The sequence below is a fragment of the Elgaria multicarinata genome, chromosome 10, assembly GCF_023053635.1.
Source record: "Elgaria multicarinata webbii isolate HBS135686 ecotype San Diego chromosome 10, rElgMul1.1.pri, whole genome shotgun sequence".
Taxonomy (NCBI): Eukaryota; Metazoa; Chordata; class Lepidosauria; order Squamata; family Anguidae; genus Elgaria; species Elgaria multicarinata.
This window is the reverse complement of record NC_086180.1, coordinates 68,512,782-68,584,870: the sequence shown is the minus strand read 5'-3', so window position 1 is coordinate 68,584,870 and position 72,089 is coordinate 68,512,782.

The window sequence follows — 72,089 nt, the reverse complement described above, 5'->3', positions numbered from 1 at the left end:
CATTCTGTAACATTAGAAGATATTATATACATAGCATGGTAAGAGCTTTCATTTGACCAGCAAATCTTATTGGCCAACCATTGCCAGGTAAGGGGTGGAATATTGCCCAAAATATCATAGGCCTGCTTGATCATTTTCCTTTACTAGTGCAAAGAGTTTAAATAAAGTCTTTAAAGCGTTGTACTAGATTAAATCCCAGGTTAAATCTTGGCCCTCAAGCAGCATGGCTCCAGAGAGCATTTATTGCAGCAAAACATTCCATCATCTGTAGTGCACAGTTTCCCCCCTCTTGCTATAATGAAGATTGGCTTGACAGTTTAGCTGTCAAGAACCAGATCATCTATTAAAATAAACAAATAAATAAAGATTGCCCTGGAGAGCTTTGAAGAAATCAGGCCACCACTGCTCACTTGTCATGATGGTATGCTGTCTCCTGTGACATCCTAAAGTATTAGTACTTTTTTCTTTCTCTGCCTTTTTTTGGGGGGGGGGGCTTGAGTCTTTCTAATTCTTCATGACACCGCTCAAGGATATATTAAATTAAAGATGGATGGCATGTGAAGGGAGTTATTATATAAAATATGTACTCACCACAGATCTGAGTTTCCAGCCATGATGATCGATTCCTTGCTGTGACCTTTAGTGGATTTCATATTGTTCCTGACTTGTAAATCTGGCAAACAAATCCCGACTATTATGTGAAAAGGGAGAGAAAGACAACGGAGTGTGAGGTTTCTCTTCTAAAAGGCTTGCATTCTTGTTTGTGTGAGCATGACTAATGGAACGGTTAAACTGGGAAAGTGCTGGATTGATTTCTCAAAGGTTATAAGGCAGGTTAGTGGCAAGGAAAGGAATGACTCCTAATGCCTCAAGAGCCCCATTCAGTTATCCTAAGCGTGGGGCTAAAATACCAAACTAGTGCCAATGTCGAAACAGGCAGGTAGGGAGGTGGAAGGAACTGCTGAAATGAAATAATGTACTGGACCAAGGGGAAAAAGTTGCCACATAGTTATGTTCAAAAGCAATTATGATAACAAGAAGGCAAAATGGGTGGTCCTAAATTGATACGGAAAAGAAAGGGAGGAAAATGGAACAGGAACAGAAACAAACAAGTGTACAATTATCTCCCAGTACTTTTCCAGGCCCAGTTCTGGATGTTGTTACCCACAGTTTTTGAGAGCTCTGAGTCATTTCAGCAGCAGTCTTGGCTCATCAGGCCTGTCATAGTTCTTAGAAATGCTGTTTATAATTGATCTCCCCTCAGGAGAGCTGAGTTCCTCAGAGCTCAGAGTCTCTAGTCTCTTTATATCTGACCTGTCACCCCTATAGCTTTCCCACAGACATATGGGGCCCTTGGATTCTCTTTTGCAGTGTCCAAAGCTTAAGCCTCTTATTTTTATTTCTGCCTCAGACAACACACTCACAATTCCCCCTCTCACTGCTGGTCATGAAAATCTATAGTTGCCTAGGTTATAGGCTGGTCATCTCTAGCTATTTAAAATAATTTTGGGCCTTCTTAAAAAGTCATCACCTTCCCATCAAAAGCAAGATGGCAAAGAACCACAGTTCTGTTCGAGGGAAACAGTAATGGTGGAAGCTAGTCAAAACATTTCCTTTTGCACCACAAAACCAAATTATAGATCAGGTTCCTTCAGTACATGAGGTTCATCAGATGAGCCTTTTATTGCATGCTTGTGGATGTGCATGCATCATTTAGACGACGTCTGCCTCCTGTGCCTCCCAATCCTTCCATTCACAAAATAGGCTCCTTTTAATCTGACTCTTTTTTAAAAAAAACCAAAAAAAAACAAAACCAGAACATGCCATGATATCCTGCTGCGTGCAGGAAAAGTGGCATTATTGAAATGACCCTGAATGGGCCACTTAAATCTTTGTTTACTTCCTCTTTCCCCTCCAGGCAGAAGAAGTAATGAGGGACAAACATGGGGGCGGAGAAGTGACAGTAAAGAAACGTGATTTCCCCCTTGTGATAAGAAGTGCCATGTTGGATCAGACCAAGGGTCCATCTAGTCCAACACTCTGTTCACACAGTGGCCAACCAGTTGTTGGCCAGGGACCAACAAAGCAGGACATGGTGCAACAGTTCTATATATCTAAATGGAAATATATCTATCCTGCATGTGTGTGTGTGTGTATGTGGAATTTCCCATAGTTAAGCCAAAGGTCATTATCAAGTGTAGAGACTCTAAGAGGTTGCCCAAACATAATGCAAGGCCAATTGATCTTCTCTAACTTCTTTTCCACAAAGCCTAAGGCTAGTAAATGTGCTCTAGCCTCAGACTCAAATATCCCTAGCACTTGCAGTGGCATGTCTATGCATGTGGCTTCAGACCTCAAGGCTACTATTTCTCCTGTTCCTCATTAGGAAGTGATGTCCCCAGCCACTCCAGGAAGGGTCCCTCTTGAAGGCAATTCCCTCCACCTCTGGGTGGTCTTGATAAGCAATTATGGAAGAGGAGGAAACTGTAAGAGTTGGGGAGGAACAGGCAGCTAAGGAGTGAGATAAGATCAGGGGGAGAGTGAAGGAAAGAGGTTCCAATCCACCCACCCTCTTCCCTGTGCTACTCCTTCTATGCAACCCAAATTTATGAGCTCCCCCCTTGCGTTGTTTTACTTAGCATATTTATATTCCACCCTTCTTTCAAGGAGATCAGAGTGGTCTATGCATCCACTCTACAAGATAAGGTAGGCTTACAAACAGTGTCTGGCCAATGGTCACCCAGTAACAAAGCTCAGAGGGCACTGATCCCATCCCATATCTCCCCCTGGAGGCCCATGTATCTACTGCACCATACTATAAGTCTTGTGGGTGGGTTGCTAGGCTTCCAGCAGCAGGTAAGATTTAGTATGAGGCTGTTATCACGACAGTTAAGTCATGAAAATGGTTTCTAACTCAGCCACATAACAAGTGCATTATCCCCACGCAAAGCTCTTCTCTCCCTGGGAGAGAGAATATAACCTGGTTTACGACATCAACATGTGAGTTGCCCTGATTGACTCCACATCATTGGGTGCCGCTGATGGCGGTGTGAAAACACACAGTCCCATGACATCATGACACTGAATATGCAAACTGAACTCCGTATTGGGCCTAATGTGTAATTCTGCCCTGAACATCTGCTAAGTAAGACTTGTGATACTGTAGCTAGCTATAGCCTGTCCCCATACACCAGATATTAGGGAACAAGACTTCCAGATCAGTTAAATAGTTTCCAGGATTGTTGCCCTCCCCTGAAATTAGCCACTGACAGTGAGTATCCAGTATTGCAATCAAAAAAAGCAGTCCAGTGAGAAAATTTTGAGAACCTTTTATTTTAATGAATCATCTTTCACACTCATGCAGTGTAATCCTATGTATGTTTAAATAAGTCCCATTGTGGTCAAATGGGATATACTCCCATGTAAGTATGCATAGCATCCTAGCCTCACAGTAATTAATCATGGCTATCTCCAAACAGATATATTTAAAGATAAATATGCTTACTATCTTGTTTTATAAATAAATAAATAAATAAATAAATAAATAAATAAATAGAACAATCCACTCCCTAAAAAGATGATTTCTAAAGTTATTGGGTTTACATTTCAAATCAATTGAAAATAAAGTTGTAAAAAACCCTCCTACAGCCATTATATAAGGGCAAGTAATTATACTGCAAAGCATATGATGGTTGAAGCTTTGGAAAAGATTCACAAAAACATTCTGCAGATGAGAATAAAGGCATATTTATTTGATAAATGTTTACCTTTATGTGACACTTGAAAGTAGGACTTGGTTTCTTGCATAGTGGGAAGGAAAAGGGGAAATGTAGGAAATGAGAGTTAAACTGAAGAGTCTCAGGGAAACACTGGGCAACCGATCATCTGGAAATAATCAAGTAAATATGTGCATTGTGTGCTAGAGCACTGATCAATTCAATATGCTTTGCTCAGTGATTGAGATCTTGTAAAAAGAAAGTATCTGATTAAAGCTGACACTGAAAAATATCAGGAAAGGTATTGATCTCCCTCACATGATGCAGCTGCTGGCAGCCTAGGCTTATGCACTATTTAATGCCTATCTTGAGGTGATATTTGACATACACCATAACATGTTATTTATAGCCCGGATATTATATTTTCAGGTATAATGATAGGGTGCAATGCTGCACTTTCAGAGATTCAGTAGCAGTAACACATGCATCCTGTTTTAAAAGTTATGAGCTCTGAGGGCCAAGCTAGATAAGATACAGAAGATTTGTGATCCTATCTTACGTCATTTCCTTTCTTTTTTAAATCAGTCTTGGCAAACAACCGAACTGGGTCATGGCCTTGATGGGCGTGGGGGAGACGTGTTTTGTTTGTTTTTTAAGTACTCATCTGCCATTTTCCTGAATGAAATTCTCCATCCCATAGCTGGAATTTTCCCTACTGGGCAATACGTACAAGTACTCATATGTTTTCCCTGAAGGGAAAATTGGAACTTTAGAAATACATTATTTAGATCAGAAAACAGTACAGGTGATGGATAACTTTTTCTCACAGCATGGTGCCCCAAATTTGGGGTGATAGTATTGTATTTAATTTTTTTAAAAAATGTTGGAGAACTTCATCATGATTCTCATTTGACCATGAGAATTAGCAAAGGGGCAACTTGGTTATGTAGTCTGAGAAGGGTAGAGTGGTTTAAATCACTAAATCTACGTAATGTAAACTTAGTAAATTGTTTCAATGTTTTTCAAAATATTGTTCCATCTGGAATCCCTTTACACATTGATGTGTCTAGTGTACATCTGTCACAGAATCCCTTTGCATTGCAGAGGATTCTAGGCCATGTTCAGATCACATGGGTTGCTGGTTACATCCTTTTAGGACTCAGTGTTTCTGCCTCTCAAAAAAAAAAATTCCCTGGAAGTATACCAAAGACTAGATCACCCAATAACATTTTAAATGGCAGAACATTGCAGGAGAAAGTCAGTTGTAACAAATGTTAAGAAAGAGTTCTTTCAGGGAATAGTGTCTGCTATTACTGATATTGCTATTGTGGAATCCCTGAAAAGCTTTCAAGACCCCCCTGGATCTTCTGAAAAATAAGCTGAAACATACTTACCTAAGATGAGAAGGAATTTGGAGGGGGGGGGGATCAGTAAGGCTTGTCAGGTTATATTTGCCCAAATGTTGAAGTTACTCCATCCACTTATCATTTGAAAAACTTTGTGCTGTAAAATTGATTTTCATGTTGATAGTTTTGCAAAGTCTCTGTATTTATCCCAAACTTTGACTATAACGCTGTATAAGGTATGGAGAGGCACATACTCTTGAAGATATGGGCCGCATCTACACCAAGCAGGATATAGCACTATAAAAGCAGTATGAAAGTGGTATATAAGAGGCAGGAGCCACACCAAGCAAGATATAATGGTGGTATGAAAGCTCTATATGGTATGTGTCATGGGCCCCAACAGTTGTCAGTGCACTTCAATACCACTATAAAGTACTAGTGTGGCGCCTGCCTCTTATATACTGCTTTCATACCATTTTCATAGTGCAATATTCACTCAGTATTTTAACACTTAATTTTAACTTAAATTTAAATTATATTGTTTTAACTTTGTATTTTAACCTTATATCAATTTTGCTGCGTGGTTTTATCCTGGTTGTGCTTTTTATACTGTATTTTGTATTTGTGATTTTAACCTGTTGGTTGTTTTATGATGGTTTTAATTTGTGAACCGCCCAGAGAGCTTCGGCTATTGGGCAGTATAAAAATGTAATAAATTAATAAATAAATATCCTGCTTGGTGTAGATCTGGCCATGGTAATTAAATATGTAATCAAGAGATTAAATATGATAGGGCCCTTAATGTAAAACATTAAAATAAATAAATAAAACGAGAGAAATCCCAAAAAATAAAGTTAACATAAGTCAAATCCAGAAATAAATGCAATTCAAATCAGCTTCTAAACAAATGTCATTAATTTTAATTTATTTTAATTTAAGCAGTCTTTACTGAAGACAAAGCACTTCTTTCCCACCACAACCAACCATAATCTACTAAAATACATTTATATGATAAAGAAAATATCATATATTGCAAAAGTGACATTGAACTACTAAACATTTAAGCATTTAGTTACCCTGCCAGGGGATTGCCTAATGGTTTTTTTATAAGCAGGAGGGGATGAAATGAGAGAATCTGAGATGAAAGCAAAAAATTTCTTCTTTTCTTCTATGACGACATTGTCTGGTTATGAAGAAAACAAGACAATGGACCTCATCTTGTGTCGTCCTAGGTCAATACAAGTTCTAACCATGGTTGCAATTGAGTGTGATGGGGGTGATATCTTGGAATTGATATGACAGAAGTACAGAGAAGATCATGAACTGTTGGGAGTGGTTGGGAGTGCTTAAAATTATGAATATTAATAACTGACCCATGCTGAAGTTCAAACAGTCACAGACAGCAGCACCACAGGTAGCAGCACCATAATTTACAGTGTGCAGCTGCCATGAGCCCACCATTGAGCATTCCCAATAATAATAATAATAATAATAATAATAATAATAATAATAATAATTTATTTCTTACCTGCCTCACCACTTGGATCGAGGCAGGGAACAACAGTGAATATAAAACACATTAAAAACTGATTAAAAACATAGCATACATGATTAAAACATCCTTAAAACATCCTAAAACATTCTAAAATGCCATGGCAAACCATTGCTCCATTAGGTATGGCCAGGATGGGTTGGCAGGAGACCTCAACTACAAGAATGAGCTACACTCGCTGGTGCTTAGCAGCTGCCCAACATGCTTGGTACATTTCCTGGCCCTGATTCTGAGCTTCTAGATGTTAGAAAAATGCCTATTTAAGTAATGTTATCATTAGTAATTTCGTCCCTACACTACACAAGCTCAGATGCTATGAGCCTCTTTTATTTCTTCCACCCCAACTTAGTAAACATCAAATCGCTTCATCTGCCACAAAACTTATTTGTCCTACAAATTTGCTTCCATCTGCTCACCGTTTCTATACTTCCCACATCACGCTAGCTCAGATGAAGCTGGGATGCCATCTGAATCCAGCTGTATTGGATCTTAGATTTTTAAATCTAAACGTTGTTTACTAGACAGCTGTTTGATGGTGTTGCAAATCTTAGTAGGCTGCAGGATCCACGGACGTATACGTTTTGTTTGATTTGAAGTTGAAAGTTAACTTGCAGTTTTCCTGCTGAGTGACATTCCATGCTGTGCAAGTAAAGCCTGTATGTGCTGGACAGTGTGTATGTGTTAAACTTGCCTCAGCTGTCCACAGAACTGGGGTGCTCAAAGACATCACTGAGGTGAGGAGAGACTAGGACAACTGTGCTAAATATAAATTTGCTAAGGAAGATGTTTGGCAAACATTAGTTACATGGTGTACAATATGAATAAAAGATTTTAACTAATTTTGTGTTTACCATGAAAAAGAAAATGGGTTGGTTCTGGACTAGGGATCATACTGCATGTTATGTTAACTACATAGAGTGCAGCTCACTTTGTGTTTTTGTTTAATAAGAACACTCTGCTCCCCCCCCCCCCACAACTGAATCAGGATTTCAGCATGCAGAGAAGAAAAGTTTAATCCTTCACTCCCCAGCCGTGACCCCCTCAAATGAACCCCATCCCACAACAGAGATAATTAAAAAAACCTCCCATTAGTGCCAATGGGAGGATTTTCTTTTACTACAGCTAACTGAAATCCCAGGAGGTCAGTTCTGGGATGGGTCATGGCAGGGGAGGGGAGAATAAAACCTCCCAGCACTTACATTTGAATAAACAAAAAACACATGTAGGGAACTGCACACTTTGTATTTAACATATCATACTGTTTTACCCTAAGTTAGTTGCACTTAGCTGATAGCAATAGAGCTTAGCTTAAATCTTGACTAATTTCTCAATTGATTTCAATGTGATCTAAATTTAAATAACTTAGTCTGGATCCAAGCTAATGATAGCAGGCTTTAGAGTTTTTCTAACAGTAGCTCGTTGCATCCTCTTCAGATGTCAGCAGAACTAAAGTACACTCTGACTTTGCCCACAATATTTTTAACCATCCAGAAAGATGAAATGATTAGCATATCAGCTTCTGCTCAGAGCACTAGTATTGATAAAAAAATTATCTGAAGAATGCTTAACTCAAAGTATTCTTTCACCAAATTCTTAAGAAAATGTCATACTCCATAATGAAGCCACCCATGCTCTATGAAGGGATTAGAGTCATTTGAGCCATGAGATGGGTTTTCTCAGAAAATGTGTAAACTTGTTGAAGATAAAGGACTCAGATTAAATGTAATACATGCCCTGTACACTCACTGTAAACTGTTATGCTTTCAATGCTGAAAAGCAGAAGTGATGGCTGAAGAGGCAATAGTTTATTTCACTTTAGTTTTCAGTGAACTATCATGATCTAATACAATGATAATCCAATAGTTGTTTGTTTATTTATATTTGCCTAACCAACTTTTGCAAAAGTAAAATTAATAATATTGAGCAGCTATATTAGTAATATCAGACTTACTTTAAAAAAAAACACTAAAAACACGCACTACAGCTGGCAACTGAAAACACATTAGATTTACCATCAGGTAAGCCTGTCTTGGGAGAGCAATTTGGAGTCAGATTGCCACACCAGAACCATTTGGTGGCGTATTGTGGGTTAATTAACCTACCATCATGGGGATGCATGCTGCACACGAGTTGCTTCCATTTTTGATGAGCAACTTCCAATTGGTACAATTGGTTGTCATTGTGACTTGTGAACCTGGAGTGTGGCTTGTTTAGGGGCTAAAAAGCCCAGCAGTTAACCCAACAACAAACCATGGTTTAACTAGAAGTTTTTTTTTTTATACAGAAACTGGAAGCTGCTCGCAGGTGGCACATGTCCCTGTGTATTATGGGTTATTTGCTGCCATGACGTGCAACTGGGGTCTACATGTTGGGTCATCACCTGTATCTGTCTTGAAGGCATGGGGATCTAAAAATAGGCCTCTGAATATGATCTTAATTTTCAGGCAGTTCATGTGAAAAAAGACAGTCCTTTAGGTCCTGTGGTATCAAACCATTCCAGGTTTCAAAGGGTACCACTTGCACTTTGAATTGTGACTAGAAATAGGGAGCCAATGCAGCTGCTTCAAGACCGGTCTGTAATGCTGCATATGTTTGGTCCCAGTCAGCAACCTAACAGCTGGATTTTGCATTAACTGCCGTTTCTGAACCGTCATCAAAGACCACACCACTTTCTCCAATGTATTGCAGTAATCCAAATAGGATGTTACTGTTGTATGGAAAACTGTGGCCAGGACACGCTCTCCTTTCAAGAGGACTGCAGCTGGTGCACAGGCAGCCCTCAGCTGGTGAAAGGTGCTTTGAGCCACAAAACAGAAGCCACTTAGGCCTCCAAAGATAAGGCCACATCTAAGAGCACGAGCAGACTGTGATCTCCTTTAAGGAGAGTGCAACCCCATCCAGAACAGGCTGAGCCCCATCTCCCATGATAGAAGAATCACCCGCCAATAGTACCTCATATTGTCTGGAAATAAAACTTGTTGTACCTTGACATAAGGGTAATGGCATGTGTAGATTTGCAGCCAAAAAAAGAGTTTTTTCTCTTGGAAGGATTGGAGGGATGTGGGTTGTTGTTTTTTCATGATCAAGATCTATCACATCATTGTGCTATATCACCAAGAGGGAATTTGATGCAAGATCTGTAGTGTGTGTTTCCTTTTTTGCTTTCTCCTATAGCGTATTTGTGCACAGACACAGGAATAAAGAGACAGGATAAAACTTCTTGAATTATGCAAGAGCTACAACTTTATTAATATTAAAGGGTCTGCAGTAAGTTGGACTCAGTCTCCTCCATCATCATTCCCATATATACGTAACTCCCCCCATTCCCTGCACAGAACCTAAGTATTAATCTCCTACTCTGAAGGAGATGTAGGAGGCTTTTTGTGGGTGGAGCTGTTCATTATTAAGAGTGAATTCCCGTAGCAGAAGGCCGGGTCTGCTTTGTGCCCTGCGTGCTTCTTCTTTGTAAGGTAGGCCTGGCTTACAACAGAGCCTCAGAACGTTGCCAGACGGACGTCTTGCTTCTCACAGCCCACCTCAAAGATAAGCTGATGGAGGCTTAGCTGAGTCACACCCTCCCTTGGCTAAGCTATGGACTTTAGGTAGATGGGGCAGCCAGCCCTAAGCGAGATCTAGTCCCTAAATTTCTTGAGCATTATAGAGGCTGGTCTAGGGGTGTTGGTAAGCACCCTCAAAATGATGCCTCAGGGTACTTACCAGCAAGCCTATCTTGCAATCCCAGACTATGCATCACCATAGTCAGGAGCAGTGATAGAGGTAGGTATGAGTGTGAAGTAGTGAGGGGAAGTCAGAGAGCAAGGCAGGCAACCCATTTGGGTGAGTTACATCACAATGCTATTAATGTCTCCTCAGAAGTAAATCCTATTAAGTTCAGTGGAGCTTACTCCAAGTACATGGCTGTAAGGATCACAGCCATGTTCATACAATCTGCCAGGTAGGCCTTTCCCTTTACCCACCTCTCCATAATAAACCCAGCAGGCCTCTATTGCTGATCCTCCATCATCAGAAAGATGTACATTATCATCCCAGCAGTGAATACCAGCCATCTGAAATCCATATCCTCGATCTCCCTTTCTCATAGCCATATCAGTAGTATTTGGGATTTTCATCACCCTTCCAACCCTTTGTTCTAACATCTCAGAGAAGAAGATAAGTGCACCAGGCATTTTATAATTTATTTTAAAAATTCTAAACCACTCTTTCATCAGCAGGGGCACTCACTATACAGGGCACTACACAGATAATTTAGAAACAGACCCCATATTAAAACAAATAAAAATAAACCAATGTAATCAAATGGAGGAGCGTGACTATACAATCAGAAAATGAAGCCATCAATTCAAAATGCCTGGGAATATAAAAATGTTTTGCCACAAAGAATTCAAAATTGGCACCAGTCATACCTTCTTCAGAAGGTCCTTCCAAAGCCGTGGCATGATAACTAAGAAGGCCCTTATTTTCAGATATCCATAATGGACTTCTCCCAGTGATGGAACTGTTCTGATGATTTTAATGTGTTGATCTGGGCAGAGGTGCTCCTACAGGTTTTTGGAGGTCAGTTTTTGGGGCTTCAGAACTGGTGTAATATGACCCTATCTAGATCAGGAGTGGGCAATTTCTGGCCCTCCAGATATTTTGACCTACAGCTCACATGAACCCTAGCCAGCATTGCCAATGGTAAGGCATGATGGGTGCTGTAGGCTAAAACATCTGGAGGGCCACAGGTTGTCCACCTTGATCTAGATAAATTAAAATTCGACCAACCAGGTTGAAGCTTCTGGACTATTTTGAGACTGCAAACTCAAAGATATTTGCATGTTCTCATGCCCAAATCATAATAATGGGAAGATTGTGGAGTAGATATGTATGTACCTACCTGGACCCTAAGGTCATCCTCAGGGGCATTTCCTTTCCTGGTTCCCCACTACATAACCTATAGGTGGCACTGTGGTATAGCAGAATAGCACAAATACATGTGGGGGGAAGTGTTTTCTTTTACTTTTTACAATTAAATGCCACATTAAATGCTACGAAAACTCCCTGAAAATGTTCTTTAAAAACAGATGTGAAATTGGAGGGTCATGATGTTGTCTAAAGAATTTGTAAACAAATGTGAATAGGGAATAAGTGCACAACCAATGCCTCGTGTAGAATAACCCTACGTCTAGTGCTGCAGTTGATATTGTTCCTGAGTCAGGCAGCTGTTATCCATGCCTTGGTTACGTTAGGATTAGTCTTACAATGTGCTCTATGCGGGGCTATACTTGAAGAGCATCCAGCATCTTCAATTGGTGCAGTGTGCGGCAGCTAGGCTGCAAAGTGGAAGATGGTATCATGACCATATCAGCCCAGTACTGAAAGATCTGCACTGTTTGACATTGGTTTTCTGGGCTCAATTCAAGGTTTTAATCTTTTAAAGCTCTGGCTATCTGAGGGATCACCTATTTCAGTATGTCTCTGCTCAGTCACTAAGATCAGCAGGGGAGGCCCTTTTGAAGACACCTTACAAAGTCCCAGATGTCAGGCATGTGGGGAAGGGCTTTTTCCTGTGTTGCTTCCAGATTCTGGAATGCACTCCCTTGTGATTGGTTCCCCACTCTCTCCATGCTTAGGAAGGGGATGAAGACACATCATTTTAACTTGCCTTTTTAAATACTTGTTATGCTTGTTATTACTTTTAAAGGTTGCTTTTAATGTTTTAGCATCTTCTTATCTGATTATGGTATTTATGTTCTGATTTTTTTTTGTAAGCCACCTTGGCTGCTTTCAGAAAGGTGGCACTGAAACACAATCAATCAATCAATCTTGTCAAGTAAAAAATATTCCCCTAAATCTGTATAATGGGAGAGACTACATCTACATCATTTCTAGGAGTTTCATTCCTTTTTTATTATTCCAGCTTTAGTAGGAAAACAGCCCTTCATTTTTAACAGCTAAGCTAAATTGATCTTTTCCCCTAAATCCTTCCCCAAATTTTAATCTTTATTTCATTTCTTGCCTGTCAGATTTTGTGCACTTCTAGTAATTTTTCATTCTGTTAATCATAATCATAACTTAAAGGAAACATCTATGGACTTCTTAAGTGACTTCTTTTAAGTGTCAAAACATCTGTATTCTAATTCTCCATGTGGTAAGTAAAAAGGGATATGAACCACTGATTAGAAAAATACATGTTAGATTTGATAACGGTAGGATTTATGTAATTTTTTCCAAGTCCCATTGCAATCTTAAACTTATTAATTCTGAAGAAAACATGTTTAGTAGATCTTGGACTGAAATAATCTATGAGTAATGTCAGATAAATTGTGTGCATGTATCTGGGGATAAAAATTGGATACAGTTAAAACACCATCCTTGCTGGGGTTTGCATCTTAAGAAAAGGTCTCTTAAGGAAGGAAATTAAGCTGAATTGACAATTTCTCAAGTCTGTATGGAGTACTTACATCACGTGCACTCATGCACACATAGCTAGGATTAAAAGAAGTGTCAAATTTTATCTCAACACATTATCTCTAATGTGACCAAACCCCTTTCGCCTTAGATTGAGTTAAGGGAATCTGTGTGCAGAAACAGGTTTCCACATGTGTATCAGGAAGTGTGGGTAATAAATCTACTCTACATCTAAAATGTGCATTGGAATGCAAGTGCTGATGCCATTTATGTGCACTGTGTTGCTATCCTCCATGGGATATGTTTTTAAATGCTCATTCTACTACCCAACCCCATTTCTGTTCTGGCAGAACTACTGATTTTTAAGTTATGACTACAGTTGGATCGATATTTCTTTGCTCTTAAAGTACAAATTATTCTATATAGCAATATAGTAGAATCGTAGAATAGCCGAGTTGGAAGGGGCCTATAAGGCCATCGAGTCCAACCCCCTGCTCAATGGAGGAATCCACCTTAAAGCATCTCTGACAGATGGTTGTCCAGCTGGCTCTTGAATGTCTCTAGAGTGGGAGTGCGCACAACCTCCCTAGGTAATTGGTTCCATTGTTGTACTGCTCTAACAGTCTGGAAGTTTTTCCTGATGTTCAGCTGAATCTGGCTTCCTGTAACTTGAGCCCATTATTCCGTGTCCTGCACTCTGGGATGATCAAGAAGAGATCCTGGATCTCCTCTGTGTGGCAACCTTTCAAGTATTTGAAGAGTGCTGTCATGTCTCCCCTCAATCTTCTCTTCTCCAGGCTAAACATGCCCAGTTATTTTAGTCTCTCCTCATAGGGCATTTGCTTTTTTGCAGCCACATCACACTGTTGGCTCATATTCAGTTTGTGATCTACAACAATTCCAAGATCCTTCTTGTTTGTAGTATTGCTGAGCCAAGTATCCCCCATCTTGTAACTGTGCCTTTGGTTTCTTTTTCCTAGGTGTAGAATTTGGCATTTATCCCTATTAAATTTCATCCTGTTGTTTTCAGCCCAGCACTCCAGCCTATCAAGATCACTTTGAAGTTTGTTTCTGTCTTCCAGGGTATTAGCTATCCCACCCAATTTTGTGTCCTCTGCAAATTTGATCAGCGTTCCCTGCACCTCCTCATCCAAACCATTAATAAAAATGTTAAAGAGCACTGGGCCCAGGACTGAGCCCTGCGGTACCCCACTCGTTGCCTCTCCCCAGTTTGAGAAGGTTCCATTGATAAGTACTCTTTGAGTCCGATTCTGTAGCCAACTGTGGATCCACCTAACAGATGTTCCATCTAGCCTACTTTTAGCTAGTTTGTTAATCAGAATGTCATGTGGTACTTTGTCAAAAGCTTTGCTGAAGTCAAGATATATGACGTCTACAGCATTCCCACGGTCCACAAGGGAGGTTACCTTATCAAAAAATGAGATCAAATTTGTCTGACAGGACTTGTTCTTGACAAATCCATGCTGGCTTCTAGTGATCACCGCATTGTTTTTAAAGTGCTTACAGGGGCACTTCCACACGTCATTCTCAGGGCGCTTCCATCCGCCCCCAATGCACCACGAAAACGATCATGTAACTTGCCTGTAAAAGAGACAAGGAAGAAGCGTCCTTGCCGGCGCTGCCGCCACCCAACTCCCTCCTCGCCAGCCGGCTCTGAGAGCTCAGCAGAAGAAGGCGGGGTGGAGAGCTTCCGCTCTCCACCCCGCCTTCTTCCGCCGAGCTCTCCGTCCCGGCCGGCGAGGAGGGAGTTGGGTGGCGGCGGCGCTGGCGGTGCTGGCAAGGACGCTTCTTCCTCGTCTCTTTTACAGGCAAGTTACACGATCGTTTTCGGGGTGCATTGGGGGCGGATGGAAGCGCCCTGAGAATGATGTGTGGAAGTGCCCCAGATTGACTTCTTTATAATCTGCTCCAAAATTTTCCCAGGGATGGATGTCAGACTGACTGGTCTGTAGTTCCCAGGTTCCTCCTTTTTGCCCTTTTTGAAGATAGGGACAACGTTAGCCCTCCTCCAGTCGTCTGGCACCTCACCCGTCTTCCATGATTTTGCAAAGATAATAGACAAAGGTTCTGAGAGTTCTTTCGCTAGCTCCTTCATTACTCTAGGATGCAGTTCATCGGGCCCTGGAGATTTGAACTCATTCAAGGAAATTAGGTGTTCTTTGACCATTTATTTATCAATCTCAAATGGTAATCCTGCCCCCTCAACTTCTGCTTCACTTTTTCCAGGGGGGTCATAGACCCGCTTTTGGGAGAAGACTGAGGCAAAGTAGGAATTGAGCACTTCAGCCTTTTCTTTGTCATCTGTTATCAATTTGCCATCCTCATTAAGCAGTTGAACCACCATTTCTTTCCTCTGTCTTTTACTATTCACCTATCTGAAGTAAATTAGATATCTTCTAATTCAAATATTGATCACTGCACACTAACATAACAACAACAACAACAACAACAACAACAACAACAACAGCAAAAATAAATAAATAAATAAATTGGGCATATTTGGAAATCCACAGACACCTTTTAATCACCTTGGAAACTACATTGGATAAAAAATATGCATTCTGTGAACAAGGCATGTGATGTATGATCTGTATACTTTGTTCCTAATCATTACTATCACATGTGCCTTTGGCACTCAATACTGAACATTTGGTGTGCTGCGTTCAATGTCAGTATCAATCCTTCTGCAGTACCAGAGTAACGTTAGTTTAGTCATTATGCCTTATCCTAAACTATATGTTGGCTACAAAATTTCAAGGTCATGCTGCAGCTAGTATAGGTATGCTAGAGCCAGGAGTCCGAACTGTTTTTCTGACATGCTGCCTTTTGACCTTAGGGTTGAAACAGATATGGTGGCAGTCACAAGTAAAGCACTTGCCTGTGTAAACATTCCCTGTGTGCTCTGTCCTGTACAAATGTACTTAGTATGCAAGTTGGCCATTCAGGTGTGAAGTTGGCATGCCAACAGTACACCTGTCCAAGCCACCCATCACTGACATGCTCAACCCTAAATTCTCATGTGAACACATGTACTAAGTAAGTTTATACATGATGGCTCTGTATGGAATGTTTATTTGGACAAGTGCCTCACCTTCAGCCACTGTCACATCTGAGAGTCTAGTTACACATTACAGTTGCTCAGGTGGGAAACAGTGTCAATAAAAATCACCTCTTTGAACCTGTTATTTGCATTTCAAGGGTTCATTGGTACCGATGGGGACTGTGGCAGGGAGACTGCGGTTCAGATGCCATGCTCCAACTTGTCAGGGTTTATTTAACCCATGATAACCTGCAGTGCCTGCAGTCACCAGATTGCACATTCAACTCTCAGTTTTGTGTCATGCAAACCCAACAAGCTTGGATTATGCAAAGATTCAACAACCCTTGCACAACCCTAAAATAGACCTTCAGTTATGTGAGGTCTGTTTAACCTTTGCATAACCCATGCCTGCTGGGTTCGTACAACATGACAACCCCCCCAGGTGTTTTTGTTGTTGCATATTTAAAATGATGGATGCATGCACCCATATCTGCAGCCTTAAATAACCCCTGGTGTGCTACCATGTCATACAAACAGCCTCAGTGAGTTAAACTCCTCTTCCCTAGCCCCATGACCCCAAGGCTGCACAAGCTTCCCCAAGGTGGTGGTGAGAAAAGTCCATTTCCCTTTAAAAGAAGCATGTACCTTATTCAGAGAGCTCTTTTGGGCTGCATGTTGCCCACCCTGTGGACTGTGTGATGCCCACCCCAACATTAAAAAACAGTGCATTAATCAATGTCATGTTGAATTTGGTCCCGTTTAGAATATCAAAGATCTCCTTCACATAACTATTCCCTAGGCATGGAAGACTGGGCTTCTCTGAAGGTATGGCTCATTCCTTTCTATTCTTGGCACTGCAGGAAGCAGGAAGATCTATGGGTGAATCAAAGAATACCTCCTTCTTGAAGGAAGGAGACATATCTTATCTCAGTGCTGGCTAGTCTTTAACATACTGGGATAAGGACTGGGATAAGCCAGCTTTCCAGTCACTCCAACTTTCCTTGCCTGTGAGGATAGTTGCAGAAGGGAGATATTCCAAGAGTAAAATAGTCATGGTGGTGGCCATTAGCAGGTGCTTGCCCGTGTAAGCATTCTGCATGTGCGCATTCACATATAACCATACATCACATGAGTTGGTCCATTTGCATTAAGAATTAATGTGCATGGCAGGACTGTACACACCTAGGTCACCCATCTTTTATTTACTTTAATGATATTTTAACAGCCTTAATGCCCCTCCCACCAAATAAATAATATATCAACAAACCCAACAAAATAAAAACATAACAACAAACATTCTGGATATTTTCTTCCTGCTACATTGTGATGATCTAGGGTTATAAACAATACATCTGAACTGAAGTACAAAAGTGTTCAGAAAATACAATACACGTATTATTAATATAATCAAACATTGTTATCAATTAAGATACATCTCCATAGAATTAAGTAGCATACAAAAATCATGGGCAGTATCCAATGCTGTCACAGTGCTAGGCTTTGTGGATTTTTTTAGCAGAACAATAATTTGTTGTTTTAACGGGGGGAAGAGGCCGGACGGAATTAGCAAGCAGCCAACCAAATCTTCAATATACGAAATAATGCTTGTGCACACATGCACACATATAAGAAATAATATGCAAAACCATCACATAGCAGCAAATAACCAAAAAATCAAAATCAAAACAAGCCCATTGTTTATGTGACTTTTTCCCAGCCACACTTAGGCTTAGTCTGCACCAGCATTCTTTGTTGTATTTCAAGTCCATACTCCTTTATTTCCAATTTTCTCCTCAGTTTCTATGCTAGGCTTTGTGTCTTTGTAGTTGACTTGCAGGAGGTGCTCCAGGTTTACTCCTGTGCTCCAGCTAAACAGTTCATGGAGTGAATTGAAAATTCCTCGCAGTGTCCATCTAAACATCATGGGCCATTTTTATTATTTTTTGATGAAGAAAGACAGAAATCTATACTTCTGGAATTCATGTATGCATGGGCATTTCTGTGGCATATATATGTTACTGAAGGAATAAGGAAAGTGCTCAATTTGATGAAAACATAAATGAATCCATTTTATTATTATTTTTGCATTTTTATTATCCCTGTCCATAAAAGTCAGATTCAGACTTGGTGCTCCTCTAAATGGATTGCTGGAAACTAAACAGTGATTGCCCATTGCAACTTTAGCACATTTCTCACAAAACTGATCAGAGGTAAAGTAACTGTGCAAGATTACAACATTGTTTTGGTAACATTGATCTTAATCAGCACCTAATTCATCACACACACATATATGTCCAGGAACACCAGTTATTTGCCCTGACTTAGCCAAACACACTTGCAATCCAAGTGCTCCACTTGATCTTTCAGACTTGTGTCTTGTTTTGTCATCTCTGTTTGCCTTGTTCTCTGTTCTTACATCTTTTAACCGGAAAGCAGAATAATTTGTTGAGACGAAAATGTTGGGAGTCCTTTAAAAAAAGACAGAAGAGAAAAGAGAGGAACAAGCTACTGAGCTCCAAAGTAAAGAACTACTGATGCCATAAATCACAGACCTTTACATTTATTTGCTTCAGTTCAAACTGCGACACTCCTTTTCTGAAAACTGAATTCAATTAAGACAGCCATTTCAAACTTTATGACGAGAAATAAAAATATTTTCTACAAAAAGTCCCATCTATAGACTGAAAGCTCATATGAGTTCATAGTGCAATCACACTGTGAAGACTTTATTTCTGGTAATAAACTGAAACATCAGTCTTGGTTAAAAGAGTCTTGGGTATCACAGTTCATTTTAACTTAAGACATCATGTCTACCTGAAGTAGAGAAACAACAATTCATCTCTATTGCCTCATCTCAGCTAACAAAGTATGAGTGGCCCCTAACATGTCAAGAGAAACAATGGAGAAAACATCTCAGGAAACGCAAGCGTACAAGAGGTTAAGAAATACTGATACACAGTGAAGATGAAATACAGGAGGAGTAGCATAGAGCGTACTTGCAGTATAAACAAAGCTAATCCAATGGGTCTTGGGCAGCAGCAGTAAGGCAAAACCAATGCTTGATCAACCCACCATATTTATTCTTCGAGAAGCCAATCCTAGCCGGGATCATTGAAGACCAATCAAACTGAACATGTCTTAATTCCACTGTGTAGGCAGGGTTATTTGTATTCTGTATTTGCTCTACACAACTGCCAAACTTGATAGAGTGCAGAATTCTGCATCCTATAAACTTTAGCTTTCACTTTTGTTAGGAAAGCAAACTTTAGTTCCTCAAGGGTATAAAGAAGGCATTGGAACCAAGTGGATAATACCTGATGCAGTCTCAGAAGCCTGGGTGAATGATCTGAGCACATTACAGAAGCCAGACCTGAGATAGTACTTTCCCGTCTCCCTAGCTAGAAGGTGCAGAAGGAAGAATTCAAGGTAAGGAAACTTGGGCAAATTCATTTAAATTGCATAATTTATTTATTTATTTTATTTATTTAAGGATTTTTATGCCGCCATTCAGCCAAAAAAGGCTCTCACGGCGGCTTACAAAAGTATTTCTTGACAGTCCCTACCCACAGGCTTACAATCTAAAAGACATGACACAAAAGGAAAGGGGATTGGGAGGGAGGAGGAGGAGGGGGGAAAGGAAAGTAAATTCAGGCACTATAATCTTAGTTGTAAAGTTCAGCAGTTACAGCTGACAGCAGGAGGGAGGGGGCTCTCAGCTGGAGCTGGACCCAGGCACGGTGGAGAGGTGCCTGGCTGCTGCTTCCTCCCTCACTGGTGGCCTCTGCAGAGACAGTTGGTAGCAGGAGGGAGGGGGCTCTCAGCTGGAGCTGGGCCCAGGCACGGTGGAGAGGTGCCTGGCTGCTGCTTCCTCCCTCACTGGTGGCCTCTGCAGAGACAGTTGGTAGCAGGAGGGAGGGGGCTCTCAGCTGGAGCTGGGCCCAGGCACGGTGGAGAGGTGCCTGGCTGCTGCTTCCTCCCTCACTGGTGGCCTCTGCAGTGAGTTGGTAGCAGGAGGGAGGGGGCTCTCAGCTGGAGCTGGACCCAGGCACGGTGGAGAGGTGCCTGGCTGCTGCTTCCTCCCTCACTGGTGGCCTCTGCAGAGACAGTTGGTAGCAGGAGGGAGGGGGCTCTCAGCTGGAGCTGGACCCAGGCATGGTGGAGAGGTGCCTGGCGGCTGCTTCCTCCCTCCCTCCTTCCCTCCCCTCTCTCATTCTTTGTTGTTTCAGAGTTTAGCTTGGCATAAAATGTGAGTTTTTTTGACACCGTGTCCTGATTTTGTTTTTAGCATGAAGTGCACTGTGTGTAGTTGTGGCCTGTAGAAGACTCTGTTCCTTTACCAATCATTTCCCTACACTGCTAATTAAGTTGAACAAATGATTCTGTGTCTCAGACAGAGCTGTTACAGAAGTCCATAATTACCTGTTTCAGTTTACAACATACAATGCTTGGTGGTTTTATTTTCCTCCAGAGGTGCTTCTTCAGTTTTGAATGTTAAAAGACATCCCTCATTCATGCATTCCAAGTGCCTAAAGCCATCACTTTAGGCTGTGTGCCAACATTCTTTAACATGAAAACCTTCTTACCCTCACTGAAACTCTTGTTGATTGCCATGAACTACATACCTATTCCACCTGTCCAAGTGGCCCATGATTATTGTTGTTGTTGTTGTTGTTGTTGTTGTTATTATTATTATTATTATTATTATTATTATTATTATTATTATTTTGCAAAGATTTTACGTGGTTGATTTCTCCCAACACATTCTCGAACCCTTTCTTACTTTGCTTTTCCATTCCTTGGCTGAAGGTAAGTTTTCTTTTTTGCTTTTAGCCAGAGGCAGGAGGAAATGGACATGGAGGCATTTTTAATCTGAGTGCTGTATTTGGCATTTCAGAGTTATGTAATTTTTGTCATCTTTGTTTGTCTAGTACATTCTGTCTCTCCCAGGTTGTGACCACAGCTGTGTTCACCCTGATCCTGCTCATGGCCATTTGAGAAAGGGTATCAACCACACAATACCTATTGCATCCATAGCATTTTATGAGTTTTGACCCAAGGCCCACTTCTTCCTTGGCCTGTCCTTTCTTCAGCTTCATGCTTCTATCACTGGCTACTATGTTCCCTTCTTTCAAATACTTCTGCCATAGATATCTTTCTGCTCAGCTTTCCAGGCTTAAGGCTTCCAGCAAATTTTCATTCCCCATGATGTGGGGGTTAGCTAGAGCAGAGAATCATCCTAGGAAAGAGTAACAAGTAATGATATAAAATCAAACAGACACCAGGTTTTTCTTAGAGCTTAGACACACCAACATCAGGGATGCTGAATCAGAATGAAAGAATGACTGCCTGAACACCAAGGGTTCGAAACAAATAGTTTGATGGCTCACAGGCTGGATCTAGGATGGGTCAAAACAAAGGGAACAACTGAACAAAAAGCTCAAGGATTTTTTTTTTGGCCTTCATTAATTTATATCTAGTTTGCTATACAGAGCAGTGGTGTACAATATTCAAAACAAACAGTGCTATTGAGGGTGCTGGGTAGTGCCACCTTGCTGATCCCACCTCTGGGAGGTGAGGACGCTTCAGGATTGGGCCATTTTTCCTACTAAGGCTTTCAATTCCAAAGTATCCTCGTGGGTTATTTGGCTGAGTAGTGGCATTGCAATCAGGCTGGCATTTGCATGTTTCCATAGTTACAAAAAGCAGCCCTCTTTAATTAAGGAAGCAGCATGTACACATTGTGGCTTTACCTCCATGGCAGTATGGGGCATGCTTCCATCACAGAAGCTGGAGTTTTAGCCTCCTCCTCCTTGCTTTTAGTTTCTCGAGAGCTAGATCATTCACAAACTTTCAATTAGGTCATAATATCTGAATGACTAGAAGAGTATTCACCCATACTCACCAACACACACCACTAAATCCCTTGACACATGACAATAGAGATTATTTAAACTAGGGAAAGGCAGAAGGTAGCAGGATCTATATGTAGGTCTTTGGGTGTCTTGCAGTAGATCAGCAAAGATTTCTGTCTCCCAATTGTCTAAACATTGTTATTTCTTTATAAAAGTGCCCACAGTCCTGCCCCCCAAATGCCTCATTCCCTCCTAATGCCATTACCTTGGTTGACACAGCTGCCATGGAAGGAGATGGTGCATTGGGAAATCTGATCAGGGATTTCCCATTCCAAGATTCTAGCTCTGTCAAAACCCCCAATATCCTATGGCCACTCAACCGTGACTTGGGGCGATAGGATTGCTCCCTACAGCTGTGTCTACACCAGCCATTTATTCTGGGATAATATCAATGTCATCCCTACTGGGCCACATGATGCACAGCTGATCCCGCTGTGATCTCAGCTCCACCACTCTGTTATTCGGAAATATCGCTGACTGGTTTTGTAGCAGTTTTCTCGGCTCTCTCGCTACAATCCCAAAGTCTGCAGCTGGTGTGACCCCGCCCCCTTCACGAAGCTGTTGCTGTTCGGCATGAGCTCCTGGCTCAGCAAACAGCCAACCTGTGTGAGGGCGTGTGCATGGGCATTGGTGTGTTTCATCGCCAAGTGGTGTTTTTTTAAAAACAAACATATCTCTGCACAGCAGCACATTTTCTGCATGGTACCTATCCCCCCTTGTGTTGCTACATGTCTGCGCTGGTGCACATTTCTCAGGAGTTATAAATAAAATATATCCCATGCCCTGTACCCATCTACCTAGTCCTGCCCACTTTCACTGATACACATTCGGAACCACCATCACAGGGTACACGTTCTCCCTCAAGAGCCTTCTTTTACTTGCGGGAAACTTTCCTTGCATGTCCCTCATGAGCGGTGATCACGAATCTGTGAAAACTCACAACCACCCCTCCTCCCTTACGAAATGGCGGTAGGTGTAGATGAGGCCTAAATCTGGTTGCTGAAAAAGCACACATGAAGGAAAACTAGGGATGGATATTTGTGTGAAAGGACCTGTGAGCTTGGTTCTGGTATTGATTATAAATTCCTGGGGTGAACATGTGCTCTGAGTCATCCTGTTCTTTAATGCTTAGCATATGTTCACTTGCTGAGCCACTATTTTGAATCTGGCTCAAGTTGGTGGACCTCAGGGTTATAGTAACAAAAAAACAAAAAAAAACAAAAACAAAGTAGATCCTGCAAGCTTGAAATCTGCCCAACCCTGATTTAAACAATGGCTTACTTTCATCATTTGCATCTATATGTTTCCTATATTATGGCATATTTACTTTGTAAGTCCAGTTGCTTCTTTGCAGAACTATTTGATATTGCAAGCTAGGGGTGCTTCGGTCTAAAACGGCTGGGAGCTATCATCATATTAGACACAAATAAAAACAACTCAGCATTCTTGGCAACTCTGTTCTCCTACTATAGATATTTCCATTTATAGACAGATTTTACAACCAAATAAGGTTCTTTCCATCACATCTTCAGAGCTATACCAACAAAACTACTATATTATTCAGTTCCTCTGCTGTATCCTATTCTTCGTTGAAGTCTGTTCAGAGGATAATATACTAGCAATTAATACTACCTTCAGTAGTTCATTAATAAGGCAGCACAATCATTTTGGTTCATTTAAAGTGGTTGGCCCTGAATTGATTCCTCATATTTTTCTTTCTTCTTCTTGACAATGACATGAAATCTTAGCAAACAATATGCTCCACAGAAGCTGACAGCACTCAGTATATCAAAGGTGTTTTACGTAATTTAGAAGTAAGGAATGACAGATCGTTTGCTGTTGAAGCTTACAACAGCCACGCTTAAAGAACGCCAAATTAATTGTCCTTTTTTGTGAACTCTTACAGGTCTTTTTGCAAGAGAATATACATCTCTTGCTTGGATTTGAAAGCATTGTACTACAGTTGCAATGCAAAATGGGCCAAATAGTGTAATCGAAAGGGAATTAATAAAAGTTGAAGTCTCTCCACTTAAACCAGGATAGTGTCCAAAAAGGACTCATAAGGCGCCAATCTTATACCTACACACCTGGGAGTAAATTCCACTGAATTCAATAAGATTTACTTCCGAGTAGTTATTAATAGGATTGTGGTTGAACTCACACAAATGGGTGACTTCTCCCACTGTTTCACACTCATACCTATCTCTATCACTGCTCTTGAAATTTCAGATGAAGGGCTCATCTACACCAAGCAGATATTCCACTATGAAAGTGGTATGAAAACGGTATATAAAATGCAGGAGCCGCACTACTGCTTTATAGCGGTATTGAAGTGCACTGACAACTGTTGGGGCCCATTGACACATACCATATACTGCTTTCATACCACTTCAATAGTGTTATATCCTGCTTGGTGTAGTTGTGTCATGGGCCCCACCAGTTGTCAGTGCACTTCATTACCACTATAAAGCAGTAATGTAGATGCTGCATTGAACTTCAATCCCGCTATAAAGCAGTAGTGTGGGTCCTGCCTTTTATATACCGCTTTCATACCACTTTCATAGTGGAATATCTTGCTTGGTGTAGATGAGCCCTATGGCAATGGTTAGGAGTGCTCACTTCTAATTCCGTTTGGTGAGAAAGCTGCAAATCTTTCCTTCAATGCAGGTTGAGTGAAGTTAACAGCATTCATACCTTTGCACTATCAAAGCTAGAAAAATATGAGAGAACTAGAAAGCAAAGTTGTTCCAAAAAGAGAGACTTTATACTGTTAGTTTTACCCTACCCTGTGCCTGCTTACCCTACCCTGTGCCTGTTTGCATTCTCTTCCCCTCCTTATTGTTTTACTAGGATTTTATTAGATTGTAAGCCTATGCGGCAGAGTCTTGCTATTTACTGTTTTACTCTGTACAGCACCATGTACATTGATGGTGCTATATAAATAAATAAATTAATAATAATAATAATAATAATAATAATAATAATAATAATAGAACTAGGCAGGATCTACACTATTCATTACACCGTTGTTTAAGTGCATTGTTGCGTCCTCCCTTGCTACGTTACAAAATGCAACTTGAGCCCAGTCAATCGAAATACCTTTTCTTCTATCGTTTTACCCGGGCACACTCTTCTTTAGAACGTTCTTCATTATGCTCATACCGGCTCTGAAGTAAACCTCCTTCTTCCGGTGACTCTGAGCTAGACCTGCCGGGATAAGCCGGCAGGGAGGCGGGGCGACGCGTAGGGACGAGGGAAGCCCTGCAGCATCTTAAAGGGGCCACGTGCGCCCCGAAAGATAAGCGGTTTTTTAAAAAAAATTAAGCCTCTGTCCCCTCTTTCACCGCCCTCCCTCCCCCTCCCCCTCCCCCTCGTCGCGTTGTGCCAGCTCTCCCTCCCCTAGAAAAGCCCTCACTTGTCCTAATCAGGAAGCAAAGACCATGGTCACGAGATATGACTTTGAAAGACGGCATTGAATACAATGAAAGGTTGGGGCACATTGTTAGTTTTAAAACGATTTTAACAGAAAGTGGAACGGTTTTAAAAGTCAGAAGAAACGTAACAACAACAGCATCACGTGACTGCTGACGTCATCTCTGCCAACTTGTTACGTTTCATCTAGACAAGTGTAGACGGGCTCCTAGTCTCACAACAATGGAAAAATAGTTTATTCTTTAAGAAGCCCAATGTGTTTTGGCCCATTATATTATTTGGGACCTTTCTCAGGGGAATTCTTAAAAAGCCTTCAGTGAACTCCGTCAGGACTGTCTCATACATTTGAAAACAGGGAGTAAATGGTCCTTCTGACAGTAATTTCAACCTTTTAAAATGGGTGAAAAGCTGCACAAAAGCTAGGAAATCCCAAACAACCAGGTTGGGGGGAAAGGGGTGGGGCCGGGAAAGGGAGCATAGTTATCTGGGGAGCCTCGGAGGGCCTGAATTGGGACCCCAGGAGGGCCTTATTGGCCCTTGGGCCTGAGTCTCTGCACCTCACAATTTAAAGTTTAAATTAGCCACTTGTCCATTGCCGAAAAAGAGGAAATGCATCACCAAAAAAAAAAGAGACATTGATTAACATAAATTTTGCATATGCTGATTTATATATCTGGATGCAAATGTAGACATATGGAAATAGAGTATATCTCACCATAGCAGAGAAGGCAGTGACCAAGGGACCTGTGTTCCTGCTCAGGCTGCTGTCCAAGTGCTTGCTGAAGGGAGAACTTCAAGGCCTTTGCTTGCTCTCCCTTCTTATGGCTCTTGATCTTTAAACCAGACTTGGGCCTTAGCTAGACCAGGCTTTATCATGGGGCAAACCCCGGGATTGTCCCTGTGCGTCCACATGACGCACAGGGGATCCCGGGATCAGGGAGGGATCATCTCTCCCTTGCCCCGGGATAGAACTCTCCCCTTTGGGCCTGCTTTTTCCATGGTCTTGGGCTGAGCCCGAGACCGCGGAATGTGTGGCCTGTTGCTGCAGGTTGACCCGGCTCCGTGTGATTCCTCGTGCATTGCTGGGAGCCACGCATGGGGCACAGCGCTCCTCAGGAGCACTGTGTCCATTGGGGGTAGGGTGGGGCGAGCAGGGAAACGAAGTTAATTTTTTTAAAAAAAACTACCTTTAGTGCATGAGCGTTCGTGCACTCTGTCTTCTTAAAAAATAAAAAATGGCAGGCGTTGTTAATCGCAACGTGAGATCTTCCCTCCTCCGTCACGGACTATCAGGTAAGTCTAGCTAAGTCCTTGGACTGGACAGGCCTTTAAATGGAGGACTGCCCTCTATAAAATAGGACACAAGTTTTCTCTTGTGACATTTTTTTTTTAAAAAAAAAATACTGATAGGAGGTTAATGGGATGAGTAGATTTATGGACTTTTCCTTATAAGTGTGTGAAAGGAGACATGTAACACATTCCTAAGCATGTTCACTTAGAAGTAATTTCCACACAGTCGCATGAAACATTTAGCGTGCTTAGGATTTCTGCCTAAATTCGTAGGTGGATTTCAGAACTTACAATAAGTGAAATTAGTAAAGTGGTACATATATAGTCACGCAAGATGGAAGCACTGAATACTGTTATTAAAATCAGCTGCAACATTCACATCATGTTCCTTCCATGCAATGATTCTTATCATTGCAAGTATAATCTGCAAATGGATTTTATTAAACTGGCCAAGGTTCACAAATCTTTAAATCTTGTAGAAAAACAATTATATATCATGAAAAACAAAATCCCCTGAGAGACTCTTTTTAAAAAAAGGCAAAAGAATTCTTTCTATAGTTGGTTTCCAAAAGTATAAACAAACAGATGGAACTTTCTTTGAAAGATGGAAAAGTTTGTGTAAAAGATAGCATTTTGCCCTGTGCTGTACTCTCATAAATATTCATGATAGAAACAGTGTTCTTTTCTAAGTAACAAATGTATAGAACACATGAGGATCTCTTCAGAGTTTATTTCGTAGAAGATTTTGAACGATTCTGTGGTGAATTACAGATGACCACTGTTCAAGCAAGTTGCACTCCAGGTCACAAATATTTGGCTGAACAAAACAAGGCAATGCACTCTCTGTAATAATAATATATCTCCGTCTGCAATAACTAGTCAAAGTGCATCCAGTCATTTAATGGAAATATCCTAGGCATCCAGATTGCAATGACGTTAGCAGGGACCTAAAATGGTTTCATTCATTTCAATTCTTTCTATTGACCTTGTGCAACCGGTAAAATAGGGGAGCATTTAAAAAACTGACCTAATTTGGGATGTCGACCAAAAGCTCTATGAAAACTATGAGTAACCAGGACTCTATGAATTGAAGTTTTATAATACTTAGCAAATAGGTTCACGGTATGATCTGAAAGCATATCCAGAAGCAGGGCTGCCTTACCATTAGGCAGGGTGACGCAGATGTCTCATGCAGCAGATTTGGGGTATCATGGTAGGTGTCGACAAATTGTTAATTATTTACTTTGTTATTGTTGCATTTTTCCTACTAGGCATGGGAAGAGGTTTTGTGGGATTTTCTTTGTCGTGTGCCAAAAGAACTTAGCACCTTCAGTTAGCAGGGAGGGTGGCGATATTTGCTGGTCCCTCATGTGCTTTGAGAACCAGAAAATGTGGTATGTTTTAAATGCCTTCTGAAAACACGCTTGTTCACTCAGGCTTTCTTTGGCTTGTGATTAACTGCTCATATGCTGCTCAATCTTACTATTCCTTGTATTGCTTTATATTGTTGTTGTAGTTGAAATTGTTTCAATCATTATTATTATTATTATTATTTATATAGCACCATCAATGTACATGGTGCTGTACAGAGTAAAACAGTAAATAGCAAGACCCTGCCGCATAGGCTTACAATGTGATTTGTATTATTATTTGTTTTTTATTTGTTTTGAAGTAGATTTAAATGTGATTTTTAATATTTATATGTAAACTATTTAAAGATTTTAATATATTAAGTGGTATATAAGTATTATAAATAAATACCATTGATTTCAATAGGAATTATTCCTGGGTAACTGTATATAGCATTGCAGACAGCTTTGGTTCTTGTACCCATAAACTCCTTTAATATAAATAACTTTATTGTACTGTGTTACTACATTCTAATATATTTGGTTTAACTAGTTCAGGATAAGGCTATACCTTGTGCATATAGCCTTATCCTGAACTATAATGTCAGCTGAGGACTAGTGCTGAGAGTTTGTTTCTGCCGCACTTTCTGTAGGTATATCAAGCTTCCAGCCTTCCAGTTGCCTTTGGAGTTGCCTTTTAAGATGGTTGGTTCAGAAACTTCAGTTAGTTCAAAACAGAACAGCTGGATTGCTAACTGGGACTGGCTGATATGATCATGTGATCCCAGTGCTCCATCAGCTGCATTGGCTTCCATTCTGTTTCTGAGCCCAGTTCAAAGTGTTGGTGTTGACCTTTAAACACCTAAACTGTTTGGGGCTAGAGTATCTAAAGGAACGTCACCTCCCGTATGTACTTTAGGTCATCTTTAGAGGCCCTCCTCTGAGTGCCCTCGCCAAAGGAATCAAGGAGGATGGCTGCAAGAGAGAGATACTTCTCAGTTGTGGCTCCCCACTTATGGAAGTTTACCTGGCACCTCTGTCCATGTCTGCTGGGTGCTTGCTGAACCACTGCCCAGGCCCACTTGCCATGCTGGGCAAACTACTGGATGTCCCAGAGAGTGCTGCAGGGTCACCTGTCCCCTTAGTGAGCTGCCATTTTGCATAAAAAATGTCAGCTTGGGTTTTCCAGAATGTAATGTTGCATAAATGGCGACTGTAAAGGGGCCATTTATGCAACATTACAGGTGTAAATGGACCCTTTATACCTTTAATTTACATAACATTACATTTCCAGAAAATATTACAGTTCCAGAAAGTGGTGGCTCACTGATGAGTCAAATGGCCCCTGGGAGCCCGCGGACTGCTCGGTGCTCAGTGAATTGGTCTGCTAAACATGCGGCAGCTCAGCAAACGGGGTCCAGGAGGCTGAACAGGAGGGGAGGGAATTCTCCAGACTTCATTGCCCTCCTGCGACATCCCTAACCTATATTGTTGTCTTTTGTGCACAAGGCAAAAACTTTGCTTTTCTCCCAGGCATTTTAGAGACCTAGTTCAAGAGTTATATGGTGGTTTTATCGATTCCTATCATATTACATTTTATTCTTTTAAATATTTGTATTGCATTTTATATTTTAACTGTATGGCATTCTAGTTTTTCAAAGTTTGTAATCCAGGAACAAATCCTGTCAGACTAATTTGATATCATTTTTGATCAAGTAACCTCCCTTGTGGACTGTGGGAATGTTGTGAACGTCATATATCTTGACTTCAGCAAGGCTTTTGACAAAGTGCCCCATGATATTCTGATTAACAAATAAGCTAAAAGTGGGCTAGATGGAACAACTATTAGGTGGATTCACAGTTGGCTACAGAATCGGACTCAAAGAGTACTTATCAATGGAACCTTCTCAAACTGGGGAGAGGAAACGAGTGGGGTACCGCAGGGCTCAGTCCTGGGCCCAGTGCTCTTCAACATTTTTATTAATGATTTGGATGAGGAGGTGCAGGGAACGCTTATCAAATTTGCAGATGACACCAAATTGGGTGGGATAGATAATACCTTGGAAGACAGAAACAAACTTCAAAGTGATCTTGATAGGCTGGAGTGCTGGGCTGAAAACAACAGAATGAAATTTAATAGGGATAAATGCCAAGTTCTACATTTACGAAATAGAAACCAAATGCACAGTTACAAGATGGGGGATACTTGGCTCAGCAATACTACAAACGAGAAGGATCTTGGAATTGTTGTAGATTGCAAGCTGAATATGAGCCAACAGTGCGATATGGCTGCAAGAAAGGCAAATGCTATTTTGGGCTGCATTAATAGAAGTATAGCTTCCAAATCACGTGAGGTACTGGTTCCTCTCTATTCGGCCCTGGTTAGGCCTCATCTAGAGTATTGCGTCCAGTTCTGGGCTCCACAATTCAAGAAGGATGCAGATAAGCTGGAGCGTGTTCAGAGGAGGGCAACCAGGATGATCAGGGGTCTGGAAACCCTATGAAGAGAGACTGAAAGAATTGGGCATGTTTAGCTTGGAGAAGAGAAGATTGAGGGGAGACATGATAGCACTCTTCAAATACTTAAAAGGTTGTCACACAGAGGAGGGCCAGGATCTCTTCTCGATCCTCCCAGAGTGCAGGACACGGAATAATGGGCTCAAGTTAAAGGAAACCAGATTCCAGCTGCTCCTGACTGTTAGAGCAGTACAACAATGGAATCAGTTACCTAGGGAGGTTGTGGGCTCTCCCACACTAGAGGCATTCAAGAGGCAACTGGACAACCATCTGTCAGGGATGCTTTAGGGTGGATTCCTGCATTGAGCAGGGGGTTGGACTCGATGGCCTTATAGTCCCTTCCAACTCTGCTATTCTATGATTCTATGAATCTAGGGTGACCATATTTGGGAAACCAAAAAAGAGGACACCTAGTGTGTGTGTGGGGAAGCAGCTTTCTGAGTCCTGCAGAAAGTACGTTATTCCCCCGCCACCTTAAAGAACCCGATTGGATTGGAGGAGGGGAAAGGATTTCATTCTGCACCACCACCATCCACTCCAATTGGGGCCTTTTCTATAATGTCCACGAATGACCCACTTTCCCCTTTAAGACCTCAATTGGAGCTCGGGGTGGGGGAATGACGTGCCTCAAGAAAGCATGTCATTCCCTCCTGCCATGCTAATGGCAGCCTTAAAGAGGAAGGTGTGTCATTCCAGGACATTATTGAAAATTATAGAAAATCCCCCCTGACACCATGGAAAGAACAAAAACCAGGACAAATCCGGGGAAATCCTGACAGTTGGTCACCCTAATGAATCCATCCTGAGAGCACTGGCAATCAAGTGAATTAAAAATATAATAAATAAATATAAAATAAATATTAAGCAGTAAATGGTTTTCATAGGTTCTTAACAGAGAAACAAGAAATATAATCCGTATTCTTAAATTGGATGTTGGCTTGTATTGGAAAGAACAATAGCCAGTACTTTAAAGTGATTCTTGCTCATGTGTAAGTTATTTTTAACATTATTATCTCAAATGAACAATATGCATGTTCTTGATTTCAGATGGAGAAATGCTATGATTCCCTTAAGGGCCTAATCTAGCAATCATTATTCAAAGAAATCTTTTTACTAACTGACCAGCAAACTATGGCAAAATATCAAGTTATGTGCTAGAAACTGACTTTATATGAATACCGGAGAAAAGCTACATCTGGACAATTCACCAGCCATACTGAGATTTATAGATAGAACTGCACTAGAAAATTTGGGGAAATGTCTTTGTTTTGAATGCAACATTTAAGAACTCATTGAAATTAATAGATGAATCTCTTCATTTTAGAATTCAAGATAGTACGGATATGTATTTCATGACCAAAAGTGAATTAGCAGTGCAATTTTATACATGTCTACTTAAGAGTTAGTCCCATTGAGTTAATGGGGCTTATTTTCAGGTATTGGGCTGCAGCCTAATTTTTTTTTTAAAAAAAGAACTTTCTTTCTTATTAATTACTGATTAAAAATAATGCTAATAATTTCTTCACAGACTTCACTGTCTGTCCTGATATTCATAATTGCTTAACGTTTATGCAGAAACTGAATGTCACAATTCTATAATGGTGAAATCTATGCTTTAATTATTATCAAGGAATGATATTTACACAATCCTGCAGTAGTTTTCCATGCTGCTATGAAAATCAATTGATGTACACTGGGGACTAAACGTTCTTATGTAACTAAATTCCAGCACACTGTGAAATGTGGCTCACATCCTCCCTACCCTCAAAAGCTTGAGCAGCCAAGCCAAAGGGTTTAATGATGAACTCTCACCCTTTTCCTTCTCTGTGTCATCAGATGATACTTGTAGGTCAGAAAGAGTATGCTCGGTTTAGTCACGTCTGATTAAATCAGTGGTTTGGGAAGTGGGGCAGCCTGTTCAGGAAATTAGTAAATTGAAAGACAGCATTTCACATCCAGATTGTTAATGTGAGATTGACTCATTTTGGGATGGTTAAAAAATATTTAGCTTTGAAGGCTGCTAAGCAGTGTGTGTGTGTGTGTGTGTGTGTGTGTGTGTGTGTGTATGTGTCTGTGTCTGTTAGAGAGAGAGGGAGGGAGGGAAATTTGCTTCCTATGGATTCCTGCTGTGTCCATTACCTGAACTGTGGTAATTTTCATTTCCGCAAAAATTGGTGGCATCTTCGGACAACTAAAAGCAAAACTATTTTCACATCTTATTTAGGGTTAGGTTTCATCATATATTAAAAAAAAACCACCCTGAAAAGTAACCACCTTAAGGAAGGATGTGACTGTGAAAGAATGTGCAGATGGGCGTGTTTGCCTGTTCTGGATGGGGTTGCACTCCCTCTGAAGGAGCAGTCTGTAGTTCGGTGGTGGTCCTGGATCCATCTTTGTTGCTGAAGGCCCAAATAGTCTTGGTGACCTGGAACACTATTATAAACTTTGGTTGGTATGCTGGCTATACCTGTTCCTGGATAGGGATAGCCCAACTACATTCATGCACTGATAACCTCATGATTAGACTACTGTGTAGCATGCTCTATATGGGGCTACCCATGTGTGTGGTTTGGAAGCGGCAGCTAGTGCAGAACGCAGCAGCTAGGGTGCTCACAGGGACACCTAGCTCTGCTCATATAAAACCTGTGTTAAAAGAACTACACTGGCTGCCTGTTAGCTACCAAGCCACGTGCAAAGTTATGTTATTATCATACAAAGCCCTAACTTGGGACCAGCTTACCTAGCAGACTGCCTTCCCTTATATACACCCAGATGACATTTACGATCTTCAGATAAGGTCTTTCTGGTCATTCTGAAATGAGTGGAATGTTGCCATGAAGAACCTCGAGGGCAGGCCTTCTTTGTAGCAAAACCCTCCCTCATGCAGTACAGGAGACAGAAAATGTAACATCCTTTAAATGCATCCTGAAAGCATCTTTTCACACAGGCTTTCCTGGACTGTAACTTACTTTGGTTTTATATGGTGTTTTTAACTTTTAAAGTTTTAAATTTATTCTGACTTTTTGTATTTTGTGTTTTTAATTGTGAACTGCCCAGACAGCCTCGGCTACTGGGCAGTATAAAAATGTAATAATAAATAAATAAATAAATCTATTATAGGGTCATCTACATATTAACTTCTGCATACACAGGCTGGGATCACACAACACGCTAACCCATCATGGGTTATTGTGTTGTCTGAATGACATGCTTTTTTCACAGAGTGGGTTAATGTCTGAATGCAGTGCGTTTTCCACGGGGTGGGTTATTGTGTTATCTGAATACATGGTGGCTTGTTAATCATGCAGTGTGGTTTATTTTGCTCGAACAAGCCATCTTGAGAATCCAATTTAAACAGCTAAAACAGTTTCAATAAAATACTAGACCAGTTTAGACGAATAGTGTAAATGCCCCATTATATTCCATTAAATGCCTGGGAGTAGACGGCACTCTTATCCTGGCACTGAAAAGATGACAAGTATTGGTGTCAGATGGGCCTCAGTGGGGAGCTCGTTCCAGAGATGGGGGGCCACCACCAAGAAAGACCTTTCCCTTGTCACCACTCTCTGAGCCTCCTTCAGAGGAATCACTTGAAGGAAGGCCCCACATGTTGATCATAGCATTCAGGCAGGTTCAGGTCAAAAAAGGGCCACCTATCCACCAATGCCTCACTCTGAAGAAGGGCCTGTTAGAGCTCAACTCAATCTTTATTTACCATCAACAGTCCACCGTTACAGCATATAATGTAATATACAGCATATATACAGCATATACGCAGCATACGACCCCCTGCATTGAGCAGGAGGTTGGACTCGATGGCCTTGCAGGCCCCTTCCAACTCTGCTATTCTATGATCTTCTATGATCTGTGACACAGATGTTAATAAAAATACATGATGGTAAAAAGAAAGGATACAAAATCTGTAAAAATGCTAATCAGTAGGTTTAAAATAATCATCACACATCCATGAGTGGTCTAATGAGAATAGCCAGAGTCAAAAATTTGGCCACTTGCTCAGTAATAGGCTTATTGGTGCCCTGAAGTAAAATAATCATAAGAGACTCAGGAGAGCGACCGGGGAAATGCTGTATAATAGGACATATTAGGTCTTTCCTGATCTCTTGATAGTAACTGCAGTAGAATAGTACGTGCAAGATGGACTCCACCTCGACGTCATTACAGGGGCAGCATCTAATATTCCTTGGGATTTTCTTACATCTGCTCTCTAATAGCTTGGAGAGGAGAACATTGAACCTTGCTAAGGAGAATGCCTTCCTATATTTAGGGATAGTTAGCCATCCCAGGTATGGCATTCCCTCTTTGCAGGGATGGCCTAGTAGAACCAATGACTGAGGGGAACATGGTCCCCATGCAGCTCCCAGGCAAAGTATAGAGCAGCTTGCTCTCCACCCTGGCAACGGTGTGCACACATTCCCTCACTCCTAGCAGCGGTGCACGGCAGTTGTGCGCACTCTCCAACCCTGGCCGCAATGGCAGCATGTTCTCCTGCTTCAGGCAGCACAGGGTCTGGAGCTGGCCTTGATTCCATGGTTTCTCTACACCCCTGAGTTAGACCTCTCATGTTTGTCTCAAGTGGTGGTTTGTGCTTAATTGTGGTGGCCAACAAACCACCACAAAATGGGTTTTGCTTAGCAATTTTCCCCATGCAGTTCCAACGTAGGAAATAAGGTAGATAACTTTACTGGTAACACTGGATGCACAGTAGCCTATCTTCTAATGGAACAACTGGACCTCTCCTCTCTGGATGCTATCACTCTATCATGGTATTTATTTATTTATTATTGCATTTATATCCCACCTTTTTTCCTCCAAGGAACCCAAGGCAGCATACATAATCTGCCTCCTCTCCACTTTATCCAACAACCCTGTGAGGTGAGTTGGGCTGAGAGTCTGTGACTGGCCCAAAGTCACCCGGTGGGCTTCCATGGCCGAGTGGGGACTAGAACCCTGATCTCCCAACCCGACACTCTAGCCACTACACCACACTGGCTTTCTGGTATTTCCCATTTCAATGTTCTTCATCCCTGATGGTCCCTCTTGCTGACATCTCTCCCCCCTGATTTTAGAGAGTTTGAGAGTTATTAGCCTTCTCCCATTTTTACGTTGTGCAAGAAAGCTACCAAGATCAGAGTGGCATTCAGCTAACAAAATAAGCTATCAAAGAAAAGCTGATCAAAGTAAGGGGGGAGGGGGAAGAATCGAAGACATTAAGGGTTTGATTTCTGCTTGGGTATTATCACTAAAACCAAGAGCTGGGGAGCTGTTAATCATGTATGTCTGGTGCCTAATAAGTGTTGAATAGTTTAATAACTAGTTTGGAGTCTCTCTATAAAATTCCTTGTAGTCTCAGGAAAGGAGCTTTCATGGGCAGCTTTAATTAGACACTTGGGGGTCTGATTTTTCTAAAGGCTCGTCTGCAAGTGAATGCACTTTATGAATGTTCGCTTGGTTATTTGCCTCCCATCACAGGCTTTGTCCTTAACTGGAGACCAGGTTGCTCTTATCCCAAATGAACTCCTCACAGCAGCAGTCACAATTACAAAAGCATAAAAGCATTCCCAGAGGTTAATTATTTTTGACTAGAAACAGTCAAGTGGGTTCTTTATTCCCCGTTTTAAAACGTCGAACTCTGCCAGATTAATAAAATGAACTTTGCGCAATCTGAAACTGCAGTGACTCCTGCTACTTGATTTTTAAAGGAATAGGTATGGTGGAGAATTTTTTAATAACTAGGGAATGCATTGTGTTATATACAATTACAAAATACTGTCATCAATTTGCATTGCAGTAATATCCTCTGAACTGTTACATATTTTGCGGTTTACACATTTTTTGGGAGCATTTTCTGAAACTGTGCAAGTTATATCCTTCACTGAGATTAGGTTTATTAACTGCTTCTTACCCCTTCCCTTTTAATTCACTGCTGGCATTTTGCAGTTTCATTCGCATTAATTGGATGTGGGAAGAGACTATTCAAGCTCAGATCGTTCAGAGTGTTCAAGAGGACAAATCTAAACCATTCATGAATGGTTTACACTACATTTTTAAGGTATATGCATCAAATATTTTCCGTGTTCACATAAAAATCTATCAGATCAATGCAAGGAGCACTTCTTTACAAATGCATGTGAGGTCAAATGTATGTCATCCAATAGGTAACTGGGGAAAACGTCCTTATCATTCTTACATTTCTGTTTTGTAGTCTGTATTGAGAAGGCACCTAGAATATAAGGCTCACTTCAACTCTATGATGGGGCAAGTTCATGTGCAAATATCTACCATAACTAACTAACATTGGCCTGGTTCAGACAACACGCTAAACCATGCTGCTTAACCACAAAATGGTTAACGGACTGCATGCATTCCATTAACCATTTTGTGGTTAAGCAGCATGGTTTAGCGTGTTGTCTGAACCAGGCCTAAATAAATTAAATGTAAACATTTTTCTAGCCCTGTTTGCAAGACCATATTCACAAGTATAAATGTGGGGAGTGGGATCACTCCCTCTGGCAATGACCCTGACCTCCACACAGTCATGAGAAGGTGAGAACAGTGGCCACACATGTGGGTTCCTGCTTTAGCCAGTGTTCTTCATCATGCATACAGAGCCAGCCCAAGACCTCTTCCAAAATTGACTTCCTCGCATAGGGGTAGATGCATGGAAGGACATCGAGACTCCTGGCTGCATGCCAACATCATGTGCCCACCTGCCTTTCCCCCAACATCTGTGCAAGGAGTACCGAGTTTTGTTCAGCTGAATACTGTACATGTGTGATTGTGGCCCTGGTGTGATCAGGGCAGGATCTACACTACTGCTTATAATGGTTTATAATGGTTTTGACAACTGTTCAGGCCCGGCACACATTACATATACCGTTTTCAAACCGTTTTTAAAGTATTGTATCCTGCATGGTGTAGATCTGGCCCAGGAGGCTCACCGGCATTATTTATTTATTTATTTACTTATTTATATAGTACCATCAATGTACTTGGAGCTGTACATAGTAAAAGAATAAAACAGCAACACCCTGCCACATAGGGTTACATTCTAATAAAATAACAATAAAACAATAAGAAAGGGAAGAGAATGCACCAGATAGGCACAGGGGACAATAAAACTAATAGTGTGAAAGTAAGAACAAAGTCAAGTTCTAAAAGCTGTAGAAAAAAGAAAATATTTGCAAATGTCTGTGCTCAGCACATGGATGTTGGAGCCAGAGCTGGCAAGGTGAGCAAGGTGAGCTGGGCCCTGAAGGCACCATCTTCCCCTTACCCTCTTTTATGCGTTCTCCTCCCTGCACTGGAAGAGAATTTCTGAACAGGGCTACACATACGGTTCTACATGCAAGATGTGAAGGCTCTATTCAGACCTTCTCATGAACGTGTGGAGGTTGGGTAGTGGGGCCGCAGACTGCAATCCACCTCCACCCATTCTTACTCACAGTCACATGAGGTAGCTTCTGACTAGGCCAGAAGCAGCCTGCACTCTACTCTAACCCATGCTTTATTGACTTGCAAAGAAATAGGGCAGCCTTCCCTATCTTAGGGCCCCACAGATGTGCTGGACTACAATTGCCAGGCCTGCTGGGTGGAGGATTATGGGAGCTGTAGTTCAATATATCTGGAAGGCAACAGGCTGGGGAAGGCAGCACTGTTGGGAAAGAGTTGCAAATTAAGAATGTAAACAGGAATTTTCTTCTTGTGATGCTTCCCTCCTCTCCATTATATTTCTTCTGGTATTGAGTAATTGACCCAGGCTAAGCAGTAAGAGGCAAAACACTCTTATTGTTCTAGGGAAATGGTTATTTATACGAAGCTTTTTGACTGACATTTGTTTCTGAAATGTAGCTGAATCCAGTCAGGCTTCACTTGGATGTGTAATGTATATTGTTTGTAAATAAGTGGCAGACAATTAGACAGGCGCTAGAAATCTACTTAAATATAAAACATACAGGAAGTCTAAGATCTTCACCTTTTCCAGATACATTATCCAGTCTCCACCTCCTGTCTGCCTTGAATTAATCTTACATGATTGAATACATACTTGATACTCATCTCACAGAATACTATATTTCTCTTTTCCATTTGAATGGACTCTACAGGATTATTAAAACCACATTTGTTGAGATAATAGAGCATTTTGCAAATGTGCTAATACCCTCCCTTCATCATTAATGAATCCAAATCTCAACTTAATTTCAGAGAATGACATATTTCTGTAGAACTTTATTAACAAATGCAGAGTTAATAAGCAAAGGGGGGGAATTAAACTAAGAGTGGCTAGCATGGGTCATGCAAACCAACTCATTTTGGGTTTTGTTGTAATCTTTCATACATCATTTGAAAAGTTTGGACCGTGTAGCTAACACAAGCTCTAATAAGAACTATCTATCTATCTATCTATCATCTATCACATTTCTAAACCAACTCATAGCCAAAGCTCTCTGGGTGGTTCACAACCCACCACCTAATTTGCACAATTTTTGTGAACCGCCCAGAGAGCTTCGGCTATTGGGCAGTATAAAAACGCAATAAATAAATAAATTAGCAAGCAATTAGCATAATTTTCAAATCAGGCCACCTAATTTAGGGAATTGGAATATGGCAACCTAGAATAAATGTCTTTTATTGGGCAACCAAGAACCGATGCATAATAGAGAGCTTCGGCTATTGGGCGGTATAAAAATGTAATAAATAAATAAATAAATAATTATTTGTGATAAGCTTTCAGCCCCAAACTGCTTTTTACAAAAGAAGGATTTGCTTCTCATACACAGCAGAGATAACTATGATTGTCTTCAGAGAAACTCCATGATCACACTCACGCTAATTATAGTAATGGCTTTTTATAGTATAGTTAGGGAGCAATTCTATGGCCCCTAGACAGTGTCTTTGGGGGATGGGGGAATAGAATACTTGGGATTCCTGGACCTGAAATTGGAGACAGTGCTCTGATCTCAGAGCAAGGAATCCACCCCCCTCTCAGCTGGCACAGAAAGAATGGCACCAGCTGTCTCTCTAAAGTCTTAAAAGGGACCTCAAAGAGGTGGTAGGAGGGACATTCTGATGGGTGGGGAGGGGAGGGGACTAGAGAGGCCACTATGTGAGCTATCCCGAGGCCTCTCCACCCTCCTTCCCTCCTCTGACACACCCTAGCAATACGGGCTAGCACAAATACGGCATGGGAAAAGCAGTGGAGGTGATGATTGCCTCCATATTAATCTACTATATCTACTTTCAGTTTCATTGCAGAATTGAGATACAAGCACAACACAAGGATTGTTTCCTTTCCTGCTTTTCCATTACATAACCTCTAGGTAGCATTGTGGTATACCAGAATAGCACAAAGACACATGAGGAAATTTTGATTTTTTTTCACTTCCACAATTAAATGGATGCTTAAATAATGCCTAAAGTGCTGGGTGGACATAGAAGCAAAACTGGAGGGGCATGACATCATCTACAGAACCCATAAACAACTATGAGTAGGGAATAATAAGCACATGATAAATGTGTCCTGTAGAAAAGGTAAAAGCTTTATAACAGTATTGAAGTGCACTGACAACTGTTGGTGCCCATGACAGATTCCATATAATGTTTTAAAACCACTTTCATAGTGTACACCATCTTGCTTGGTGTAGATCTGGCCTTGGAAGTGTAGGAGTGGCTTTTTGGGGTGTGGGGATTTTTTAACCTTCATCTGGGCTGTAATTCCATTTCCCAGCTTGACTCTACCACATTGAAAATGGTGGCTGGTGTAAATTGGAAGGTAAAACCGGGCTAGAGCCCATTGAAGAAATTATGAAGATGATGATTTAATTCTAAATGGTTTTTGTTTGTTTTTTGGCAATGCTTTAATTTGAATCCTGCCACATATAGCAAGTGCTATATTTTGCCATTATAGACTCAACCTTTTATGCTCCACAAATTATATAAAGACAGGAAGGAATACAAACCTTCGTTAGTCAACTGACCTATATTAGATCACACTTAAGGAGTGGGGGAAATACATTGTGTATTAAATTAATTGATGTGGCCTCAGTGTTTGTCACTGACAGCAAGGAAGTAGAATATGAGTAAGTACTGGAAGATAAGCTCCCACAGGAAATCAACTTAATTTAGAAATGTACTCTCCTCTCTTCTATGTTCCTCTTTAATTAATTGTATCATGGCCAGTTTCTTTTTAAGCCATTAATTATCAACGTACGTCTTGGAGCCAGTTCACACAATACATTTTCTGTCTGTGTGAGCACTCTCAGCTGAGCCAATGCACATATTTATGTGGACAGATGCAATGTATGAATTGGATGATCAAGGAAAAAGCTGGCAGAAGTAACTTTGATCAAAGCAGTGGGGGGAGGGTAGAGCTGCAGCAATCCCAGAAATTGCTGCTAGTTATATCAATGATCCCTCAGAGTTTCAGCTGAAAAGGTTACAGTGTTCAGTAGGCTTCCTCCAATGTGTGGGCAGCATGGGGGGGTAGGCTGTCAGGAGACATGGGGCTCCATCACACCTATTTTTACCCCTGGTTTGCCTCCGCGTTTTTTACCTCCAAGGTAATGTTCCCTTTCATGTGGGTTTGTGATATTGTGCTGCAACATGAAACCTCCCTTTCACTTCTTTTCTTTTCTCTTCTACTCCACCCTACCCTTTCTCCTTCTCCTTCCACCTCCAGTTCATTGGTTGTGATATTCTGATGAGCGTGGGTTCTTTCCCTCCCCCTCGCAGTGGCTTTGTTGTTTAGCGATTTACTGATTTAACATTTCATTGGCTGGGGTCCGTTTCTGCGGGCAATGAGGGTTGGGTTGGAGCAGTAAAAAGTCCATTCAGTCAACTAAGCACAAGTCCGTTCAGTCAACACCGCATGCTGGAGGAGGAGAACCACCTGCCCTCCCCTTTCGTCAGCAAGATCCCATTCAAAGCACATGCACCCAACAAAGGAAAAAGAGAGAGGACAGCAATACATGGAGGGTTAAGGGTGCATTAAGTCCACTTGGGGAAAATAATCCAAACTTTCACTGCACCAAAATAATATGCAAAATGGAGGAAAAGAGACAGGATGAGTGCAGGACAGGGACGACGTCATCTGAGTCCCGCGTTGCAAAACAAGATACCAGATGTGGCGAGAATGCATTAAACCACTGGTGTGATTTAGCTTTAGCTTACCTCAAAGAGGTAAGCTGAAGGCACATTCCTGCAGCCCTCCAGATGTTTTGGGCTAAACTCCCATCAGCCTTCATCATTAGCTACCCTGGCTAAGGCTGTAGTCAAAATCATCTGGAGAGGCACAAGTTGCCCATCGCTGCCGCAGACCCTTTTGACACACTGTACGCCTTCACATGAGTAATGTGTGAAGGGGGTTAACAAATGTGAGTGAAATCAAGGCCAATGTACAGCTGTATTAAGCTAGGTATTAACATTAAAATAATGTTTTATATAATTCTTTTTTTAAAGCAGTGTACAGGCATTCTTCACAGCAACTCGGGGAAGCAGGTGATTATTTCTCCCTATCTTTCTGTTCATTTATATCCCACCTTCCCTCCAATGGGATCGAGATAGAAAACATGGCTACTGATCCCTCTCCAGTCTACCCTGTAAGATATGTTAGGCTCAATAGGGTGGGAGATCATTGCTGCCTGGGGATTTGAAGCCCTGTCTCCCCAGTCATTTGGAAACACATTTGGGTTTCCAACACTCTAATCTCTGCAACACACAAGCTCTTTACTCCCCATTGTATAGATGGACAGGTGGGAACCTGAGACTCTGACCTGCCAAGAGTTACCTAGTGTGTTTCCAATAACCCTTTGGAATAAGTAAATAAATCAAGCTGAAACCCTGTACATGCTGAACCCTGTAGTTTCCAACAAATTTCATAACAGGTGGAATTACAGCCAGATTTTGTGGTTCTATGTAAGTGAAAGTGCCTGCCAATTTCCAAAGGTTCTTAGTAAAATCTGTTCTGCCTGGTTCAGAGACCTCCCCCCTGCCATACCTATTGGCCTCATTTGGCTTTTGTATAGGCCTGTGGGTGCAGGGGCATATTGAGGATGATAGTGGTCTGCACCAGCATCTAGAGCCCTATACAAAAGTCAAACAAGGGCTTCTGGCACCTTACATAGTTCTAGAAAGCCTCCCATATTGGAAGTGGGCCAATATTTTTCCATATGAAGCTGCTTCTGGGTTTCACCCATCCCTGCTGGACACCCTAATCCTAAACATTAATCCTAAACATCCTGATCTGTATAGATTTGGGATATGACTGAAGCTATTTCAGTTCCAGGCTGTAGCTAGACCTAAGGTTTATCCCAGGATTGTCCTGGGGTCAAACCTGTTCATCTAAGTGCCACAAAGGACATCTAACGCTCAGGCAGGGACGAAACCGGGGTGACCCTGGGATAAACCTTAGGTCTAGCTACGGCCCCAGTGAAGTTAGGAATTTATACCAACCCACTTTGTGGAAATCTCGGGGGGGGGGGACCACACCCACCCACCCAAATGTGTTAGATAAATAATTAGTTTTTTTTTTAACTGAACAAAACTTCATTATCAAAAGGGAAATGATGATTTAAGTTGTAGCAATAGAGATCTTGAAGATGCTATTCATAGCTCAGGTTTGACTATAGTCCTTGTGATGGCACAATGAACAGAAAACATGACTCAAATATACTCAGAAAAAATATTAATCACTGGACAGATGTTTGTTGCTTTCAAGGACATTGGATAAGCAGAAATGAGAGTTAAGAATTGCTACGAATAACATCTGGATTAGGACTACGTGGCATTTTAAGCATAACTAGTAAGTATTGATCTAGAAGGCATATAATTGGAAGGAAATCTTTATTTCAGTTTTAGCAGTATGGGAGGATTTCACCCCAACCCCACATATACATGTACAATCCAGGCATGACTAGAGGCACATAGCTATTCTATTATGTGTTTAAGGTGAAAGATATCTTCTCAGTTTCAAATGAAACTTGTTCTTAAAATGTCCTCAACAATTTAACCTTGTCGGGATTCTATTTTTGGCGTGTAAAGTAAACAAGTTCTATTATCAACATTCTCTTTCTTAAAAGGGTGTGTGTGCAACATTTGGGTAGAAAAATATTACTTTTAGCAGTACATGAAGAAAAAAAGGAAGTAAATTTTAGAACTGTTGACATGTGGCAAAAGTGAAATTTCACTCCATAGGAAAGTGGTTCGTTTACTTCAAAATCTATGAATGCAGAAACAGCTATACAGAACAAAAGTCATGACCAAATCTCAATGAAGCTGAACGACTGAGTGAGCTTTTGATTTTATCATGTCACGAGCATCTCTGAAGCCTTTTCCTTCTGTAAAGTGCACTGCTAAAACCACATTTAAATGTGCTTCTGTTGCCAATGGCTAATAAAAAGCTTAACATAGACATCTTTTCCACATTTATCAAGTTTATTTGAACAAAATAACATGTGCAAGTCAATCTGCTTTTCAATTTTGTGTCTTTGTGGATTTTTTGTTTTTCGAAAAGAAGAGAGAATCGCAAACACTATTATGAAGACTTTAAATCTTCAGATAAACAATTCAGGCCTTTTTCAGGGGATCAAAGTAGATTCAACAAACATGTTTGACCTACATGCATTCATTACTGTCTAGTGAGCCCCTGCGCATATGGGGTGAGGAAGAAGGAGACTATTGCCCCAATCCTTCCCCTTGTATTTTTATTGGACTCATCTGAATGCCTGATAAGAGCTAAAGTTCCATACCATTGTGCTTTATAGGCAGTAAAGGAAGTTTAGGGCACACGTTTTTAACAAAATACCCATCACGAAAAAAGGTAGAATGTATTTGCTACGGCCGGGTCATGGTGTTTGTGTGTGTATACGTGGTCCCTATGTAGAGAGACATGCTACTTCCTCCTCACCTCCCACTCCACCCCCACCATGCGCACACACACACCAGGCAGTACAGTTTCATATGTGACAGGTTCTCTTCTTGTCATGTCAGTGAACAGACTACGTTCATTTCTATGACAGAAAGCTACAGGTTAAGTCAAGGCGGACAGGCTGTTCAGTGGCAAGGATTCCACATTCCCATAGGTTGACCCTATCTCTTTACTACTGCTGTGATATATGAGCATGAGATGTTATTTCACTTGAATGAACTGAGCAAATTAGAGGATATTCAAAAATGCATCATTCATGATGGCTTCAACATTTGATCCAATAATGGTTTCACAATACTTTTTACAATCCTTTTCTTACACACTCTGCACATTTTTTATCCAAAATATTAGATAACAAAAGTAGTTAGACTGAAAAAGTGAAGTCTTTCAAAATACGTTTGGCATCCAAAACATCGACTAGAAATGCTTAAAAATGACTAAGTGTTGTTGTTGTTGTTGTTGATGATGATGATGATTTGTAGCTTAATCTATTGATTAATAAGGTTATTTAGAGTCCTTTTCCTGCCAAACAAACCCCGAATTCAGGCTCAGATCCACTTATGTGCTCTATGACCTTCAGACTTTGGCTTAGGAATCGGCTTCAATGTTGGGAAGGGAATTGCTCCTTAAGGCATATGGTGGGGCTGAAGCAATCCAGTTGTACATATTGGCTCCAGCACTTTGACGATTTAGCCAATTGTTACAATTCTGTATCAGTGATTTGTTTTTAATCAATTCATTCTACTTGCTCCGTCCTTTATCCAAGAACTCAATTGTTTAAGATAATACAGACAGTAAGTCTTTCCATGTAACTTAATGCTTGTTATGCTTTTATGCTTGTTAACCACATTCCAATCGCGGGTATTTGTTTTCGCAACCATAGTGACGACATATATTTATTGGCTGCAGTTACAAGGGATTCTAAACAAGTATCTGTCTTTGTTTAATTTCAGCAAACTAGGACATTTTCCTAACACCACAGTAATATGGATTTGGCCATTATGCCTGAGCAATAAGTTGTTCATCAGTGTTCTGATGACAGACTAGAATACTTTCAGATGGGGGCATTGCCCGCATACAGGAAATCAGGTTTCCCCTTGGATGGCATTTCTATCAGCATTTTGTTATAAATCTTCCATTACTTGGGATGTGGGTTAGGAATGAAAAACATCTTTTGATGTTGTACACTTTCCATGAAGTGCAGTTTGGCTGGTACCCACTGGAGATTCAAAATCCTGGGAAATGCATTCATTACACATGCTTTCTGAACACAGGATCGGCTTTGCATTTCATAGCACCTGATGAGGATAGATTGTTACCAGTTCTTACAAGAGCATGTAGGTCAGACTAGATAGAATCAGGCCATCATTGATGTGTACCTCTATTCAAATATAAAGCAGGGGATAAGGAACCTTATTTTGATAAAGGAGAGCTGAATTCATTCCCTGTCCATGCCTTCCTTCCATGCAGGTATTTTTCTCCCTTCCTGGCTCCAATACTGGAGGTGAGCTGGTAATGAAGGAAAGTAATGAAAGAGAAAGCTGATAATGAAGAAAAGTGACAGATGAAAGCCTAAGTATTAGAGGGGGAGGATTCAGCGCCTCTCTCCTGCCTGTACTTCCTGCTGAAGCAAAACCTTTACCTTCTGTTTTATATGTGAATGGGGACGACACACAAAGGGCATGTCTACACCACAAGGATGTAGGGGGAGCATCGTGAGCTTACAGGCTTCCACTATCCTCCCTGGGTGTCTAGACGGCTGCGTCATGTCCAGGAAGGATGGTGTTGCCATCATTTTTTAAAAACAAACAAACCAGGAGAGGAACACACGGATGCTTCTGTGCCAAAGGTAGGGAAAAGAACACTAGCAACCAACCAGTGCCAAAGGAACACAACTACTATGGTAATATACAATATACTAAATACTAAAAAAAGGAGTGAACACTTACATCAAACAAAAGTTTATATAACATAATAAACAACCATAAATGGTCATAGTACACATTAGAATAATGATATACAATTGTAGAAACATAGAATCACAAAATGTAAACACAATTCTGTCAGTGTTTTTTGAATTGACATAAACTTCTTTCAATAGGCTTTTTGAATTGACATAAGCTTCTTTCCATAGGCTAAACAGCTACCGGTGTGAATTAATTCTGTTTTCGCTGTTTGCTTCTTCAGAATCACTGGAAGGAAATAATAATAGATACAGGTTTATGTCACCTCTAATTCAAATAGACCGAATAGTCTATGTTAATGTTAAGACCATTAGGATAGATAGTATTCAAACGAAAAATCCATTCTGCTTCTTTCTTAAGAAGTAAACTGTTGGAATCACACCAATTATGGTGTTGAGTATAAATTCTGTCTATTGCCAAGAATTTAAAGTCATCGTATTTATGAGAATGATCATTAAAATGTTGCACCAGTGGGAAAAGAAAAAAAGACCCTCTCCCCCCACCCCACCTCTGATGGGCACGGAGTGCCCGAAGACCTCCATGCCCCATACCTGGTTCCTCGCATTTACTCACGAGCTGGGATGAAACCAGGATGGCCACCCACGCCTCCTGCTATCTCGGGACGATCCTGAGACTGCAGGAAAAATCAGGCTAAAAGCCGTCCTGGTTATCCCAGGGAAATAGAGGGATCTTCCCTTGCAACCCCTGGGATCCCCTGTGCGTCATGTGGACGCACAGGGATGATCCCCAGGATAAGGCATGGTGTAGACATGCCCATAGAAACACATACTCACCCTATTATGGCTAATTTAGCCCTGAGCTCTAATTAATAATAAAAACGAGGCTACATTAATGGGTTTTGTCATAGGGTTCTACATTTGCTTTCCTCTACTTGTAAGTTAGTGAGACAAAATTTGAATTTAGTGTGCAGCTTGCTCTTGGTTAACATCCAGTCATTCTCTGTTGTCAATATAACAGGATACCAGTTGGAGCCTTTTGGTAGTTTCCAAAGGGAAGATCTGAGGTCCAACAATCGCAGCAGGGTATCTGAAGGGCAGGGGGGGGAGCTCATTATAAAAGCCTTATTATCATTGGGGCGGGGTGGGAAAGACTGCTACACAAAGATCTACAATCTGCTTGTGGAGCTTTCTAAAGTTAGATTTGGCAGCTTTTCAGACCATGAATTTCAAGGATGGGATATATGCTGTAATGCATATTGGATTTCATGGGGCATTCCTATTGGGGTGGGATGAGGGGACCATAGAAGACATAAAATGACTCACTTATATTACCAGATTGAAACAAATTGGCTTCTAGAGTTCATCAAATGAAGAGCAAAGCCATTCCAATATTATTTTGCAGGATTGGGATGACAGAGGGATATATTTCCTCCCGCAACCCCCCCCCCCGAGCCAAGATAATGTCTGTCACAGCCATGAATTACAGCAGCTTCCCCCAATTTGGTGCTCTCCAGATGTGTTGGACTACAGTTTCCATAATCTTGCCTCGGAGGCACCAGGTTGGGGAAGGCTGAATTACAACATTTTTCACATTTCCACATGATTAATGTTAACCTCCTCTCTTCTGTCAGGATCGGTGACTCTGACATCAGCAGTTAAGGCTGAGGTGTGTTCCCCTTAAAATGCCTCCCTTTATACCCTATTTATTTATTTATTTATTTATTTATTTATTTATTTATTTATTTATTACATTTCTATACCACCCAATAGCCGGAGCTCTCTGGGCAGTTCACAAAAAACCCTACCCACTTCTTCCCTATTATGTTCCCCATTTCAAATTCTACCCCAAAGTGTAGAGGCAGTGGAGGCTGACGAGTCCGATGTCACTGGGATGGTGAACCTGCTCTGGGTTTCAGTCAGTTATCGAAGGGGCAAAGCTATCCAGTTAGAGTTCTGACTGGTTCTGACTGAAACCCAGATCAGATTCACCACCTCACTGGCGTTGGAACTGCTAGCTTCCACTGGGTAGAGGCAAACTATTTGCCTCATAAAAACCCAAACCTCTTTAATAATGGGCCTGATCAGACAACTTGCTCACCATGGTTGAGCCACTAACCCTTTTGCAGCAAATGGTTGGTGGGTGTGTTTAAACCATGGTTAGGTAGCCACCATGGTTCACCTGACACACTATGGTTCGCACGACATGCTGAGCCATAATGTTTAACTTAAAATGCTTAACCACTGTGGCTTAACATGTCACCTGAACAGACCCATCATAGAAAAACAGTCTCAGAAGCTGAGATTTTGAGCAGAGGAGTAGAGAGCTGAATTATTTCCCTACTTTTTTCTATTAAATCTGCATCCACTTCGAGCTGTTTTGCCCCTCACAGGCTTCCAGGTGCATGTTTATGAGGACTGAATGGAAACAGAGGACACATTTGTGAATACTCCCCATAATATGCCCCTCCCTCTTTTAGTGATTTTTTTAGGGTACCTGAATGAGGCGAAAAGTGCTCACAGTGCCCACAGTGCCCTAAACTAGGACTGTTAAACCTCTTTCAGTCCAAGGGTTGAGTTCTACTTCAGAGGAGCTCTGGGGAGCCACATTCCAGTGATGGGCCAAATTACCAACAAGCTTTAAGCTCTTACTGCCAGCCACCAATCCTTAGGAGAGGCATTTAAGAGATAACTGTAAAGTTCTGCATTTCAGAACAACAACAACAACAACAACAATTAAAAGTACAGTTATAGGATGGGAAAGACCTGGCTTTGCAAGTAGTCCTTGGTGGCATCTACACTACTGCTTTATAATGGTTTATAATAACATTGACAACTGTTGGGGCCAAGGACACATTCCATATACTGTTTTCAAACTGTTTTCAAGGTTTATACCCTGCTTGGCATAGATCTGGCCCTTGTCTCTTAGTTGATCACAAGCTGAACATGAGCCGGCAGGGCAAAGTGGCTGCTAAAAAAGTGAGTGCAATTTTAGGCTGCATTAAAGGAAGGATAATATCACGAAGAGTAATAGCTCCACTTATACTGAACTGGTCAGGGGCAGAAAATGTTTTTTGTCCTGTTGTTCCAGAGGACAGGACTAGAAGTAATGGGTAGAAATTGCAGGGAAGCAGATTTTAACTAAACAATGAGATAAATGGCCCAACCATTTGAGCTGTCCAACAATGGAACAGACTGCTTAGAGAGGTTGTGGGCTCACTATTGCTGGAGGCAATAAGCAGAGAGTGGGCGCCCATCTATCAAGGCTGCTGTAGTTGAGAGTTCACAATGGGGTCCCTACCAAGTCTATAATCCTGAGGCAGTGCTCTTACTAGTAACAGCTGCCAAGATATGATGGTCCATGCACTACAAGCTCTGCTGCAACAACCTCCTACACCAATGTGCAGAGGAGACTCAAGACATTTTGCTGCCTAAGGCAAAAGTCAAGAATCCACCCCCACCCCACTCCATGTACAAAAGCTGACTGTAATGTCAGAAGATTCTGTCTTAACGATAAGACAGCATCCTCCACTGTGCCTGAAGGCAGCAGGTTAATTTAGGAGGCACAGAGCAGATCACATGGCACAAAGCTCTGTCCTCCAACACCTTGCTGCCATTTCCCAGCAACTGCCACCTGAGGCGACTGCTTCACTCTGCCTAACGATAGAGTCAGCCCTCCCTGTGTGAACTAATCAGGCTGTGCTGGCTCCTAGGTCAGGTCTACACCTTGTGTCAAATCATTACAAATGTGGAATAAAAAGCAGGGAATAACACTGGTATATGGAGTGCCGATTGTGCCCCAACAATTATCAGTGCACTTCAATAAAGCAGTAGTGTAGATCTAGTCCTTCAGGCCTCTGTACAGGTGCCTTTCAGTGGCTGTTGCTGTTCACATCCCTCCTCCCCATTCATTGATGACAGCCAAGGCACAGCTAACGTAAAGAATAAATACCAAGTCAACTGAAACCCTCAGATGATAATACGTAGGTGTCAAATAGTAGTAACAACAACAACATATACATCACACCTTTGCAATGTTCAAAGTGCTTCACACATTAATTATCTTATTAATCCTTACCGAAAAGCCCTCTAAGATACCCAATTACCCTAATATTGCTTTGGGAAATAAGGGTACTGATGTTGTGAAATAGGAGCCCCATAGAGTGCCATCCTAGGTATGTCTACTCAGAAGTAATCTCTATTGAGTTCAATGGGACTTACACTCAGGTGAGCGTGTACAGGATTGTAGCTCTAATGAGTTAGTGGTTATAGTGGGACTTACACAAACCCATAGTACCGCACCTGTTCATTAGTAGAGACATGAGTTATATTTATTCTAAATTATTATGCATCACCTGTAAGGTTTTGGACATAATGATATTGGTATTTGGTACAGTCATCATTGGTATATTCATCAAGGAGAGCTCACAAAATCAACAGTTTTTGCATTAAAATAAACAAGGGATATTCTTAACAAGGGAATACATGTAATCAAACCCTCTGTTACCTGAATCAGACTCTGTTATGATGTTGTTCTCCTGATGGCTTGTGACATCTAATTATCAGATCAGATATTAACACATCTTTGTTATATTAACAATGTCATAGTTCATGAATTGCTAAGCAGTTTTCTGAAATTCCACTGTGAATGAATATGAGCATACCAGAATGTCATTTTACTGTGCACATGTCAAACTGACTTTTTAGCCAGCTTTGGAGCAACACTAAAATCCACCAGGACAAGATTCGTCAACTCAAAGCCAACTAGCTGTGACATTAAAAAAAACCCTGCCTTTATAGTTGGAATGCCATAAATATACCTCTACTAAATGTATCTCTGGCACATTAAAGAAATAAAGAGAAGTTTTTTTCTATTTTAGACATTTTAAAGTTCAAAGTGATTTTCCTTTTGGCTAAGTATTTTCCAGAATGGCCCCATTCAGATAACACGCCAAATCATGATGGCTAAGCGTTTTGAGATAAACATTATGACTTAGTGTGTTGTGTGATCCATGACTTAGCATAACATGTGAACCACTCCTAACCATGATTGCTACATAACCATGGTTTAAACACACTCATTAACCTCTTGCTGCAAAAGGGTTAGCAGGGTAACCATGGCTTAGCGTGGTATCTGAGCAGGCCCATTGTCTCTGTTATCCTTCTAAGATCTTACCTATCAGTCTTTTTGACATAATATCATAGAACGATAGTATAGTAGAGTTGGAAGGAGTCCAACTCCCTGCTCAGTGCAGGAACCAACCTTAAAGCATAGAGCATCAGTCTTCCTTAATTCCGTAAAGTATAGCAGTATCCTAATATGGCCCTAAATTCTAGAGGCAAGACAGAGCGCTCCTGTTCAAGATACCCCATTCCATTTCCTCCTCCCACCAGTTTTCCATTTACCCCACATATTCAGTCCATATTCCATGGCTACTGAGCATGTTCAGTCCGCATTAGATTGTTTTTGGAAGTCCACTCTTAGGGGGGAGATTTCAAGTTCTTTGTATACCTGCAAATCTTGGGGTTCCTCTGAGCCTACTGATACTCCCCTCTAGTGCATCAATAGTGGGGTGAGTGTGTTTGGTTACAAAAGGGCCAGCTAACCCAGGAATGATAAAATACAAATTATTCTTATTTTTATTATATCTGCGCAAGGGGTAATCCTGCAAAGGGTTACATGGGCATAGGATACCCAGGGTGCTGCCTTCTTCTTCTTCTTCTTCTTCTTCTTCTTCTTCTTCTATTTGTTTATACTCTGCTTTTCAGGTTACAGCTTCATAAGAAGTCTTACAAAGCTAATAGAATCTTACACATGGCAGCTTACAAATATAATTCATTAATGAAAAGAGCCTTGCTATTTCTTCCTCTCTTCCTGCCAAATGATGGGAAATGCAATAAATAGATAATAAATGCCATAAATAAATAAATAAATAAATAAAATGGCAGGCTTTGATTGGAGAGGATTGTACGCCAGGGCAATTGGTCAAACCTTAATCACTTTTAAACCACTGCTCAGAATTTCACCAAACCAATGAAAGGAACACCTCGTTGACAAGCTTGAATAAAGAACATCAGTAGTTTCCCCCAGAATTTGAAATAAATACAAGATAAGCTGAGCTGCGTTTTGGAGTACAAAGTACAAATGTGTAAATTTCCAGCACTTTTTAACTTGCTGTAACTATGGCAATTTGTATTGGATTAGTCTGATATTTTGCAGAACATGCCACGTTTCAAGATTATTATTACACTTATATCCTATCTTTTTTCTTCCAAAGAACCCAAGGTGGCTTACATAGTCCTCTTCCTCTCCAATTTATCTTCACAACTACCTTGTGTGGTAGGTTAGGCTGAGAATCAGTGATTGGCCCAAAGTCACCCAGTGAACTTCATGGCCAAGTGGGGACTAGAAACCAGATCTCCTCAGTCCCAGCCCAACCATCCAACCACTACACCACACTGGCTCTCAAGTTAATAGCTCAACATTTTTCTATGCAGTAGACTTTTGAGGCTTATATTAGATAGGGTGACTATATGGAAAGGAGGATAGGGATCCTGGATCTTTAACAGTTGTTTAGAAAAGGGAATTTCAGCAGGTGTCATTTGTATGCATGCAGCACCTGGTGAAATTCCCTCTACATCACAAAGCTGCAGGAGCCCTGCCCTCTTTTATATCTGGTCAAGAGGACAGGGCTCCTGCAGCTTTAACTGTTTTGATGAAGAGGGGATTTCCCCAAGTGCTGCATGCATACAAATGACACCTGCTTAAATCCCCTTTTCTGTGCAACAGAATAGATAATACAGGACGTCTGTCCTCCTTTTCATATGATAACCCTTTGTTAGAAGAACCTTTTCTTTGAACTCACCTTAACTAAAGGGACTCCCATGTTCCTTTAATTCCCAGAGACCTGGAGAGTTTTAATGCTGGTATGGTGGAGGCAGCCAGTGAAATAAAGAATTCCACCTGGTGGCAATGGAAAGTTGTCAGCAAAGGAAGCGCAAAACGAAGTGTGGTCACACAAACCCCCTCCCCCATTTTTTCCTTACTCTCACAGAATAAGACATTGCCAACCTGTGACAGGCACTCACAACAGCTGCTGCGCACATATTTTTTTTGCCACAGCACTTGTTGTAGTTATGGAATATAGTTTGGGCTTAAAGTTGCTTAAAGTTTACACAATCTGAAAAGTTATTTTTATTTTAAAAAGACATGATGTGTAGGCTGGAAAACTGTGTACGTGAACAATGTGCTATCATTGCTATCCAATATTGCCTTCATGTCTCTGGCAAGTTACTTGTCTATGTACAAGTTCAATTGCCAGGGGCTTTCTCTTACTACAGTACGTATGACAACAGCTATCCTTTCAGGACAGTGTTACGTTAGCCTGATTTATATAATCATTTATTTAATAGTACACAAGTTTCTTAAATAAAAATAAAATTCTAGGAAAGGGTTTAGAATGAGGCATGGAACCAAGCCAGCTAAATCTTGCTACATCTGAAAGACTGACACTCTTGGATTTTACTCTCTTAAGAAGTAGATTCATTGAGTACTCCTGAATTTAACTTCATTTGATGAAACAAGATTTACAGTGCAATCCCAGGCAATTGACAGTCTACTCAGAAATAAGTTCCAGGGAGTTCAATGAGGCTTACTCTCAGGTAAGCAAGTATAGGATTGCAGCCTTAGACACTTTGCTTCCATTGTATGCCGTTTCCACAATTTTTTTCATGGATTTCCTGCAGCCATTATGTTTTACGGTTCATATTATGTCTAGTAATACCCAGCGGGTTACTTTAGAATCCCTCAGCACTCCAAGTGAAGAGTGTTGATGTACATCTTACAATAATATGTAATTTTATCTGCTTGTCCACATTAGCAATGTTACACATGGCTGCTAGTTGCTCAGCTTTCTTCTGATATGAAATATAAAGTTTCTTAAGTCATTTGTCTCTCCTGGACAAAGATGTGGGTTTTTATAATTAGTATTATTCTTTGGTAAGGAATACTCTCTGGGTGCTTGAACATTTGTCAAAATTATTCATCCAGCTTCTTCTAGTTGTATAGCAGAGCAAAATACTGAGGCAAAATGTCATCCATGGTGTAAAATTGACCACAGCTACATGGCAGATTTCATTTTCTAAAGCAAGAGCTGAGAAGATCAAGAGTTCTTTTTCAGCTGACTCAGGGAAATAGTAAATGCCAAGAATGTCTTCAAATGTTTATCAAATTGAGAAAGAGTAAGATAGGTTCCCTCAACATAGCAAAGCATTTCTGGTTAATGTTTCTTTATTGTCACACACACATACAAAGTTAATAATCTGGCACCTGAGAGTCACAATGTCATCCTGCAATACCTTTAGTATCATAAATAAGAATAATGTTTGAAATTAGCTGTTTGGGATGCACTGATTCCTTTTTTTTTTAAAAAAAAAAACCCATCCTACAATCTTCTCAAGATCCTCCAGTTCATGCTGATACCAAGGTACCACTGAAAGTTACGTCACACTTAAAATTACTCTCAAGGTGAAAAAGATGAGAGATCTGCATCTATGAATATTTTAGTGAGTTCCATCACACATGGGAAAACACGCTCCCTACTGTCACTTCTCCACTCCTGGTTTCGTTGCTCAGTTACTTCAAAACAAGAAGGAAACAACGAGCACGAGGCCCATTCTATTGGGTGTTCTAAACACAGCAGGAGAGAGCAGCAATTTCTGATTTTAAAAATATTTCAGACTTTCTGTGTTTTTTCTTGTGGTGCAAGGAAGGCCAGAAGGGGTGGAAGGCATGCAGAAGGCAGACAATGTCATGTGACAGACCTGTGAAAAATCCGTGAGTGCCCAGTAACGAGTGTGCAATAAAATGTCGGATGGAGCCCAGTGTCTTTAAAGCCCATTACCACAATAGGAGCTTAAGGATACGGCAAAAGAACAGAGCTAGGTAAGTAACAGGAAATAAGGAGTTCTGAACAGCAGGTAGCAGAGAACTGGTGGTGGTTCAACATAGACTAGATGGCCTTTAATTTTGGGGTGTTCCACCCTTTTAATAGGTGGAGAATTCTTAAAGGGGCAGAGCCCTCCTCTTCAATGTTGCTTTCCAAAGCTTCTGGATTACCTCTTGGTGTGTGTTCTTCCACCTTGCTGGGGCATGAGGGATCTAGGGTTATAAGTGAGAAATCAAATCATCATAATTCCTCCTATGGTTCTGGAGTCATTGACCATGGGTGATCAGGCAATGAGTGGATTAACTCCTTTGGGAAAGATTACCTCCTCAGATTTCACTGCGATCAGGCTTCAGGAACTGAGGTGAGGTGGTATAGCCCTCTTTGGACCTTCAACACTAGACAACAGTCTGTATCTGAGTTGTTATCCAAACTTAGGTCATGGCATCTTTGATCATCCAATTACTGTGTTTCATGTAGATTTTATAGTAACTTCTGAAAAGGTATTCATTTAAGTGACTTGTAATATCTCCAGATTCTCTTGAAAAAAATACATGCACAGTAGTACTTTCTTTCTAGCCTCAATAATTTGTTCAAAACGTAACTAAGCAAACAGTAATTCAACCCCTACTTTGATCTAATGACAGCAAACTATTCTTGTGTAGTTCAGACCCCCACCCCTTTGAACAAAATCTGGGCTTCTCCTTAATTGCATCCATCACTCAAGAGACCCATTATAACAGGAGATGTTGCCCGTCAGGTCAAGTAGATAACTTCTAGACTAAGTGTAAGTCACCGAAAACATGACAAATTAGATTTAGGCCAAGAACTATTTGCTTCATTTGTTTGTTTCATGATTAAATTATCTATTTTCAAAAAACAGGAAAAGTAAAGCAATTTTAAGTGTAAATTTTGCATTTTGCTAGTGGAGAACAGGTCTGTATTAACTAAAGTCACACAGAGGTCATTGGAGTTAGAGAAAATCGTTAGTTCATAAATTTAAGGGTGATTTTATACAAACAATTTTAGGCAGGTATGTTGTAAGGTAAGCCTCTTGTCATTCTGTGGTTAAGATTTCAACATGATAAAATGAACATTTAGCTATATTGATATTGTGAAAAAAGATAGCAAATATTCAGAGAGGAAAACCCTTAACTATGAAAGAATGATGGGGGATTGTTTGTTGTTTTTTAATTTCCCCCCTTTTTATTGAGAATATCAACAAACAGAACAGAAAACACATTGTGATAACAAGGGGGGGTGAAAACCCATACATTTTGTATATATTAAATTATAATTTTCCATCATATGTACCTTTCAAAAAAAGGGGGTGAGAGTTATGATGGGGAATTGTAACCATGAGATGTTTTCCCATCCAAAATATTTGTGTATGTTTGCCTTAATATTTTGTATCACTAATACAATTCCTCTTCAGTTAAGTGTTAATTATGGGTTGGATCCAGACTTAGTGATATTTAAACATTGAAATCAATGGGACAAAAGTTAGTCATCACTATATCTAGTCCCACTGATTTCAATAAGACTACTCTAAGTCTGGATCCAACTCTGTATGTTTACTCTCAAGGTACTACTCCCATCATGCTCACTTGGAAATGGATCAACGTTCCTGCCAGAAAACTGATACTGGCCCCATTCAGAAGACACCTTAAACCATGGCTTCAACCATGGTGGTCAAGCCAGAAAGCCAGGCTGTGTTCAGAAGACACCATTTTATATTGTATTTTGTATTTGTATTTGTGTTTTTAGACTGTTGGTTGTTTTATTATGCTTTTCATGGTTTTAATTTTTGTGAACCGCCCAGAGAGCTTTGGCTATTGGGCGGTATAAAAATGTAATAAATAAATAAATAAATAAATAAATAAATAAATAAATAAAGCCACAGCTTTAACCATGGTGGTTAAGCCAGAAAGTCTTATTCACCATGGTAAAGCCATTGTTTAAGGTGTCTTCTGAATGAGGCCACTGTATGTAATGTAGACACCACAGTGGTTCATGCCAGGGCCAGCCCAAGTCATCTTGCTGCCTGAGGCGAAGAACAAGATGGTACCTCTCCCATTCAACCTATAAAAGCTGTCTGGCCTGGAAGATTAAATTATCTTCAGCAGTGTTAGTGGGGCAGCAGCATCCACTGCATCTGAAAGCAGCAGGCTGATGTAGGAGGCACAGGAGAGTCTACATGGCACATAGGTCTCTCTTCCAACACCTTGCTGCTACCTCCTAGCATCTGCTGACTGAGGTGATTGCTTCACTCTTCCTTTTCTGCTGCTGTGGCCATGCAGAGACCATTTTCTTCTATTGCCACCTAACTGCGGTTTGTCTTTATATCTGAGTCTAAATTTCTCAGAAGACATTTTTCTGAGAAAATTTCTATGCTTTCTTTCTTTTTCTTACCACCACAACACCCCTCCCTTCCCCCTCCAAAAGAAGGCCACTTTGCAGAATTTTCTCTGAATATTCTCCACCGTCTTTTCCAACAGCCACCATTCGGCACTCCCGGCACTCCACAATGCCCTGAAATGATACTAGATCTGAGGAACTGTGGAGGATGCAAAATAGTGGTCAGGCTGCCAACACAGTTGTTGATGCTGAAGTAGAAGTAGCAGCAAAAATAACAAAGCACAGAAACTCAGTGGGAGGGGGGGAGGGGAGAATCGAAATAATAAAGCTGTACTACTGCCATTGCTAATGAAACTGTTGGAGAATTATTCATCCCACTGGAGCAATTAAGTGAAAAGAAAGCTGCTGAGTGATTTCTTTGCCCCCATAGAAGGTGGAGAGTTTCAAGAGGCCATTTACATATAACTGAAGTACCAGGAGAAACTGTTTAGTTTTAACTGTGACTTGTCTGAACAAGCCAATTTCAAACTGTAGATAAGGATCCTGGCTTGTTTAGCTAAACCAGAGGTACAGAACCTTTTAAACCTGAGGGCTAAATTCCAATCTGAGAAAGGTCTTGGGGGCGCCATTCCATCTGTGGGAGGAACCAAACGCAGAGTGGGCATGGCTACAAATAGAGTAGGCCGGGCCAAAACGTGATTGTTAGATCGGAAGCCTATTCGGACATAAGCAGGACAGGGCTTCTACATGTCTACTTACAAGTAAGCAGGAATGAATCACTTCCAAATAGCATCCCAAGTACCAAGCCACTGCATATCTAATCAGTGAGAGAGCCAGTGTGGTGTAGTGGCTAAAGTGTCAGACTGGGAGTTGGGAGATCCGGGTTCTAGTCCCCACTTGGCCATGGAAACGCACTGGGTGACTTTGGGCCAGTCACAGACTCTCAGCCCAACCCACCTCACTGGGTTGTTGTTGTGAGGATAAAAATGGAGAGGAGGAGGATTATTTACGCTGCCTTGAGTTCCTTGGAGGAAAAAGGGTGGGATATGAATGCAACAAATAAATAATAATAAATAACCAGAAGTAAGCAGAGAAAGCCTCAGAAGTGTACAGGACTGAATCATTCAGCAGCTTTCTCTTTCTCCCCTGCAGGAAAAGGGCATGTCTAGTTGGGGCAATATCCCAGGGATCGCCCCAGGATCGTCCCTGTGCGTCCACATGATGCCCAGGGGATCCTGGGAGCAGGCAGAGAAGATCCCTGCATTTCCCTGGGATATTGCCCTACCCTTTAGACCCGGTTTTTCCCATGGTCCTGGGATGTTCCCAAGACTGCGGGATGTGTTGGCGGCTGTCCTGGTTTGTCCTGGCTCCTCACAAGTAACCACAAGGAGCCGGGAACCGGGCATGGGGCATGGAGCTCCTCAGGAGCTCTGTGCCTATTGGGGTGGACTGGGGGAGTGGGAGTCTTTTTTAAAAAGTACCTTTATTGTTGGAGTGCTCCTGCACTCATTTTCGATTTAAAAAAATGGTGGGCGCGACATCCTCCTTCCTCCCTGGACGTTGCGCACCATGTATAGACTGAGGGGGAGGATCTTGCTATCACCATATCATGAGATCCTCCCCCTCCAGTCCCTAGGTGTAGACATGCCCTTTATCTCCAATCAGCAGCTGATTGGAGATGAGAGCTTTTCCTTGCCAGGAGAGGTGGACCACATGGGGAACCCCCGCAGGCCCTGGAATAAACCACAGGTAACACTAGGCACAAAGCCTGGTGGAGACAGAACAACTAACACGGTTAGTTGAAAACACGAGCAAATGCTTCCAATCCACTCCTTGCAGTTGTGCTGGAGGAGTGGAAAGGGGGAGCTCTTGTCATGCTAAATTATGGTTTTGCATGCAAACTAAACCATCGTGCACATTAGTTTTGGCTCTTTTAAACAAGATATCATGCTGGCAATATAAAAAAGTAGGTCCTTGGCTTCATTGTCCATATATGAAATATGAAGCCATAAAAGGCAATTCTCTATTTAAATGCAAGACATTTGCACTAAGATGGTGGGATGGTAGCCCAGATAGCATAGCAAGCACCGCTTGCCACTCAGCATTGTTGTCCTTTTGTACAGCAGAGCCACTGTATGAATGGCGTAGGCAAGGGTGACCGTATGAAAAGGAGGACAGGGCTCCTGTATCTTTAACAGTTGCATAGCAAAGGGAATTTCAGCAGGTGTCATTTGTATGCATGCAGCACCTGGTGAAATTCCCTCTTCATCACAACTGTTAAAGCTGAAGTATAGCAAAAACGACCTGATACAAAAGAGGGCAGGGCTCCTGCAGCTTTAACTGTTGTGATCAAAAGGGAGTTTCACCAGGTGCTGCACGCATACAAATGACACCTGCTGAAATTCCCTTTTCAATACAACTATTAAAGATACAGGAGCCCTGTCCTCCTTTCCATATGGTCACCCTAGCATAGGCCAGATGCAAATGTGTCGTGGGGGTGGGGGTGGGGATTTTTCTAAGATTGACTTAATTAGTGGAAAACCCAGAGACACAAACATTAGTTTAAAGGAATGGTTCTAAACATTTCACACTTTGAGTAAATCTGGAGTAGCCCCAGGAACAACGTCTCCTGTAACTGATAGCAGAAGCAGACTCCGTGTCATTATCCCCAGTAATGAGCTAACTCTTCTCTCCCATCTCCTTTTGAAGACAAAGATTTACATGCTTTCATTATCTCTAAATGCTCTTGAGAGAGGAGAGAGTAAGCAGATCATTGTAATCGTTTACATGAAGGGAGAGCTTCTGTTCATCAGAACGATTTTAAATAAATAAATAAATAACAGTGGGGTTTTTTTAATCCTCTGTTAAAATGGCAACCCAGTTGTTTGTGAAATGCCTGTGCCTTCCTTTTAGCTGGGTATTGCATGGATGTTTCTTTTTCCACAGAATTCAGAGTTTGGTGTAATTAGACTGATGAGACTCTGGGTCATATCCACCAATTAACTCTGCTAATATAACCAACATGTCCAAAATGTTCCTTTTGGGCAGCAGCATAAACATTATCTCTCTCTCCCTCTCCCTCTCTCAGATTCTCCATGTCCCAGAAATAATGAATTAGTGGCTTGATATGTTGTCTCATATGCATTGCGTGTTTATCACCATTATGATAAACACTGTCTATTCAGAGATATGTCTTTGTAAAGAAAGAGTGAATAAATAAGAGATACTGATGAAGACAGTCAGACATTGACTTCTCTCAGAGTTGACAAAGGCCTCATCTACACCAAGCAGGATATTACAGTATGAAAGTGGTATGTAAAAGGCAGGAGCCACACTACTGCTTAATAGTGGTATTGAAGTGCACTGACAACTATTGGGGCACATTGACATATACCATATACCACTATATCCTGCTTGGTGTTGAAAATATGCAATCTATTGTAATTATTAAGATAGAAATATTCATAGGTACTTTGGGGGTATTTTGTACACAATAAATTGTATTTGATATGTGACATTTTTCTCTTGCCTTTTCGGTATTTCACCTGTGGAACTATAATACAAACATATTTATAAAAGGAAGTTAATGATCTGAGCAATAAACCAATAGCCCCTTTCCAAATATAGATCATCTGAGACCTGGCACTAATGGCTCTCAGTCTTAATCTGATACTGCATCCTATATTGGTCTGACTCCTGTTCCTTTCCTCCCATTGGGGATTACAATGAGGAAGGACAAGTTTCTGTCCAACTATTTCATTCACTGCTCAGCCATGGATGGCACATTCAGAGCAAAGAGAAGCAGAATTAATAGGCTCATTGAATGAATTAAAATGGGAATGTAAGAATTAAAAAAAAATGGACCAGAAAAAGGAGGTACACTTGGAAGAGCTTCCAGAATGGCTGAAGATATATGCTTACATACAAAGTTGACACCTGACAAGACAACCACTCTTGAAGATTTATTGACAAGCATCTCATTTGAGGAACAGGATTAAAATTATATATAACATTTGAAGTATAACTAAATCTACTCAAAGCAGCTCTGAAGCATTTTTTTTCTCCACATGAAAAAGCAGCCCTTAGCTATGGGAGAATGGGGTCACCACTCCCTCAGGGAAGTGGTATTCTTGCAAAAATTTCATACTGACAATATGCCTATACTACTAACATGTTTGAGTTTGGGTGTGTGCCAGTCATTGTTCACTTTCGAATAAGTTAGTGTTGTGGCACTGGGATCATGGTAGATTCTCCTCCTAAAGAACAACAATATATCAATGTGAGAATGATTCTATCCGTCTAAAGTTATGATTGAATGCAAATGTGCTATACATCTAAATTAGCCAATAAACTATGTAGTAATAAAGAATTCAAGAGCTAACAAAACTATTTCTATAAGGAACAAATAGAAATAAACAGTAATGTTTCTTATTTAGATTTTAAGGGCACCTCGTCCTTTTTTCCTCAGAAAATCTCCTCTCTCATTGTCCCAACTACAGGGTTATAATTCAGATAACGCACATAAGAACATAAGAAAAAACCGTGCTGGATGATACAAAAGGCCTGTCTAGTCTAGCATCCTGTTTACTATAGTGGTCATCCAGATGCCCCTGGGAAGTCCACAAGAAGGATGGGTAACTGTCCCCCACTATTGTTCCCCAGCAATCCAGAGCTGGCATTCAGAGACATGCTCCATTTGATCCTGGAAGTAGGATATAGCTGTCATGACTAGTACCCATTGGTAGCCTTATCCTCCATGAATTTGTCAAATCCCCTTTAAAGCAGTCTATAATATTTAAAAAAAAATTGGGAAGACTTAAAGCTTTTCTACATGAAGTGTTTATCATGCAGTCATCATTCCCTACTCATGTTTGTTTACAGATTCTTTTAGATGAAGTTGTGTCCCTTTTGTTCTCTTTTTGTGTGTCTAACTAGCATTTTCAGCAAGTTTTTTTTTTTTTAAAGCAGGGTAAATGCAGCATTTAACTGTGAAAACTAAACAAAATGCAATTTCCTCTTGTGTATTTGTGCTATCCCACTATGCCACAGTGCCACCTAGAGGTTATGTAGCAGAAAAGTAGGAAAGGAAATGCTTTTGTGTAGTGCTTGGATCTCAATTCTGTGACAAAACTAAAACAGGTACAGCCGATTAACAGCCAATTAATAGACTCATGTAGAAAAGCTCTTGATTGGTAGTGGTTTCCCAATGTATGAACATGTGGCAAAATAACCATATATGTGATCTGCATGCATTGGTGCACATGTTCACAACCTTTATATCTGAAACATTATTTTTGAAGTAGTCCTAAAGTTTAACCATCACTTTACTTTTTATACTTGGGTTGATGTGAGCAGAGTACAAAATGCACACCCTGTCAAGTGTGAAGAATGCATAGACAAGTAGAATTCACTAAGTGTCTCTTTTAAAAACTTTGAAGTTTCTTGAAGCCACAGAAGGCCAGTTCTCCACTTGAAAGGCCACTTGAATATTTTGTGTTCAGGTATTCAATGGGAAACTAGAATAAAACGATGGGCTGCCCTGTGTATGTGGGGTTACAGAATTTACTCCCATACATGGTTTATATCAGAGACCACACCCTGCCCTGCTAAGAATGGAAGAGTGGCAATGTTCCACACAGCAGTGGAGAAATTCTATTTAGGGTGCTTTCAGATGAGACTTTTACTCTACAATCACACTGTCTTATTCATGGGATTTTACAGGGAAGTCCAGACGTCATCATCTTCAGTTTGTAGCCTTCCTGTGTTTTCCCACTGCTAGTTCTGTCTTTTTTATTACCAGGAAAAAAAAATCCAGTAAGGAATAAAAAATAGGTTAGCTGCACAATTCCCTTTGCTGCTTAGCGCTAGGAGTCCTTCTTCTGGAAGCACCCCCAGTTTTAGATGATCTTAGAATATAATTTTGCAAATTTTTAATCCTGTAGGAAATTCAGATGCCTCATCAGATTAATTTAGGGTGTCAGACTTATCCCTTCTCACTGACAGCTCATATGAAGACAAAGAATTCTGCTGGAATATTTTTTTTCAGCAGAAAAAAAAGCCGAGCTCTCTGGGTGGTTTACAAAAGTTAAAAACAGTAAACATTAAAAACAAATATACAAAGTTTAAAAACATAAAAACAACAGTATCCTTATAAAAACAGCTATTCTGGGTCCATTAAAAACAAACAAACTCAGCATGTGTTATTAAATACTGTTAAATGCCTGGGAGAAGAGAAAGGTCTTAACCTGGTGCTGAAAAGATAACAATGTTGGTGCTAGGCAAGCCTCTTCAGGGAGATCATTCCATAATTGGGGGGCCACCACTGAAAAGGCCCTCTCCCTTGGACATGGGAATATCACCCATGCCATAACTCTTACTAGCAGCAAGTACACAATCATATACTTCAGTACATATTCATAAAGAAAGAACTGTAAAGCAGATACTGGCGGTAAGAACAGGCTTCTAAGGTGAGTGCTCACTTTTTGGTGCAGTTCGAAGATAATGTTTCCTACCTGAACCAGTTTTAATGTAAAAGAAATGAAAAGAAATTAAGGGCACAATCTTGGGCACGTTTGGACAGAAAAAAAGTCCTACAACTCTCAGCATTCCCCAAACAGCATGGCTGGTTAGTGAATGCTGGAAGATGTAGGATTCCCCCCACCCACCCCCATCTAAACAGGCATAGGATTGCACCCTAAATGAAATATGTATTCCATGTTCCGAATACAGAATATAGAAGGGAATCTTGTTGGTATTGAATTTTGAGGAGGACATCAGCAATAGTAGCTTTGCAAACTGTTGTATACACTGCTGTTGAACCTGGTTACAATAGCATAAATGGATGTTTCTGAATACAGTTAGGGATGCTTTACAGAAACTAGATTTAGAAAGGATTTTCAAATGTGAAGCAGGAGCTCCCTCTGTGTAGCATTTGGTGCATTACTTGGTTTTTGAAACAACAAAAATACAATGAAAGATGAAGTAGTACTAGTATTACAGGCTAGTATTTGTTAAAATTTGTTGCATGTGTAACTGAATGGTACAGAGGCAAGCATGGCAAATCTATTACAGCTGCAATCCTATACCCACTTACCTGGAAGTAACTCCATTGAACTCAGTGGGATTTACTTCTGAATAGACATGTCTAAAATTGCCCTCTAAATAATCTAGTATCTGCCTAAACCACCAAGCTACTTGCACAAAGAAGAATTAACACTGATCTGGGCAGGGTGAATACGATGAGCAGATTGCTTGAGAGGTATTATGGCTGAAGCCACGATTTGCAGCAAGCACCATTCAATGGCATTGCAGAACCCCTCAGATACAGAGCAGGGATGAAGGATTAAACAACAACAACACAGAACTAAAGAAGCAGTCAACATAAAAACAATGATGGGACGGTGATGACAAACCATTTCAAGTCGAAGCCATAGGTCCGCGGTGGTGCATATATTCTGTACGAAGAAGACCGTAGGTTCTTTCCTTGGAATCTCTAGCTAAAGTGATCTCAGATAACAGGGCTGGGAACATCATCCTTTCTCATGCCCATTTTTGGTTGGGAAGGATCTGTCAAGTTATTTCAGAGAAGAGGCCAGGGCAAAATGGATGCCTAATGGAACAATAACTTTAGGGATTTAATTAAGGTGACCGTATGAAAAGGAGGACAGGGATCCTGTATCTTTAACAGTTGTATAGAAAAGGGAATTTAAGCAGGTGTTATTTGTATGCATGTAGCACCTAATAAAATTCCCTCTTCATCACAACAGTTAAAGCTTCAGAAGCCCTGCTCTCTTTAGCTAGAGTGACCAGATATAAAAGAAAGCAGGGCTCCTGCAGCTTTAACTGTTGTGATGAAGAGGGAATTTCCCCAGGTACTGCATGCATACAAATGACATCTGCTAAAATTCTCTTTTCTATACACCACTGTTAAAGATACAGGAGCCCTGTCCTCCTTTTCACATGGAGGTTCATCAGATGAGTGTTTATCACACACTCACTACTGCCCACTTACGGATGTGCGCATGTCCTTTAGACGACGTCATCTGCTTCCTGTGCACCTCCTGCTCCTTTTGCTCATTTTCCCATCACAAAATAGACTCCTTTTAATCTATTTTTTTTAAAAAAGGAATTTGCTGTAATCTCCTGCTCTGTGCAGGAAAAGTGGCACAATAAAAACAGTCCCTGAATGGGCCATATGGTCTATGTTTACTTCTTCTTTCCCCTCTGGGAAGAAAATGGAAGTACTAAGGGACAAAATTCGGAGCGGACAAGCGACGGTAAGAAAACACAATTTCCCCCTGTGTGATGATGCTCATGGTCACCCTAGCTCCAATGGAACAAGTTTATTGCTAAGAACAGTCTAGAACAGCATCTTAGAGGTAGCACTATGTTTGGACACAGTGCCATCTATTGTTAAAATAGCATCATCACAGTTAAGCTGCTCATTTTATCTCCCCTCCATCCAGTTGGTTTTAGTGAACACTTGTGGTTCTCCAGATGCTTTTGAACTGCAGCTCCCATCATTCATACCACTGGCTATGCTGGCAATGGCTGATGGGAGTTGCAGGCCAACAACATCTGAAAGGCCACATTTTTCCCCATCCCTCCTATATACCCTATTATAGTCTTGCTCTCTGGCTAGTTTGCAGTGGGTAGGTCTGGAGGCACACAGGGGATTTCTTCTTGTATTTCTTTAATCTTTGACATTAACTCCAGGTTTTTATGGTTTCTAGTGATTTCTCCATAAGGGTTAGAGCTTTTCTACCCGAGGCTGTTAATCTGTATTTATTTTCGGTTTCGTTGCAGAATTGAGATCACAGCTCAACACAAAGATTGTTTCCTCTCTTGCTTTTCTGCTATTTAACGCCTAGGTGGCACTGTGACATAGCTGAATAGCACAAATACACAAATGAAAAAAGTGGGGGTTCTTTTGGCTTGCAGAAATGCTGGAGGATCACAACACTGTCTAAAGAACTTGCAAACAACCATGAGTAGGGAATGATGAGCGCACAATAAATGCCTCATGTAGAAAATCCACAGCACCATGTACATTAATGGTGCTATATAAATAAATAAATAATAATAATAATAATAATAACATTACAGGATCTACCGCCTGGTGCGAACACTGTCATCTTTTTGGTGCCAGGTTAAGACTGCCCTCTACTCCCAGGCATTTAATGGCATATGGTGGTATATAATGGAGCATTTATGCCAGTCATCTAAACAGGTCTAGTATTTTATTGAAACTGTTTTTAGCAGTCTAAACTGTTTTAAATTTTGTACATGTAAATTTTATGCTGTATTTTACATTGCATTTTATTATTTTATGAATTGTTGTAAACCACCCAGACAGCTTCAGTTATTGGGTGGTATAAAAATGAAATAAATAAATGAATAATAAATAAATAAATGCCATTGGCCTTGCCCATTTATTTCCAAAACACCAGAGCAGCTACCAAAGATCTTGAGGAGTCTAGGCAAACTGAAGCAGACAATTCTAGGCTTGATGGATCCTAATGTTCCATTTCAGTATAAGGCTGTATTATGTTCATTATGTGCTAATATTGATTGGAGAGGGGTCATAGCCACCCAGCGGTAGAACAAAAGCTTTGTATGTTCATGCCCTGATACTTCCAGTTAAAGGCTTTGGACAGCAGCTGCCAGTCAAAGAACAGAGTTCTGGGTTAGATGAACCAATTTCTGAATCAGTGCCTGGAAATTGGTTGATGGGAGGAAGGGGAACAGATTGAAGTTGAATCCAGATCTAGGGATGTTGGTGGGGAATGCCCATGTCCTAGGACAGATTGGTTTAAGCTACTGCTGATGGGGTTACTATTTCCTGATCTGATCTGGTAACGAGGTTATGAGAATCCTTGGGAGGGGCTATGGCTCAGCAACAGAGCACCGGTTTTGCATGCAGAAGGTTCCTGGTTCAATCCCTGGTCCCTGGCATCTCCAGGTAGGGTTGGAAAACATCCTGCCTGAAACCCTGAAGAGCCACCAATGACCTGTGTCCTACACAGGAGCTTCCTATGTTCCTAGGACTACTTTTGGTCCCAAGCGTGGTCTTTGAGAAAAAGGTTGGAATTTTTTGCTAAAGGATGCACTTGGCAAAAAGCCTTCATCATTTTTTTATTTTTTTGGAAAGGGTCGGTCTTGCCGTGCTGATCCATAACTTCAAGGCTTAACTGCTCTTGAAAATGTCCTGCTCTTGAAGATGTCCTGGAAGATTCAGATGGAGCAGAATGCTGTGATGTCTCTTCTGATACACACATCTGCAACTTATTCTGTGCTATCTACCTCTGTGCTTCCGGGCTTTTAACTTTTAAATCCTTATACTGCTGGGAAGGCACATGAAATGGCCGAACTCTCCCTGTATCTACCTGTATGCCATTGATGGTAAGTTCAGTAAGTCGTGCTCATCATTTCATCTCTTCATCACACTAGGGTGGAGGCAGCAGGGAGCAATGCCTTCTCCACTGTAGGGCCTGGGCTCTGGAATTCCTTGCTTTTGGAAGTGAAGAGGTTGCCATATTGGTGAGCATTGAGAAATGGTGCTAAATAAATAAATAAATTGCATTTCAGTTGTAGATGTTGTTGTTGTTGATGATCTGTGATTGGTTTTATTTGTAATTTGTCCTTTGGGGAGTGGGTGGGCTTTAGCCGTTGGCCCTACCCACCACTGTAGCGTGTCCCCTACACCTCCCCAGGATTCTCTGAAATTGAATTCAGTTCTCAGGCTAAAATAGGTTCCCCATCCCTGCTCTACCAAATCACAAATGACACGGCTGTGGAGAGACACATCTCTGCAAGCCAGAAAACGCCCGGCAAATCTTCATCCTGCCCCTGCTTCAGGCTAAGCAAAAGTCACTGGAGTAAAACCGGCCAGAGACTCACCAGTTTAATCAGTACTGACTATCTGGCCCTATGCTCTGTAGCGTTGGTGTTTGTTTGATGGTATTTATAGCACCATCGCAACTGATTAGCTAAGCAAATCAGTTGGACACCATGGCAACATGATGGTCAATTGCAGTAAACAGCTGCAAGCAAAGGACAAAAGTTATTGAGACTGACTGACTCATTTATGCATTGGTACTGTCAAAGTAATTTCTGTGATATTCTATATAATGTGGAAATTACATGGCATATGCCGAAGCCTGCCTTGTGCTCTTTAATAATCTCTCCATACACATCTCTGCCAGGACATTTTCTGCCAACAGAGTTATTTGCTAAATTAAAGAATCCCTGACAATGCAACAGCAAATGTCTTTGTACCCAGTTTCTCTCATCCAATAAATGTCACTATATATTATACTGTTTATTGCTTCAATGGACCACTACGCTTGTAAGGACTGATTAAGGCTTCTTCTTAGGGGTGATTTTCTTTCTTTTTCTTTTCTTAATTACCCATTTTAATATTTTATTTGATATCACAGGAAGTAATGCTAATAATTTACAACAACAACAACAAAAAACATTTTGGAGGAAATACAATAAAGCAAAGATGGCATGCTTCAAAGGGTGCTACAGCTGTTATGTGGAGTCTCAATTACTTTATATCCTTAGAAACACATACATTAGATATTCTTTGCCCAGTTATCACACAAAAACAGTGTCTGCAGAAAATTGCAATTACCCAAAATTCCTTAGCTGCATCTATTTTCCATTTTAGACTTCTGCACCATATTAAAAATATGAATGAACAAAAGTCTCATGTTCTGTTATCGGCACACAAATAACAGGTCTGTGTCAGATCACCTGCTTATTAACTCTGTACATATGACATAACACATGAGAAACAAGGGATTAGTCCACCATAAACATGAGCCTTTCTACATGAGGCTTTTATTGTGTGCTCATGATTCCTCACTCATGGTAGTTTACATCTTCTCCCCCTGCTGCTGCTGGGCCTCTCTGCAACCATTATCACATTTTTCCCTAAGGAGGAATGTCTGCTATTATTTAGAAAACCTGTAAGAAATTCATGAGTGATTGCACAATTCCATTATACCATAGCACCATCTAGTGCTTGTATAATGAAACATATAGAAAGGCAAAGAAAGAAAATCCCAGGAAAATGTGTAAAAGTGTCGTTCTTAACCCCACAAAGAATCTGGAACCAGATGCCTCGGTAAAGGTGCAGGATAACAGCCTCATGTAGAAATGCCCACAAGGGATTATTCCACTGAATCCCTTAAGTTATTCCACCAGAAAAAGGAGGGTTTCTTACATTTATTTTGGAAATGTATGAAGATACTGGGAAATTATCTTGTGGTATATTTATTAAATTAAAGATGATGAAATCCCAATGAATCCAGTTACATTATCCTAATCAAGTGGTGGATGGGACTGATTTGAAAATGGTGTTGAATCTTTTGGCAGTGGCTAAGATGGCAACTGCCTTCTAATGGAAGAAAATGTTTCTACCCCTGGTATAAGAGTGGTTTTATATGATATGGGATGTAGCTACAATGACAAAACTTGAAAATTACAAACTGGTCTGGAAAAGATGTAGTTAAAAAAATATTCAGGAATGGGCTATGTTTTGGAATAATGACAAATACAATGGTTATATCAGGCCCTATGCGTGGGGTGGGCAGCTTCAGGCAGGTCAGGAGCCAATTTCCAGGTCCTGGACCCTTCTACAGGCTGCACTTCTTCCTCCACCACCGAATTTACTGGCATGGCAGCAACTCCTTGCCCCCCAGACATTTGTCACCAAGCTTTGGTTATATTTGTATTTTATTGTGACCTGCCTAAATGGTGAAGTAGGAAGAAATGTATTAGTTAAATAAAAACTAGTAAAGAAACAGATGTTTTTATTGAAATTTTCTTCCCAAGGTAAAATAGAGTACCTGGAAGCTATATCTGATTTCCCCCCGTAACTGACTCAAGAATTGTGGGATGAGAAGATACTCAAATATGTAATATGAAAAGAAAAAAGAGCTGTCTATCATTGTTATGGAAATCAAGATCAGTAGCTCCAACAATTCATGACTGCCCAGATCCAACAACTTTCTTTCTTTCTTTCTTTCTTTCTTTCTTTCTTTGATTTACACTCTGCCTTCTACCCCAAATAGGGTTGCCATACATACCGGAAAACCAGGAATGCCACGGTTTCCAAGCATTTCCAAAATGTCCCGGCCAGTCAGTCAAGAATCCTGGATTCCTGTTCCAGCTGGCCGGAGAAATTCCAACCTCCGAAATGGTGCCTTGAGCCTGCTCAGCGGAGTGTAAAACTCCATACTGAAGTCTCCTCTAGCTTTTGAGAACTAGTGGAGAAATGTAATTTAGTGTCATTTTTTCTGTTTGTTTGCTTAAACTGTTCTTTGCCTATTATTTATTTGCAGGTGCTTAAGTACTTTAGGCTGCAATGCTATGCATACTTACCTGGGAATTATTTATTTATTTATTTATTTATTTATTTATTTATTTATTTAATATACCACCCCACAGCCGAAGCTCTCTGGGCGGTTCACAAATGCTCTTCTTGTTAGCGAAGAGTGGTGCCAATAATATTTAACTTAATAGGCTTTGTTTCTGAGTAGACACACATAGGATTGCAGTGTTAGATAACTAAAGCTTAGATAGCTTTCTTTCTTTCCCTACACCTTTACATATTGCTCAGTTTTTTAAAAAAAATTCTATCCCCCCCCTGCCGCCCCCCCCAAAAAAAAATTGTTCCGGTTTTGTAGATTCAGAATATGGCAACCCTAACCCCAAAATAACAAATAAATGGTGCTCAAGTAATAAGTTAAAACAACCATAAAACAAATAGATGAAAAAGCACAATTTAAAAGTACTTAACAATAAGAGAAATAAAAACAACACTGAACACAAACAGAAACCACTTCAGCAACAGATCAGCTTACATGCCAAATTCCTGCTTGAAGAAACATATATTTGCCTTTTAGTGGAAGGACAGCAAAGAACAAGATTCAGCGAAGAACAACAATCCTACATCACCCAGAGTTCAGTTTCTGAAGATGGAAAAAGGGCTTCTACCTCCAACCCCAGAAACCACGCTCCCCACAACTCGCCCTCATAGCCAGCATGGTTCTGGCTATGTCTCCGTACTTGGAAATGGAGCATGGAGATGGGAAAAGGGGGCATTCCTGGGGGCAGGGAGGGGAGGAGACTGGGCCATCGGCCATACAATGTTCCGTATAGCCACCCCAGCCTCCTTCCCTCCCCTTTTAAAGTGCTGCTGCTAGGCAGGCAAAATTGCCTGTCTGGCAGAAATGCAGGGCGGCTGGAGTGCAGAGGCGAAAATTGCCTCTGCGCTCCAGCGGCCCCATTTTGAATACTGGGCAGCCTCCAAGGTCAGGGACTGCC